The following is a 72089-nucleotide window of genomic DNA, read 5'->3' as shown; positions in this document are numbered from 1 at the left end:
CGCCTCCCCGACCAATTTGTTTGTGTGTGTTTTATTTTAAATCCCAAGTAAATGTTTTAATGCATTGAAGATCCCACCCTGAAATGTGTATAACTTTATTTTATTATTTAAAAAGTCAACTTACACATTAAAAATACACCTGTCAATCACTCCTATAAAAAGTAAAACATTATAATTAGCAATATAATATTTCATAAAATGGAAATATTTCAGAACTGTGTTTATACATGAACAAAACAAATATTAAAAAAGTAAAACAATGTTTGATTGCACACACACACACACACACACACACACACACACACACACACAGCTCCCAGTTATTTAATTCAAAATAAATACTCCAACGACTTAGATATTTTATATCATAATACAATATAGAATATATTCAGACTTTTTTTACCCACTATAACGAATCTGTCAATCCACACAAAAAGTTATAAAAAATGCTGTTTGTCGATTGACTGGGCAATGTCACAGTTTGTTGGTGGTGGTGTTTTTAAATTTAATTTTATTATTATCTTTTTAATTTTTTATTTCAGTAAATACTGACGTTTATTATTATTACGAATGAATAAAATACAACAAACCTTGTTTAAAATGACACGATCTCCGTTGTGTGATTGATAATGTTGATTGTTGTCGGCTTACTGTTCCACGTTTCGCTTCCACTAAGTTCTAGTGGTATTTGATGAAACTAATTCCATAATCCTCCCAACAGTGATGTGTACAGCTAACAACAACATATGATATTACCATGATGAAATACTATTCATCAAAATTAGTCTACACTGATTTAACTGACGAGCAATATTCGCTTGTTCAATACTATTAATGTCAACACCGGCTTTTTGCCTACCACGTGATCAAAACATTTGACGTCACCGTGGCTTCTCCTATAGTAACGACGCAATTTCTATTGGGGAGATAATTTCTGGGCCTTCGCCATTGGTTTATTATTTGACCCGAAGTGACCAAATTAAGAGTTCATGGCTGTCCAACAACTTTCCTGTGCGCTGTGACCTGGACGTTTCTTAAAGCCGCACACCCTAGTTCCATCCAGCGAAAATAAATTATAATTTGGTTAATCTACAAACCTGTAACACATTTAGATCACGTTTTTTTATCAAATTGAGTGAAAAAGCAGGTTTTATATCGATAAATACCATGGGAATCCCCATGTCTCAATTGCTTGAAATAATTTTGAAAGTTAGTATTCTGATGTCACCGGTAGATGTCGCTCGAAGCACAACAATGCCTACGTCACGACAAATTTCACCTCTCCTGGACATGTTCCAACTGTTCTGTCCTGGTTGTATCCCCTCTCCAGATATCGTAAGACTTAGCAAAAGTATTGGTTTTAAGGGTTTGTAACGTTTTGTATAAGACAATTACTTGTCTGAACTTTATTGTTACTGAAAATGTTCACTAACTGTGAAGAAAAATCTCACAAATGAACAACAACAAATCAGATGCTTATTGCGCGAACCGTGCACGAGAAAACAAACCGAACCAAAATGATAACGGTCACGTGGTATACCAACGTCTGTGACATTGAAATGGAAATATCCCGTCTAAAAATAGATTAGACCTTGTCTGCTCAACGTTTTTTTCTCAAACGTGCGTCCGTTTTTAAGAAATATGAAAAATGCATTTTGTGGTATTACAAAAACCAGGATTACCAGGATTACCAAAAAACACTTTAGGTGAATGGAAATGTATATTCTAAATAATAAACGGTAAGTAAAGTGCAATTTTATTTTTATTTAATAGCGAAAAACAACGCCGTAATGGTTAACAACTAGCCGTAACTAGGGTGTGTCCCTTTAAGTATTTTTAATATTAGACAAAACAGAATATTTACTTTTACATTTAGTAGTAATTATTTCCATATTTGCTTGTATTATGTAATGTCTGGAACTATGCCATGTATTGTAGTTATTGTTTAATGAAATTCTTAGTAGTGCCGTTTGTCGTGTCGCGCACTATAGACAAAAACGAAATTGCGTAACTACTGTTATTAGTGATCGTTTGGAAGCACAATGCGAGCTATTTTTAGTTGTATTTCATAATAATATGTTTATAGTGTATCAAAATTTCTTTATAAATAGTTGCCGTAATTTATTTATAGGATATTAGTATATTACGATCGGTAAATGTGTTAATTTAATGTCTGAAGTCCGTGTTTAGCCTTGCGGTTTTCGACTTTATTTAATTCCCAGATTCCTGTGCATATAAAAGCTATTTATTACCCCAGCGGTCACTCATAACAGGGAAAATAAAAATTATAATTTCTCACTGAGAAATTATCATGCATTGGTCTAACGAACAATACTATTGGACAATTTGACGCTTACAAACCAATGACTTTGTCGGTACTAAATATGACGTCATCACGATTTGACAAACACACAAAATGACGTCATGTAGTTTAAACAGTTTACCTTTACGGGTCTCTGTTTTTGGTGTTAAATTATAACAAAATATCATTTTAATGCAATTCATTATAAATTTGGAAGCAGAATAAAGAGAACTTGTGTTTTTAAAAATTATCTATGAACGTGATTAAATTACAACGTTATAGTAATTCTCAGAACAGTGCGTAAAGTGGTTTACATCGTTCCTATACAGGTTGGCCTGAATAACAAACTCGGTACCAGTTATTATCAAATTTATGTCCCTCGTGAAATAATTTTCATTTGTCACTCGCTAAAGTTCGTGACAACTGAAAATTATTTCACTCGGGACCTAAATTTGATAATAAGTGGTAACTCGTTTATTATCCTCTATGACACAACGTTGACATTAATATTATTGATGCAAATATTTTCTTAAGTGCAAAGTGTGTGTACTTTCACACTGAAAACATTCCATGGGCTCCTAAGTAAACCTGGGATAAATTTCCGTTTGATCGACTGTTTTAACATGGCTGCCGGGATTGACCTTGCCTTTCATTAAAGTTTATTTTCCTCCAAAACGTGTACGATCGATCAGCTATTTTCGTAGTTAAATGTATCATAACATTGTTTTTATATTTTAGCAAATCATTTTATTAAGTGAGATAATAACTGTAAACCTGATTACTGTAATATTAGTGCTTTTAGGAACTATATCCGTGTACGCTGAGAAGAACCTGTTTACACATACTGGTTGCTAAGGTCAGATGTATCGGTACACAAAGTAAACAACAGTATTAAAATGCTGTTTCCATAATTACCCCCCAAAGGTTTTTTTCATTAAAACTAGTTTATATTGAAATTAGACCAAAAACGCAATTGTGTAATTATAGTCTTATGTTTGTGTACGTTAGGATTTGTGTGTATTATTAGTTTGAGTTCCCCAATATTTGCAATGCAGCATAGCTTGTTTTTGTGCCAGATAAATAATATCGTTTTAAAGTATCCTCAAAGGCTTTTTCATTAAAGCTATTTTATATTGAAATTAGATCAAAAACGCAATTGTGTAACGATTGTCTTATGTTTATGCACATTAGAATTTGTTTGTATTATTAACTTGAATTCCCAATGTATCTGCAATGCCAATCTAATTAAAATTAGCTCCTCTAGTTAATTACTATGACCTGTGGATCTAAAAGCAGCCCGTTGGAGCTCATGTCCAGTTGACTTTTCATTCGACCAAACAAAATCTTACTTGCAAAATTATGCCAGTGATTTAAAAGAATTTGAAAACATTCGGGATTATGCCGAGGGTATACGAAATGATTCGAGTGAATTACGAAGTATGCCGGGAACTAATTTCAATATAAAATGTTTGTATAAAATTCGTTTCAAGACGAAACCCAAAACCGTGTAGAAATTCTTGCAGAGCTTATTCGTAAAAATAAGAATATTAAAGGCATTTCAATAAACAGAAAAAGAATATCTTATTTCGCAATACGCTGATGATACAGATTTTATACTTAATAGTAGCAGAACATCTTTTGAAGAAACTATATCAACTTTAAACACATTTGAGGTTTTTTATCAGGACTAAAAATAAATTATGGTAAATCTGAAGTTATTTGGATTGGTTCCCAAAAGAATAGTTCAGTAAGATATTTACAACATTTAAATCTAAAATGGAATTCTCCAACTTTTAAAGCACTTGGAATTGTCTTTAGTACTGATATTTCTGAAATAACTAAACTTAATTATAACTCTAAACTTTTTTAAATTAAATATATTATAAATAGATGGATGAGAAGATTTGTAACTCCACTTGGCAGAAAAGCTATAATAAAAGCCTTATTAATATCTAAACTCAACTATTTACTCTTAACTTTACCAAACCTCACTAAGTCATTTCAGTGTGAATTAAACAAAATATTATTCAGGTTTGTGTGGAACCAAAAACCAGATAGGATAAAAAGACTAACTGTATGTAAACCTGTTAAAGAAGGAGGCCTCGGTATGATAGATATATTTAATTTTATCAAGGCTTTAAAGATTACCTGGATTCGAAAATTGGAAATGAAAGATTCAAAATGGTAACCTATTTTATTTGCTTGTTTTTCTCAATTTCGTAATATTTCTGTATTTGGTAACGACTTCCCCTCAAAATGTTTTAAAAATGTAAATAACCTGTTTTGGAAGGACTGTATTCAGGCTTTTTACGACTTCTCGACAGCAATAAAAGTAACATCCTTTGAAGATTTCTTATCTTAACCAATTTTCTATTATTCCCAAATAGAAATTGATAGGAAAACCTTTTTGAAAAAGAAATGGCTTGAGAAAGGCATTTCTCAGATTTGCGATCTCGTTAATGAGCGAGGAGATTTTGTTTTTACTTTAAATGAATATAATGATATATACGAGTTAGATGTTTCTTTTCTAGAATACCATGGCGTCGTTAATTCCGTTAAGTCATATTTTAGGAAAACAAATATTAAAAACGTTGAAACAAATATCTCCTTGGACGATTCTCCGGTTCAACGGACACTTTGCTCTATTAGAAAAGGCTCAACATTATATTATTATACATTAACATTGTCGAAAGTTCCGAATATTGCCATACTAAAATGGCAACTTCATTTCACTTCCAACCTAAACTGGTCTTTTGTCTATTTGAAGCCATTTATAACCACTCAAGAAATAAAATTAAGATGGATCCAGTATAGAATATTACACAGAATACTGACTACCAACACGTTTGCTTATAAACTGAAACTTATTGACAGTGAAATGTATACTTTTTGTCATGAAATGCGAGAATCTATAGAACATCTATATTGGGAATGTAAAGTTGTTCAGCCTTTTTGCAATAATTTTTTGAATTGGTTATTAAAATCTTTTAATCATATATTTAACCTACATTTATCATTTGAACTTGTTATATTTGGATGTAAAAGTAATACTAAAACAGATAATATTTTTTATTTATTATTATTGTTAGCTAAGTATTTTATATATAAATGCAAAGTGCAATATGTACAGTTAAACATTACTCATTTCCAAAACGAAGTTAAAAAAAGATACCTGATTGAGAAACATATTCACTACAGTAAAAACTGCTTTAATAAATTTGTTACCAAGTGGCAATGTACCATTCTCTATTTGATATATAATCTTAAAATTACTTTTGTTCATTCGTTTGTTTTCATCAGCCCCAACAGGTCACGTGAATTGATATAAAGTAAAACACCTTCATATCTGTATGCCTACTGTATATCCTACTTCTTTTTACAGACCACTGAAATGTTGTTACAAATATGTACATAATGAAACCACGTGCGTGTGTGTGTATATGTGTGTGCGTATTTGTTTTTCTTCTATCCTCTTTCTCTCTATCTTTCTCTCTCACTCTCATTTTCATATATCATTATATACTTTCATTTACTCTAGATACTTGTTAAAATCCAGGTCCTTGTGAATATATTATTTTAATTAAGTGTGCCTATAAAGTAGTAACTGCATTATGTGTGTATAAATTATATATAAAATTACTATAACAACCTATGTCTTCTCCCTTTGCATGGGTTGATATTTGTCAACAAGAGAATGGTCAAGAAAACATAAACAGTTAAAAAACAACAACAAAAAACCGTGATGTTATAGCTATCCTAGTATACAATCCAGAGTTTATTACTTCACTTTTCCCCGTTTTTTAATGTTGAAATATACCAACAAGTTCGCCTATTGCATAAATAGTCTCGCCCGATATTTTTAGAATTTGTATGCTCCCGAATAACGCTATAAAACGCGAAGTGTAATTGGTCGATATTTAAATTGTTATTTATAGATGAAATGTCATCTGGACATGGGAGTCCACGCAATGCCGTTAGATCTACTGGTAGACCAGTAGAGCTAATTTTTAATCAGATTGCTGCAATGCACCATAGTTTGTCTTTGTGCCTGATAAATGATGTAGTTTTTATGACTATTCTAAAGGCTTTTTTTCTTTCTCTGAAATTGTTTTACGCTAATTTTAGATTGAAAAAAACAATTAAGAAATGCTAGTTTAATGTTTATGCACTTTAGAAATTTCCAGTATTAATTATTTCAAGTTTGTAGTGCTTTTGCTATAGGCTAAACTGACGTATTTATAAAAGTTGAAGTTTCTCAGGATTTAGAGTGTGCATTTAAAAACTGTAAATTGCAAACGGAAGCTGGACCAAAAAGCAATTACTTTATTTATTGAGCAATTGTGTACATAACGTAATTATTAAATAAAATGATGTTTATTTTTGTAAAGGTAGATCTCTTCCAAGCGTGACGTAATTTCTGATTGGCCGTTATGCGTCACGTGGTACTTATGAAAAGGTATAAAAGGTTACTCTCGACTTACTAATTCCAAACCTATACGTAGCTCCCTGATTTAATTTTTAGAACGACCGTTCAAAAATGCGCCAAATTTCCTTCATCTAAAATGCGCACTCATTTCCTTTGGCATATTTTTTGGCCATCATCCAAATTCCAAATTCAATAGCACCACCATACTCTCCCCCTGCTACTGATCAACCGAGCGGCTGGCGCTCCCTTGCGCCAGTCAGCGCAGGCGGTCCTTCCTCCTACCTCCCCCACCTTTCCTGTCATGGACAGGGAAGCCGGCCGAGGCCGGCACCCGTGCCCATGATAGGCGTGTGCTACAACAGCTTGCTCTGAATGTACACGTTAAACCTTGTCCTTTTCCTGTTCATGGACGTCATTGGTTGTTCTCTCATTCCCGGACAACCAAACTTGTAAGTTTATGTCCTCTTGTCCATCTTTTTAATTTTATTGCATAGCATAAATTTAAATTGACATTGAAATAATTTTAATTTATATTTTCAAAGTAAATTGTATTAACTTACCACCTGTATTTAATTAACTAATTTTATTGAAGTAATATTTATAAGCAACTGCCAGCTTCAGTTAAGTTTACCATTTCTTTCTTTCTTTTTAATCATGTCCTAATGTTGGTTAACTATTTTTGGTGGGGCAGACGTCAGGCCTTGTGGATTTCAAAATTTAACTGGCTATCTTTAAACAAAATATATTTTATGAAGCTCAGTATACGTGTACTCGTTATGGTATTAGTAATTAATACATTAAAAGGGAAGGCGCTATGGCATGTTTAAAGATTTTGACACTAAACAGTCAGGGACTTGGGGATTCAGAAAAGAGAAAAGATGTGTTAAACTATTTAAAATGTAAGAACTATAACATTTATTGTCTCCAGGATACACATTTTACAACAGCCTTAGAACCGTATATACAGACGCAATGGGGGGTATAAATGTTTCTTCAGTTCATATGCTACAAATGCCAGAGTCGTAGCCGTTATGATTAATAATAACTTCGAATATAGTGTACACAAAATTAAAACGGACAACTTGGGGAATTTTATTTTTATAGATATTACAATTGAAGGTGAAAGAATTACACTAGCAAATATATATGGACCAAATGATGACAACATAATTTTCTTTCAAAACATATTTGAGTATATTGTACAATTTGGAAATGATAAATTCATAGTATGTGGAGACTTTAATCTAGTATTAAATCAAGACTTGGACACTAAAAACTATTTACATGTTAACCACCCAAAGGCTCAAAAAGTAGTTGTTGAAAATATGGAAATGTTTGATGTAAAGGATGAATTTAGATAATTATAACCAAATTCTAGACGATATACTTGGAGAAAAAAGACACCGCCAAAACAAGCCAGATTAGATTTTTTCCTTATAACAAACAATTTAATGCCAACTGCAGAGAAAATAATAGTTGAAAATAGCTATCGCTCAGACCACTCAGCAGTAGTTTTATTTATGCAGCTAAACCAATTTAAAACAGGTAGAGGTCTGTGGAAATTCAATAATTCATTGCTATTATGTAATGGTTATGTTAATCTAGTAAAGGATACAATCACAAAAACTAAATACCAATATGCAGTACCAGTATATAATTATGAAAAACTAGAATTGATTTCGGATGATGAAATCCATTTTTCTGTAAACGATCAACTTTTCTTAGAAACACTGCTCATGGAAATAAGAGGTAAAACAATATCTTATGCAGCTTTTAAAAAGAAACAAAATAATGAATTAGAAACTAAGTTGTGCGATGATATTAAACGTTTGGAGGAAGAAGAAAATATTGATTCAAAAGAAATTCGAAAAAAAACTTATGAATTAATGAAACTGCGAAGAGAAAAGCTTAAAGGTCATTATATTCGGTCACGTGCAAAATGGATAGAAGGAGAAAAACCAACAAAATATTTTTGTAACTTAGAATCAAGGAACTATTTTAGCAAACTTGTTTCAAGAATACGTTTAGAAAATGGAAAAAAAATCCGAGATCTAGAAGAAATTCTTAAAGAAACTAGAGCTTTCTATCAAAAACTTTACTCCACACCAGAAGGACAAGATGACAACGATATAATAGAAAACATGGGTGGATTAAACTTTAATAAATTAACTGATGAAGAATCTGAACAATTAGAAGGTGAATTAAAATACTCAGAAGTACTAGCATTTTTCAAAACTATGAAAAACGATAAAAGTCTGATGGATTTACTGCTGAGTTCTTTAAATTCTTCTGGACTGATCTCGGTCACTTTATAGTCAGGTCAATTAACCATAGTTACTCCATTAAGGAAATGTCCAGTGTACAAAAATTAGGTATAATTACATGTATCCCCAAAGCAAATAAACCTAAAGAATTTCTTAAAAACTGGAGGCCGTTAACTTTATTGAACTGTACTTATAAAATGGTATCCGGCTGTATCGCAAACAGAATAAAACAAGTATTAGATAAAATAATAAATAATGATCAAACCGGCTTTATTAAAGGACGATATATTGGAGAAAACATTAAACTCGTATACGACATTATGCAGTATACTGAAACACAGAACATTCCAGATTTATTGCTACTTGTCGATTTCGAGAAGGCCTTTGACTCGGTATCGTGGTCATTCATAAATAAAGTACTTGATATTTTTAATTTTAAATCTTCGATACAAAATTGGATCAAAACATTGTATAACAACTCATCAAGAATATTGCAAAATTGTTTTCTGTCTGAACCGTTCATGCTAGAAAGGGGGTGTAGACAAGGGGACCCGTTGTCGCTATATATTTTTATTATTTGTGCTGAAATTTTAGCTATTATTGTTAGAAATAACGAAGCCATTACAGGTATTGATATAGACGGCCAAGAATACCTTATATCGCAATACGCCGATGACACAAGCTTCATTCTTGACGGATCTCCCGAGTCCTTGTACGGTACATTTAAAGTTTTAGATTATTACGGACGTATTTCTGGTTTAAAAATAAATTAATCTAAGTCAAAAGCCATATGGATTGGAAGTAAAAAGTTCTCTAACGAGGTTTTTCACCAGGCACGATGGAAGTTGGAATGGGGGGGCAACAGAGTTTTGTATACGTGGTATTAATTTCTCATTAACCTTGGAACATATCATGCATCTAAATTATAATATTAAAGTACTGGAAATTCAAAAATTAATAAAATTATGGTCCATTAGAAAATTAACGGTTTTGGGGAGAATAAGTGTTCTTAAAACCTTAATAATACCCAAGCTAATATATTTGCTAATATCACTGCCAGACTATGATAAAGGTTTTTAAAAATATATAACGACGCTATTTCATAAATTTATTTGGCAGAATAAACCAGAAAAGCTCAAACGTGATTTAATAGCACAAGGTTATAAAGCAGGGGGTATTAAAATGTTAAACATATATCATTTTAAAAACTCAAAATGGGTTACTCTTTTCAAATCCGTTACAGGTATCTCAAAGAACGATTTAATAATATATGGTGATCCTTTTATTTCTAAAAAATGCAATGAGATGTCAAACATGTTTTGGAAAGATACATTACTGAGTTGGATAACTACTGAACAAAAACATAAGCCACAATCTGTAGATGATATTTTATCAGTTAATATTTGGCATAATAGTGAAATAGTTATAAATCATAAACCATTTTTATATAAACATTATGCCCCAAAAGGTATAATGATTATGGAGAATTTTTAAAGTATGAACAATTTGCAGAAAAATATCATGTTAATTCAAATTTCATTAGCTATGCTTCATTAATAAATGCTGTGAAATCATTCATATCAACATTTAGTGATTTAAGGGACGATCGTTTCAAAAAAGTGAATAAACTAATTTTTCCTTTTAGGTTAAGACTTGTTTTGAAAAGTAAACAGGGATGTACGGACATGTATTGCATACTCAACCATAAACACATAATCCCAAAAGCGCAGATAAAATATAGAAATCAAGGATTTAATTTTGACTCAAGTGATTGGGAACAATACTATGAATTACCTTTCCAAAGCATTAATGATACAACTTTATTATGGTTTCAGTATCGCATCCTACATCGGATTTTTAGCAACAAACACTTTTCTATATATGATTCATTATGTAGATTCTAATATGTGTATATTCTATAATAACTTCCCAGAAACTCTACAACATCTTATCTATGAATGCACTCAGGTTAATACTTTATGGAAAGCTGTAGAAGACTGGGTTTTGTCCAAAACAGGAATTGTTGTCCACTTTGACAAAAATATTGTTATGTTTGGTATTATTAACAAAAAGAACGTTAATATAATTAACTGGATAATTATTAACATTAAATATTATATATACTGTACGAAAATGCAAGAAAAAAAAAATTAACTATCGCGTCCGTTCAAAACGTGTTGCAATACAAATTTGAAATTGAGAAATATATTTATTTCAAAAACTGTAACTATGAAAAGTTTAATAAAGAATGGGCACAATGGCTTAACCTTTTTATATAGTGAAAAAAAGAGAAAAAAACCCATTACACTTAGATAACGATCTACTCAACGGAAAAACTTTTTGTAATTGCATGTTCATATAACATTCCAACACAGGCCCGACTGCTGTTCCTGTTATTATCATCAGTTTAATTCTGCTTCGTTACTCACTGTCAACTTTAGGTTTTTCTTCCTCTTCTTCTTCTTCTTTTTTTATTCTTCTTGTTCTTCTTGTTTTCCTTCTTTTTCTTCTTCTTCTTCTCTCGTTGTTACCCTTTTTTCTTTTTCTTTTTTAAAAGTCCTGGACCATAAGGCGTGCATAAAAGGAAGTACTATTTTATTTTGATTTGTACCTGCATATATCAGAATAGAATGTAATGTGAATGCGTACGTGCGTGCGTGTATGCGTATGTATGTGTGTATGCTTGTATATGTGTATGTATGTTTACACATGTATGAATATTAATTTTAAAATAAATTGTAAAGTGGTGTATCAGGGCTCCCCAACCCTGGCACTGTCTAATGGTCTGGGGACAATAAAAAAACAAAAAAACAAAAAATTTCACACGTTAATAAAACTCGTCATCTACATTAACTTGTAAATACTAATTTCACACGTTAATAAAACTCGTCATCTACATTAATCTATAAATCGTCATGTACCTTAACATGTAATTATTAATTTAATTAGTGTCACATAATTAATTTATTCCAACTACTAGAAGATTTATGTGGAATGTGGAATTCGAGTTTTATTTATGAAACTTTTTTTTCCAGTAGTCGACATTAATAACGATTGTTAAACGAGTAAAAAGAAACTAAAGATCGACGATTTAGTCAATAAATCGGCTAAGTAAAAAGTTCCATAAACAAAATATGAATTCAATATTTAACACAAATGCTGATATTGTCACATCTTGTGGGGTCAAAACTAAAGGATTGGTAAGCGATCATGCGAGATAGTGGTGGCCAAAAAACCCACAAACAAACCCGAGCTGTATAAACCACGTCCATATATTTAAAATGTCACATTTTATTATTCTAAAAGGTGCCAAATGAAAAACAAATATATTACTTTAAATGACTGGCATATATAGGTTAACAATGGTGGCCATTTTGAACGATGAACGCTTAAATTCACATAGCTTGTATATTGTCTCACCAAATCGTACAAAATAGCAAAATTACTTCAAGGTTTTCAGACATATCTTATTTCCTTTATTATTATTATTATTATTATTATTATTATTATTATTATTATTATTATTATTATTTGTAATGTATTAATATTAAAAACTAAACAATTAAAAAAAAAAAAAAAAAAAAAAAGGTTTGGAGATACAGTCTTCACTGGTTTAATATAACTGGAGCTGAAAGAAAGAAGGAAGGAAATGTTTTATTTAACAGCGCACTCAACACATTTTATTTACGGTTATATGACGTCAGACATATGGATAAGGACCACACAGATATTGTGTGTCAGTATATAACAACAATGTTATATACAGACACAATGAAAACGCAAAACAGATATTTTTCAATATTTTGTTGTGATTAATGAACAATATATTTATTGAACTTAAAATAACAATTTATGAGAGAAAGCCGGTAAAAGGCTGGTGGATGATTACCATTCTGGAGAGTAAACTGTAGTCTCGCAGCACGATGTCGCGGTGCATGATGTTACCGTTGTACGGGCGTCTGCATCTGAGTCCAGCCGTTTTGAGTCGACGGATGACCGTCATCGGATGGATATGCCTTCTATGACGTCCTATCGTGTTGCTTGCTGTCATCGTCGCAGTTCTGAACCGGACACGGAAGTGGTGTCGTCGAATCTGCCGATCTTGGCGTGGGGTCGTAACGGGGCGTTGATCAGGACGAGGTCGATCACGGACACTCCCGGTCTGTTGATGACGTTCAACAAGTCGTCCAATAGTTGATGGATGGACTCTGAAGGTCCTAGCAACTTGGCTTTGCGAAGTCCCCCCTTGAACCATGCCCAACGCTCGCTCCCTTTGTTCTTCTCCGAGTCATGGCATTCTTAATGTGACGAGGAATATGACACCGTTACGCGACTTTTATGTGTCCACATACTGGCATTTCACGTGCATTGCATGCAGCATGATTGAGCATGTAGTGAACGCATTTCACACCATTTTGTGTGTTTCTGCTATTGTATGTGTAACGAGAACAAAACCAGGATTAAAACCCAGACAAAAGTACCAATCGATGGCTTCCTCTCATAAATTGTTATTTTAAGTCCAATAAATATATTTTTCATTAACCAAAACAAAATATTGAAAAATATATGTTTTGCGTTTTCATTGTGTGTCAGTATATATATTATTGTTGTGGCAATCTGATTGGTCCAAAGGTGCTTATTTTTTCGTTCATATATCGATGAACCGAAAACAATTAAGCCACGCCTACTACCCTCCCCCACTGACTCGCACTACTCTGTACAAGCCGGATTATTCAGGCAACCATATTTAGATATTTTGAGGAAAACACACGGTAAAGTTACAGAAAACAATTTTTTAAATGTATACGATAAATTAATGGAACATGCTGTAGCAGAGTAGACATGTACAACTATACGCATTGATTAATTTTTTTTTAATAATAATAATAATAAAAACCACCTCTTCGCCATGGCATGAGAGTCATGGTCGGTGGCCAAAGAAATGATATAGGAAAAACACGCCTGTAACGTACTTGTAAGCGATGTTCTACAGCTGTTGGCGAAAATTAAACTGTTCCATCGACAGCATAAATGTTAGACACGTTCCCTTCATACACTTTTATAAAATATAAATTAAACACGAATAGGACAATTCCTTCCAATATAACAAAATGATCCCTAAAAAAATGCACAGCCGCTAGGTGAAATGGCGTCGCTTATCATAATTACGTCATTTACCAAATGACGTCATTTACAATAATAGATAATAGTGAATGAACGTTTGCATTCTTACGAGTATCAATGCAGCTTACACAAACAATACTACAGGCGTATTTAATGTTAAACAAAATAAATTCAGTTATGTCTTGTTAAAGTATGCATATAAATTTAATTATAAGATTTGACCGCAATTATTTTATGGAATCTGTACGCGGAGTCATAGAGTGTGCACATCGTTTTTTTCGGTTCATACTTGGCCTCGGTCAATATCAATTTCTTCGGTTCAAAAAACATTATATTGCCCTTAATGACGGTCAATAATTGATATATATATATATATATATATATATATATATATATATATATATATATATATATATATATATATATATATATATATGCATACATACATACATACATACATACATACATACATACATATATACATACATACATATTTATATATATATATTGTTTTAATAAATAAAAGAACGCATCAGTTAGTACAAACATTAGTACGATTAGTAGATAAGAAATGCATTGGATTTAGAAAAACATGTTTTAAACAAGAAGTTAAAAATGTATTTAAAGTGTAATTTCAATTGTTAAACAGGCGCGGACATACTTTAGAACGGCAGCAAACTCAGGACAGGCTGCTTAATGCTAAATGAAACCAAAAGATAGAATTCACCAAATAGTTAGCGGCTGTTCGCACAGAACCTATCATCATTTGTCCTGAACGCACCTGGTCTCGTACCATGCCACGATGAGTGCAATGCTGTTGACAGATGCGCAGTTGACGGAATCATCAAAGCAGCTGTCCCATGTATGCGTATTGACCACAGCATCCTTTGGAGATTTGTGTACTGGTGCAGTCTTCTGCTGGGCCTGAGTGAAACTAGTGCTGGGTACCCCCAAAAAAACGTAGCCCAGTGGTAAATCACTCGGTTAATGCGCGGTCGGCCTTGGATCGATACCCGTCGGTGGGCCCATTTTGGGCTATTTCTTGTTCCAGCTAGTGCACAATGACCGGTATATCAAAGGTCGTGGTATGTGCTGTCCTGTCTGTGGGATGGTGCATATAAAAGATACCTTCCTCTCAAGGACTACAAGTCGGAATTATGAAATGTTTGACATCCAATAGTGGATGATTAATAAATGAAGGCGCTCTAGTGGTGCCGTTAAACAAATAAAATGTCCAACGCCATATCATAGTAATTAAATCGTTTATAAATAAAACCTATCTCGTTTCTCTTTCCGTCGCTTTCTCTCTCTCTCTCTCTCTCTCTCTCTCTCTCTCTCTCTCTCTCTCTCTCTCTCTCTCTCTCTCTCTCTCTCTCTCTCTCTCTCTCTCGATATATATATATATATATATATATATATATATATATATATATATATATATATATATATATATATATAATACTAAAAGGCAAAAGTTATTGTCACATGGGTTGTTGTTTGGAGTAATAAATTTGTGAATGGATTTATGGATGTAAACCAGAGAAAATGTGCATGAAACAACTCGAAGAAATGCAATCAAGAAGTTGTTGCAGCGATTGCATGCTTTGTGCAAGAAACATGGAATGTTCGGGAGAAATCCTGTCCAGTGTTCACCATAAAAGGCCAGACATTCAGTCGTAAATCAATGCCACTCTGTGCAGCCTTCAGAAGTCAGAAAAACACCATTAATTAACTGTTTGATGCAATTTCGTTATGCCACGCCTCAGTGAAAATTACAGATGGTGAGTCATAGGGGTACTTGAATCTGGGACCTCGCAGCGTGACGTCGCACGTCAATTCAACGTCTAAAGAAACACCATATGGCTCTTACGGCAACGATATCAACAACACAGCCAGGTCAGTGACCGTTCCCGTAGCAGCCGACCACCCGTGACAACCCCTCGCCAAGACACATGGCTGATCCTTCCTCAGATCTGGAATGGCATTCCCAGGAACTTTCTCCAGCGTTTAGTGGCCTCAATGAGACGACGGTGCCAGGCCTGTATCAGTGCTCAAGGTGGACATACTCGCTACTGACTGTGTGAACTTCGCTCTGGACTCCCTCTAGGGATGTGGCTCCTTTGCATATGGCAGATGCGCCCTTTTCATGGACTATTGTTCTTTTCCATACCTTCGGACATTTCTCTTTTCAAGTTATAACGTTTCATATACGGCAGTAAGAGAGAGAGAGAGAGAGAGAGAGAGAGAGAGAGAGAGAGAGAGAGAGAGAGAGAGAGAGAGAGAGAGAGAGAGAGAGAGAGAGAGAGAGAGAGAGAGAGAGAGAGAGAGAGAGAGAGAGAGAGAGACAGACAGACAGACAGACAGACAGACAGACAGACAGAGAGAGAGAGAGAGAGAGAGAGAGAGACAGACAGACAGACAGAGACAGACAGACAGACAGAGACAGACAGAGAGAGACAGAGAGAGAGATACAGATACAAAGAAACAGAGAGAGAGAAACAGAGACAGACAGACAGACAACAAAGACAGTTACAGAGAGAGAGAGAAACAGAGAGAAACAGAGACAGACAGACAGAAAGAAAGAAAGAAGCAGAGGGATGGGTAGAGAGAGAGAGAGAGAGAGAGAGAGAGAGAGAGAGAGAGAGAGAGAGAGAGAGAGAGAGAGAGAGAGAGAGAGAGAGAGAGAGAATGGGGCAGGGATCTTTCGATCATTATATCAGTTACTCTTGCCAAATTCCCACTTTTCAATAAACGAAACAGTACATACAACGTACCATCCGTGTGGTTGGAATGGGAGAAACATCACGACCATTGGGGGTCTATTGATCCTACGACCCATCCCATCGTTCTGTGCATACTTAAGGACAGAGAAACATAACACGTAATATGTATTTATAAACATTTATTGATAAAATGTAATTATCCAATATGTCTTTGGCTGTATGCAAATTAAGCTAAAGGAGTGACATCTGTCTGTAGAAACCACTTACATAGTGAGGTATTTATGAGAAGGCAAACATTTACAATTTAAGCAATTTATACGTGTTAGTAAAAAAACAACATAGTGTCGTACCAGAACAAAGTAAAGTCTAATGAAACTTTGAAAATAGATTTTCAGTCTAGAATTCACATCATTTCCGAATGGCTTTCGGATCGGGTACCGTCTTAGGACGAGGAAGATTGGTAGTTATAGTAGTAGTAGTTGTAGCAGTAGTAGTATTACTGGTAGCAGGGGTAGTAGTATTTACTGGTAGTAGGGGTAGTAGTAGTTATGGTAGTAGTAGTAGTAGTAGTAGTACTAGTAGGAGTAGTAGGAGTAGTAGTAGGGGTAGGAGTAGTAGGAGTAGTAGTAGTAGTAGTTGAAGCCCCGTGTGCTGTAGAGCCGGTTACCATCATATCAGTCTTAGCTGTAAAATATAATCAGTTCATAATTATACATATACTGATAACCAGGAACACTGAACTAGTTGAATGATTAACACGTTTTAAAAGAGGTGAATGAGTAACGCTTAAATATTTTAATGATTAACCATGAACATATTTATCATGAACTATTAGGTATTAAATGAGTAGTACTTCATTTATGTGGTTAACTCTAAAGTTATCATTATCTCATGCCAGTCGAATGATTACTACTGAATCGTTTATCATGAACTACATAAGGTGTTAAATGAGTATCACTTAGCGTATACGGTTAACTGTAAAGTTACCATTATCATATTGTAGCGTTCTTCGTTTTCAGTCTGTCTATCGTTTCATATTTTCCTTGGTTATTATACTCAGTTAAGATTCTGATTATATCTCTTACTAATTACATTAACAGCTTGATCTACCTCTACTCACTTATGAATATCAGGGACATTATTTTCTCGTTTACGCTACGATGGAATCGTACAATAAATTCCGTGTTTTACGTGCACGAACTGTCCAAAATCGTTTTGGCTGAGTTAGAGAACGGACGACCCGTCTGAATAAATGAAACCTGATTAAATTAGGATCTCGTTGATTTTAATAAGCGGTCTTCGTCATTGCACGATGGTTTGTAATCCCCATTCCGAATAAGTGAGTCCTAATTATATGGATTAACGACTTTTAATAGGGTGTTTTGGTTTTTAGCTTTGAAGGGGGCTGTCCAATATATATGATTTAACGGAGTTCGTGTACACCGGCATGGATGGGTAATCGTGTAAGGTGTAGAGCCTAATTATTTGTTGTGTGCTGTCCTGTAGATGTAAATTTAATTCCGCGAATATTAAAATTGTCGGGATTATCCACGACACATTCATACACGTCCCTAAATATAAATATTTATTTGTATGGATATGTGGGTGTAAATTTATTTATTTAGTGGTAGTCCATTCATATATGGATTCTTAGAGGACTACTATACATATTTGTTATTGTTTAGTGCTAGCCAAGTCGGTCTGGTTTTAGAGAACGGACGACCCGTCTGAATCTACAATGAAACCTGACCCGAAAAGTAAATTTCATTACAAGTGGTGGATCGACCGGTTTTATTATTTGTCTAAAATAAACTACATAATCTTAACATGGCATCTAGAATTCCTATACCAGACATTGATGAGGCTCGCATAGAAATTGAGAGGGAGATCAATAGGACCTTGGAGGAAATTATGAGATGTAAACATAGATTGATTCATGCTATACCCGGGGACCTTAGTTCAGTAGGAATGGAGGCAAACATGGGCGAACCTCTTGTACAAGAAGCCATTAACGTAGCAGCGCACATGCAAAGCTCCCCTCGTGTTCTGTCACCTACTGCTTTCGTGTCCCGTAGACCCGCTCGTTCTGTCAGGATGTCTACTGAACACAATGATGTTCAGGTAAAGAAACCTATCGTCATGCCAGATGTGTATTCCGGTAAGACTAGTTGTAAGGATTGGTTGGCACAACTCCAACTGAATAAAGAAATTAACAGGTGGAATGAAATTCAAGCATGTAAATTTCTAGCTGTGCAACTTCGGGGTGACGCGTTACAAGTGTATACCGACATGCACGATGATTAGAAATGTAATTTTGAATGCCTGAAAAGTGCTTTGTTAACTCGTTTCGAACCAGAAAGGGACACCGGAGTTTATTGGACTCAACTTAGAAATAGGGTAAGACAAAAAGGAGAGTCTCTGTCTGAGTTGGCTGGGGGGATACAGAGGCTCGTTAATAAGGCTCATCCGAGAGCCGATGCTACTACACGTGATGAGATTACAGTACAGCAGTTCATAGTAGCTTTGGATGATTTAGAATTAAAAAAACAAGTAAAGCGTCAACGGCCTTGTCAATTAAATCAGGCCTTAAAGATTGCTCTGGATGAGAAAAGCTATCAGAGGTTGGATGGCAGGGCTAAAGTAAATAATCTAGCCGGACCGACGGTTTCCGAGATGAACTATGTTCATCGGAGGTTCAGTGATTTAGAGCGGAGAATGAACCAATTTGATGACCGAACTTCTGAACCTTCGAGAAATGTATTAGATAGTCGGGATAGGAAAGCAGGAAGGACATACCGCGGGGGGGGGGGGGGGGGGGGGGGGGGGGGGGGGGGAGATCCGTATGCTTTCGATGTAGGGCACCCGGCCATGTAATGTCTGAGTGTCCATTAAACCAGGAGAGACCAAGGTAGAGGGCGTATCTTGGCCTGACATTGCTGAAAAAGCCCCCAATTCTGTGAAGGGAAAAACTTAACAATAAAGAGGTTAGTTTCCTCCTGGACACGGGGTCTGATGTGACTGTTTTGAATACCACCTTGTTTGATAATGCCTTTGAAGGGAACTGTCCTATATTATCTGAGGTTAGACAAAGTTTTAAAATGGCTAACGGTCAAGAGTTAGAAATTAAAGGATCTTATGTGGTGGACATTCGACTAGGTGATTTTCTGTATGAGCAATCTGTAATTGTAGCGGATATTGTTGAAGATGGAATATTGGGAATGAATTTCTTTGAGCAGTATCAGGTTATTATTAACGTACCTCGAAATCATTTACAAATTGGTACTAACATAATTAGATTTTGTTCAGAGCAGAGTTCTTATAAATGTTGTAGAGTAACTGCTGCACAAACATTCATCATCCCACCAAATTCTGAACTGGTAATACCAGGTATGGTTCATAAAAGGGGATTGCCATATAGCGAAGGCATAATAGAGCCATTTTCAAACGTTGATAGATCGAAAAGTTCATTGTTGTTAGCAAAAAGATTAGTAATTTGTGAGGGTAACCGAATGGTACCAGTAAGACTTTTAAATACATCCGATGATGAAGAGGTCATTAAAAAAAGGTACAGAAATAGGTTTAATGAGCCCCATTAGAGCTTGTGTCCAGGAGTTAGATGATTTAGAATTTAAACAAAAACCTGAGAATGACAATGATGAATTGTTAGAAGATTTGATTGAAAGTACTCAGAAAAACGTATCTATAGATAGGGTGAAAGAAGTTAGGAACTTCCTAGAACATAATAAAGATGCGTTCATGAAATCTGATAAAAAGCTTGGTAGGTGTGGTCGTGCTTTACATGACATCAATACTGAATGTGCTAGTCCAATTAAACAAAGACCATATCGTACGCCCCCAGTTAAGAAACGAGAAGTGGATAGGCAAATAGGGGATATGTTGAAGGAGGGCATTATCACCAATTCTGAAAGTCCCTGGGCTTCCCCTATTGTACTTGTCGAGAAGAAAGATGGTTCCATGCGCTTTTGTATTGACTATAGATAGTTAATAAAGTTACTAAAAAAGATGCATATCCACTGCCGAGGATAGATGATAGCATTGATATGTTAGCCGGTTCTAAATACTTGTCTACTCTCGATTTGGCCTCCGGATACTGGCAGATGGGACTTACGGATATTGCTAAAGAGAAAACTGCTTTTACAACCGGGACGGGGTTATATCAGTTTAATGTACTTCCGTTCGGACTTTGTAATGCTCCGAGTTCCTTCGAAAGGTTAATGGAAAGAGTATTTGGCAGGCTTGCATTGGAAAGTATGTTTAATCTATCTGGAAGACATTATTGTTTCCTCATCCACTTTTGAACAACATTTGGAACGGTTGCAAAGTGTGTTTGATTGTTTACAAGAGGCTGGATTAAAGTTAAAACCACAAAAATGCCATCTATTAAAAACGGAAGTTCTTTATTTAGGCTTTGTAGTTGGAAAGGAGGGCATAAAATCAGACCCTTAAAAGATAAGGAAAATTAAAGAATGGCCCATTTCTTGCAGTGTAACTGAGGTTAGAAGCTTCATTGGACTATGCTCATATTATAGGAAGTTTATACACCGGTTCTCAGAAATAGCAATTCCTCTTTTTGACCTAACCAAGAAAAATGTCAGGTTTCATTGGGACGGAACATGTCGGATAGCGTTTGATCGGTTAAAACAAGCGCTACAACAAGCTCCAATATTAGCCTATCCAGATTTTTCACAACCATTTATTTTGGATACTGATTCTAGTGAGAATAGCTCAGGGGCAGTGTTATCACAAATTCAAAATGGGGAGGAGAAAGTAATAGCCTATTATAGCTCCACACATTTACTTAGTGAGAAAAATTATAGCGTAACTCGTAAAGAACTGTTAGCTATGATTAAGGCCATAAAGCACTTTAAACATTATCTGTATGGCAGGGAATTTACATTACGCACCGATCATGCATCATTGAAATGGTTAACGTCGTTTCAAATTCAACATAGAATTGGAACTAAACATACCAATGCAGATGCCATGAGCAGGAGACCCCAGAAATGTACTATAATAGTGTTTGATAACTTAGGTTGGACTAAGGCAGAAATACGGGATGCTCAAATTCGAGATAGGGCCATAGGCTTTATAATTGAGCAATTACAAACCTCACTAGTAAAACCTGATTTTGAGATTGTAAGGGCTCTTAGCTGGAAAGAAAAGTCTTATTGGGCACAGTGGGAACAACTGGAAATTGTAGAAGGGATATTAATTAGCAACTGGTTCTGTGAAAAGATGGGTGAGGATTTGAAGTTAGTTGTTATGCCTGAATGTTTCGTCCCTGAACTATTAAGATTGGCACATGATTCTCCTGTTGGGGGTCACTTAGGAATCTCAAAACCTGCTTTAAAAATCAAACAGAAATATTTTTGGGTAGGAATGAAACAAGATGTCTCTAGATATATTAGAACTTGTCGCCAATGTGAAGCTAAAAAACATCCTATACCTCATAGGAGGGCACCTTTGATTTCAATGCCTGTAGGGAAACCAATGGAGAGAGTTGCTCTAGATATTATAGGCCCATTTCCTCATACTGCACGAGATAATAAATACATAGTGGTACTGGGTGATTATTTCACCAAATGGACGGAATCCTATCCAATCCCTAATCAAGAGGCTAAAACAGTTGCACAAGTATTATTATCCTGTTCAATTATTTAGACCCAAAGTATTTTGCAAATGTTACGTTTATTTCCTATTCGATATTTGTTTTCTTTGCATTTACATGAAAACAAACCCAAACCCCGACAGGTTTTATATACAAATCATCATATAAAATGCACGAAGTTGTCTTAATTCCACTTATTAAAAATCTCTGTGTCTTTTTAATGCACGTTATCTCTAGTATAAATAATTAAGGTCATTTGCATATCAAAACATTGGGATCTGAGGCTACGTGAAGGCCATTATAGCTTGTTTCACAAAATCAAGGTTATTATTGTTTTGCAGTGTGTAACAGCATTGTCTGATCTTTCCGTTAAACATAGATGTAAACAAACAGAACATGTAACCTTTTCTTGTAGGTGCATTATATTTAATAAATTTAGCTAATGTATTATGTATTTTTATTTTATTTTATCAAATATATATTAGCATACCATACCTAACCTAACACAACTGAGGTGTAGCACAGTAATAAACACAAATCACCTTACACACCGCAGGAATGTGCTTTCCAAATTTATAAATAAATTTAATGCAGGGCCGGACCCAGAAGACCAGGGGGTTGGAGATAAAATGTCAAAGGCCACCAACATTAAATAATAATAAAAATATTATTTAATTTGCCTCTAAATTGGGAACTAATACGTATATATATATATATAGTATTTAGGGTGGTGCTAGGGGTTGGGGTTTGGGGGTGGGGTGTTACATTTGTAATGCGAAAAACCAAAGGACTATTGTTCGGACTCGTATGGGTTCAACCACTTTTTCATACCGCAGACACAGCCCTGAATGTTCAAAATACGATAGCATTGCTTTGTCAATAACATCATTAGTTCGATCTATGACTGCACGTGCTATTATAGCAATGTGTAAACCACGTAAAATACAAGTAAGGTAGGGTATATAAATTCATTGAAAATATAGTAGTCGACATTCTTGTTATTGTTATTTGAGGACAAATATGGGTAAATGGAAAAACACTTCAGTTGATGTAAAGTGTATTAAGAAGATTATTTTAAAGATGAATATCAGCGCGGTAGACCTAGGTATGCTTCTTATCGAATTGTCGATCGAGTTGCCGCTGCACTTAAAGTTTCGGTTTCAACAGTAAAAAGAACTGTGAAAAATCTAAGCTCTACGAATCTAAGCACAGAAATCACTGTTAAAAAACGCGACTGAAAACTCGTCGATTTATTTGATAAAGATGTTATTAGACGACGAGTATACAGATTTTATAGAGAGGACGAATTAACTACATTACTGTCAAGGGGATCCGTAACCGAATGAAACACGATTATCCAAATATCTCTCCTAACTGTATATCTATTAGATCTCTCTGTAACGGGCAGTTATACCCGCGTGTGGCTCGTCTAGGTATGATCAGAGATAAGATCTTATATAAAGTATGTATAATATAGCACGTTTAGTTCACCAGAAAACACAACAAAAACACAATACACTTTGGAATCTGTATTAACCTACGCTGACAAATGACTCTAGGTGTCATAATAACAACCCAGAACAGATCACTTAATTAGTTAATCTCTAGGTGTCTAGTTTACACAATATTCTAATTACTTCACCGTGACACAACACCCACACGTGTGATAATTGAGAAACGCTTCCAGGGGAACTTAATAAATAAAGGAATTACAACTCTATTCCTAACTGGTTAATTTTTAATTAACCCTTAACTACTCATTCAGTAACCTTGTAACACAGAATTAATACTGGTACCTATCACAATAAAGACAATAACCTACAGTTTACCTAGGTCCTCTAGGATGACTGTCTAAGCTTTAATAATTATTTAGACAGTGAGCCTACAGTTTACTGCGTCAGATGACCGGCAGCACGGTCTAAATAATATTGGTATATTACAGTATTAAAATATTTAAAGTCACATCAATCACATCAAGGTTATACACAGAGCAGAAAAATATATTTACCACGCCCGGACTGAACTTATATATTTCGTTCAGTGGACGACGTCCGATTCCCCTGCAGCCTTCCTATGTTTCTCCCTGATATCTCTAAAACCCTAGCTATTTATCATAAAAGCCGAATATCGCTTGGGGGTACATCGCGGCACCGAATACCTACAAGTGATATTTCCACAGCGACCAAGACGGCATCTCTTTCTTAGAAGCCTAGACTGGTCGTCGCCTAGTTCGCCAGCAATACCCCGAACGTACCGAACTAGCGGAGGTATTACGTAACTACTGGCCACATAGCCTCCGCACCTGCTCTGGGTGTGTATTAGAACAGCTCGACCACCGTCGCGCCGCGGAGGTATTACGTAACAAAGTGCCCACTTGGGCTTAAGTGCATATTGGGACTGCACACGGCCCTCTAAATCAATTAATATCGCCACAGGTGAAAAGAAATTAAGAGCATGTTCCGTCACACACACCCACCTCAAAAAGGATATTTCCTCTACTCTAGGAATAGGGAAATATACTACATTAAAACAAGGTGTGCGTTAACCGACGCATCCGGGCATTTATAACACATAGTAATAAGGTGACTACCAGTAATCACACTGAGTCTCTGAGTCCCTGGTATACAAATAAAATATATAAAAACAAAACAGAAATCAAGAATGTCAACACATTATCATAACGTTCAACTTCGGGACAGGGCATCAGCGATTACATTAGATGTGCCCTTGATATGTTCAATGGTAATTGGGAATTCCTGCAGAAGAAGACTCCATCTCAAAACTCTCTGGTTGGAGGCTTTCATTAGGATGGTCCAGTCCGTCTTCGTCTTCTTGGAACAGCACAGCTCCAGCTCCCACGTCACTGGCATGCACAGCCAGCTTGAAAGGCATTCGGTAGTCTGGTGCTGCCATCACGGGAGACGAGGAGCGCATCAGCTTGACACGGTTGAATGACTTTTCGCATTCATCTGACCACTGGAACTTCGTTTCCTTCTTTTTCAGTGTCGCACGCTTTCCAGGCCTTCTCCGATAGGCATGCTGTCGAATCGGTGTAGCGTTGGGTTCCAAGCACACATCCTGGCCCAAGGTATTGGCAACCGTTGGAAGGTCCTGACAAATGGAAACATTGTCTTGTATCAATGTAGTCAACTTTGCTCGCTGGGGGCTCAAGTCTGCTAGAATCTGGCTGTTGGTTAATTTGATCTCTGCAGTCTTGACGTCATCACAGGAAATTGAGTGACTCTCAATTAGGACACGTAGCACTGGAACTATCGGCAGTCTGTCAAAATAACCTTTTAGCAAATTGATGTGACAATACCTACTTTTCCTAACCCTATCAGGAGTGTTTATCACATACCCTTTCTCATTAACCCGTTTGCGCACAACATAGGGCCCGAAATACCTGTTCTGCACAGAACCCCGTTTAATGGGAAGGTACAGCAGCACCTTATCCCTTGGTTTAAATTCCCGACTCCTAGCCTTCCTATCAAACACTGATTTTCTTTTGCTCTGAGCATGGCTCAGTTGCTTCCTATCCTTTCTATCTCTAACTCTCTTATTCATTAATACTCCCTTGTCCACAGTTAACTGGTAGTGCGAGCTGCCAACAAATTTGGATCAGCCCCCTGCTCTAGAACTAACTCTTGTCTGTTACAAGGTAAGGCCCCTCTATCAAACACAACTGGTTCATTTACCCTCTGCGGGAAGTCAACAGGTTCCACCACATTTAATTCCTCAGTAGACTTATGTACCATTTTACTGATAACCTCATCCACTCCAATTTCATGACTCACACACGTATCAGACAAATCACAAATATCCTCTGGGTCTCGTGTTACCCTTCTGGACATAGCCCTAGTCATTACACACGCAGGATATCTAATCTCATCAACCTCACACTCTTCTGTTGGTAAAGGGCTGTCTTTAATTAACAATTGGTCACATTTCGGCTGACAACACTGACTAGTCAAATCATTACCCAACAAAACTCCTATGTTTTTAACAGGCAAGTCCTTCACAACACCCATAACGACTGGTCCCGTCACAAACTTCGAACACAAGAAAACGTTATGTAACCGGACAACCATATTTTCTCCAGTAACCGAGGTTATGGCCAAACTATGTCCTGTATCTGAATTTTCAATACCAGCTAAACACTCTTGCGTTATCAGGACTGACTACAGCCTGTATCTCGATAGATTGATATTGCCTTAGGACTCAATTCTTGTTTCACATCACAAACCATACCAGTGGACACATACGGGTTTACTTTCTCTGCCATGGGACTAACCATTAACTCTATCGCTAACGGAGCTGACCTCACTAAACCGACCACTTACGCATTACCGCGTTTCCTTTTAAAACAGTCCCCGACAAGATGGTTATCCTTTTTACAGTAACTGCAATATGGACGAAAAGTTCGTGTATTGGCTGATAATGCAGGTTTATCCTTACATTGCCCACCAGGTACATTCCTTGCCTGACTAGCTGACCAACTAGAAAACTCTCCCCGATAGTTACTTTCCCGGGAAAAACCTGGCTGAAATTTCTTCTTATCACCCTGTTGTAAAGAGCTACCCTGTACTGCCTGAGCTTTATGTATTAACACGTAATCTCTGCCACTATGCTTGCCTCCTCTATCTTTTTGACATCACGATCCTCTAAATGAATACGTAAGCTAACTGGTAATCCATTTTTAATGTCCTGTAAGATCAACAACTCCCGTAATTCGGTATATGACTCTACCTGATGAGAAACAACCCATTTATCAAACACCCCTGCCTTCTTACCCACAAACTCACTATAAGACTGACCCTGCGTTTTTCTCAACTCGCTATACCGTAACCGATAATCCTCAGGTCGTAATTCATACGCCCTCAACACTGCCGCCTTAACTAGGTCGTACTGAATTGCTCGCTCATCACTAATTGAATTATAAGCTACACTACCCTTCCCCTTAAACTTAGACACGGCTAACAATGTCCACTTAGACTGCGGCCAATTTACCTGCTTAGCGGCCCGTTCAAAAAGTTGGAAGAACATATCTACCTCCTGGTCATCAAATACAGGCACTGATCTATAAGCCTCCGACATGTTAAACCCATTTCCGGCTTCTCGTCTGACTTAATTTTTCTAACTGGAATTCTCTATCCCTATCTTCTCTTTCTCTCTCTCTCTCTCTCTCTCTCTCTCTCTCTCTCTCTCTCTCTCTCTATCCCTCTCTCTATCCTCTCTATCTCTCTCTATCTCTCTCTCTATCTTCTCTATCTCTCTATCTTCTCTATCTCTCTCTCTATCTAATGCACGTTCTTCTCTTTCGTACTCAAGCTTTTTAAAAGCTAATTGTTGTTCCACACTTAACTCATTTATTTCTATCTCTGGAACAATCTCACTGTCTTCCATAACAGGCCTATCACCAAAAACTTCCTGGATAATAATTGTCTTTATATCACCTAAGGTTTTAACTGATGTTAAATCAATTTCTCGCTCACCCGCGATTTCAACTAATTCGGCCTTACGTGCTTGCATAATCTCCACTACACTGAGCGTAGGCCTATCCAGCAAATTCTTATCCATGCTTAGATATGACGCACTTATTATTAATTAATTTTCTAGTGAACAACGTTGCTACTTCTAGTAAATTTGTAAAAATAATTTATAAAGCCCCCATTTACAAACAATACTTTTTTAAATATGCATGTCCCGTTTCAGATCCGGGACGAGCGCCCCAATTTTCACTCCTGTCACGGGGATCCTACAATACCCGTAATCGAATGAAACACGATTATCCAAATATCTCTCCTAACTGTATGTCTATTACATCTCTCTGTAACGGACAGTTATACCCGCGTGTGGCTCGTCTAGGTATGATCAGAGATAAGATCGTATATAAAGTATGTATAATATAGCACGTTTAGTTCACTAGAAAACACAACAAAAACACAATACACTTTGGAATCTGTATTAACCTACGCTGACAAATGTACTGCCGCAGTAGTTAATTAACAACAACAAATAATAACAACCCAGAACTGATCACTTAATTAGTTAATCTCTAGGTGTCTAGTTTACACAATATTCTAATCTCTTCACCGCGACACAACACCCACACGTGTGATAATTGAGAAACGCTTCCAGGGGAACTTAATTAATAAAGGAATTACAACTCTATTCCTAACTGGTTAATTTTTAATTAACCCTTACTACTCATTCAGTACGTGTGATAATTGAGAAACGCTTCCAGGGGAACTTAATTAATAAAGGAATTACAACTCTATTCCTAACTGGTTAATTTTTAATTAACCCTTACTACTCATTCAGTACGTGTGATAATTGAGAAACGCTGCCAGGGGAACTTAATAAATAAAGGAATTACAACTCTATTCCTGAATGATGTAACCTTGTAACACAGAATTAATACTGGTATCTATCACAATAAAGACAATAACCTACAGTTTACCTAGGTCGTCTAGGATGACTGGCTAAGCTTTATATTACCAAATACTCATATAATGTTAGAACAAAAAGTCTACGATTTACTTCGTCAGATGACCGAAGACACTGTCTAAAGAATATTGGTATAATACAGTATCAAAATATTTAAAGTCACATCAATCACATCAAGGTTATACACAGAGCAGAAATGATATTTACCAAAGTCTCTCTCTCTCTCTCTCTCTCTCTCTCTCTCTCTCTCTCTCTCTCTCTCTCTCTCTCTCTCTCTCTCTCTCTCTCTCTCTCTCTCTCTCTCTCTCTCTCTCTCTCTCTCTCTCTCTCTCTCTCTCTCTCTCTCTTTCCCTCTCTGTCTCTCTAATGCACGTTCTTCTCTTTCGTACTCAAGTTTTTTAAAAGCTATTTGTTGTTCCACACTTATGTCATTTATCTCTATCTCTGGAACAATCTCACTGTCTTCCATAACAGGCCTATCACCAAAAACTTCCTGGATAATAATTGTCTTTATATCACCTAAGGTTCTAGCTGATGTTAAATCAATTTCTCGCTCACCCGCGATTTCAACTAATTCGGCCTTACGTGCTTGCATAATCTCCACTACACTGAGCGTAGGCCTATCCAGCAAATTCTTATCCATGTTTCGATATGACGCACTTATTATTAATTAATTTTCTAGTGAACAACGTTGCTACTTCTAGTAAATTTGTAAAAATAATTTATAAAGACCCCATTTACAAACAATACTTTTTTAAATATGCATGTCCCGTTTCATATCCGGGACGAGCGCCCCAATTTTCACTCCTGTCACGGGGATCCTACAATACCCGTAACCGAATGAAACACGATTATCGAAATATCTCTCCTAACTGTATATCTATTAGATCTCTCTGTAACGGACAGTTATACCCGCGTGTGGCTCGTCTAGGTATGATCAGAGATAAGATCGTATATAAAGTATATATAATATAGCACGTTTAGTTCACTAGAAAACACAACAAAAACACAATACACTTTGGAATCTGTATTAACCTACGCTGACAAATGTACTGCCGCAGTAGTTAATTAACAACAACAAATAATAACAACCCAGAACTGATCACTTAATTAGTTAATCTCTAGGTGTCTAGTTTACACAATATTCTAATCAATTCACCGCGACACAACACCCACACGTGTGATAATTGAGAAACGCTTCCAGGGGAACTTAATTAATAAAGGAATTACAACTCTATTCCTAACTGGTTAATTTTTAATTAACCCTTACTACTCATTCAGTACGTGTGATAATTGAGAAACGCTGCCAGGGGAACTTAATAAATAAAGGAATTACAACTCTATTCCTGAATGATGTAACCTTGTAACACAGAATTAATACTGGTATCTATCACAATAAAGACAATAACCTACAGTTTACCTAGGTCCTCTAGGATGACTGGCTAAGCTTTAATAATTATTTAGACAGTGAGCCTACAGTTTACTGCGTCAGATGACCGGCAGCACCGTCTAAATAATATTGGTATATTACAGTATTAAAATATTTAAAGTCACATCAATTACATCAAGGTTATACACAGAGCAGAAAAATATATTTACCACGCCCGGACTGAACTTATATATTTCGTTCAGTGGACGACGTCCGTTTCCCCTGCAGCCTTCCTATGTTTCTCCCTGATATCTCTAAAACCCTAGCTATTTATCATGAAAGCCGAATATCGCCTGGGGGTACATCGCGGCACCGAATACCTACAAGTGATATTTCCACAGCGACCAAGACGGCATCTCTTTCTTAGAAGCCTAGACTGGTCGTCGCCTAGTTCGCCAGCAATACCCCGAATGTATGAACTAGCGGCGGTATTACATAACTACTGGCCACATGGCCTCCGCACCTGCTCTGGGTGTGTATTAGAACAGCTCGACCACCGTCGCGCTGCGGAGGTATTACGTAACAAAGTGCCCACCTGTTTTTAAGTGCATATTGGGACTGCACACGGCCCTCTAAACAATTAATATCGCCACAGGCGAAAATAAATTAAGAGCATGTTCCGTCACAATTACATAAGATTAACGTGGCTTTAAGGGAGGAATGTGGAATCAACATATCCATATCAACTTTACGAAGAACACTCCATGACCTCGATTTTAAATACCAACATATGTCTACAACCGGAAAAGTGATTTTTGAGGATGCCAGTATATCAGACAGGAGACTGTCCTATCTCCATGAAATATCCAGTTTACGAGAACAGGGGTATTCAATAGTGTATTAAGATGAGACCTGGCTGAATGTCAACTACACAACATCCCACCACTGGACAGATATCCACCCGGGCACAAGTACCGCCAATCACCTGCCGAAATCAGACGCTGCTGATCGAGTTCCTAAACTCTGTTCGGTGACTGGGAAGGGAAAAAGACTTATTATTTGTCATGCTGGCTGTGATAAATATGTATTGATAGATGGCTGTGAATTGATCTTTGAGGCTAAAAAAACAGACGGAGACTATCATGGTGAGATGAATCATGACAATTTCATCAAATAGTTTGAAGAACAACTTATGTCTTCTCTACCAGAACCTTCTGTTATCGTCATGGATAACGCAAGCTACCACAACAAATTAACTGAGATTACACGATGTCCTGCACTAAACGCTAAAAAGGAAGAAATTCAGTCGTGGCTACGAAACAAAAATATACCTTTTGAGAGTAACATGACAAAGCCAGTTCTTTATGAACTTGTGAAAAGTAACAAATGTGCACATCAATTTGTTACTGATGATATTGCTGAACGCCATGGGCACTTGTGTCTAAGACTGCCACCAAGACATTCTGAACTCAATCCGATAGAACTGATCTGGAGTCAAGTCAAAGGGAACATAGCTCGTCATAATGATGGTAAAATTACCACGGTGCGGAGAGAACTTGCACATGCATTGAACTCTGTTACACCTACACACTTTTCTGACGCAGTTAAACATGTAATAAAGATCGAAGAAGATTTTAGAAAACAAAATAGTTTTATAAGAAATAAAATACCCCCTGTGATAGTCCCCCTTAACGAAGATAGTGATGAAGAAATGAGTTCGTCGACTGATTAAGTTATTTCTCCATACCCATCAGGAGTATTACTTTAATGTATGCATGAACTCTTTAACACCAAAAACTATTTATTTCCATATTATTCACTATCAAACAACCTAACAACCTATAAACTAATCGACTAGAAATGCATATAGACTATACATACATACGAGAGAAATGTTTATTTAACGACACACTCAACGCATTTGATATACGTTTATGTGGCGTCAGACAAAACGGTTAAGGAGCATTATGACAGTGAGAAAGAAACTCGCTACCGCCACATGGGCCACTGTTTCCGATAAGCAATAAGGGACGTTTTATATGCACCATCCCATAGACAGGATAGCACATACCACAGCCTTTATACATCAGTTGTGGTGCACAGGCTGGAACTAGACACAATCCAATGGGTCCACCATGTGAGATCGATCAGTCAACCTACCATGAGCGAACGCTTTACCTCTGAGCTATGTCCCGCTCCATATACAAAAGAAGCCTTAAGTGGGGTTGGGGTTGTGCAGAGGGTCACACCTCCACCAATCGCATGCATACCATATCCCTCTCTCTCTCTCTCTCTCTCTCTCTCTCTCTCTCTCTCTCTCTCTCTCTCTCTCTCTCTCTCTCTCTCTCTCTCTCTCTCTCTCTCTCTCTCTCTCTCTCTCTCTCTCTCTCTCTCTCTCTCTAATGCACGTTCTTCTCTTTCGTACTCAAGTTTTTTAAAAGCTATTTGTTGTTCCACACTTAAGTCATTTATCTCTATCTCTGGAACAATCTCACTGTCTTCCATAACAGGCCTATCACCAAAAACTTCCTCGATAATAATTGTCTTTATATCACCTAAGGTTTTAGCTGATGTTAAATCAATTTCTCGCTCACCCGCGATTTCAACTAATTCGGCCTTACGTGCTTGCATAATCTCCACTACACTGAGCGTAGGCCTATCCAGCAAATTCTTATCCATGTTTCGATATGACGCACTTATTATTAATTAATTTTCTAGTGAACAACGTTGCTACTTCTAGTAAATTTGTAAAAATAATTTATAAAGCCCCCATTTACAAACAATACTTTTTTAAATATGCATGTCCCGTTTCATATCCGGGACGAGCGCCCCAATTTTCACTCCTGTCACGGGGATCCTACAATACCCGTAACCGAATGAAACACGATTATCGAAATATCTCTCCTAACTGTATATCTATTAGATCTCTCTGTAACGGACAGTTATACCCGCGTGTGGCTCGTCTAGGTATGATCAGAGATAAGATCGTATATAAAGTATATATAATATAGCACGTTTAGTTCACTAGAAAACACAACAAAAACACAATACACTTTGGAATCTGTATTAACCTACGCTGACAAATGTACTGCCGCAGTAGTTAATTAACAACAACAAATAATAACAACCCAGAACTGATCACTTAATTAGTTAATCTCTAGGTGTCTAGTTTACACAATATTCTAATCACTTCACCGTGACACAACACCCACACGTGTGATAATTGAGAAACGCTTCCAGGGGAACTTAATTAATAAAGGAATTACAACTCTATTCCTAACTGGTTAATTTTTAATTAACCCTTACTACTCATTCAGTACGTGTGATAATTGAGAAACGCTTCCAGGGGAACTTAATTAATAAAGGAATTACAACTCTATTCCTAACTGGTTAATTTTTAATTAACCCTTACTACTCATTCAGTACGTGTGATAATTGAGAAACGCTGCCAGGGGAACTTAATAAATAAAGGAATTACAACTCTATTCCTAACTGGTTAATTTTTAATTAACCCTTAACTACTCATGCAGTAACCTTGTAACACAGAATTAATACTGGTACCTATCACAATAAAGACAATAACCTACAGTTTACCTAGGTCCTCTAGGATGACTGGCTAAGCTTTAATAATTATTTAGACAGTGAGCCTACAGTTTACTGCGTCAGATGACCGGCAGCACCGTCTAAATAATATTGGTATATTACAGTATTAAAATATTTAAAGTCACATCAATTACATCAAGGTTATACACAGAGCAGAAAAATATATTTACCACGCCCGGACTGAACTTATATATTTCGTTCAGTGGACGACGTCCGTTTCCCCTGCAGCCTTCCTATGTTTCTCCCTGATATCTCTAAAACCCTAGCTATTTATCATGAAAGCCGAATATCGCCTGGGGGTACATCGCTTCACCGAATATCTACAAGTGATATTTTCACAGCGACCAAGACGGCATCTCTTTCTTAGAAGCCTAGACTGGTCGTCGCCTAGTTCGCCAGCAATACCCCGAACGTACGAACTAGCGGAGGTATTACATAACTACTGGCCACATGGCCTCCGCACCTGCTCTGGGTGTGTATTAGAACAGCTCGACCACCGTCGCTCTGCGGAGGTATTACGTAACAAAGTGCCCACCTGGACTTAAGTGCATATTGGGACTGCACACGGCCCTCTAAACAATTAATATCGCCACAGGCGAAAAGAAAGTAAGAGCATGTTCCGTTACAATTACATAAGATTAACGTGGCTTTAAGGGAGGAATGTGGAATCAACATATCCATATCAACTTTACGAAGAACACTCCATGACCTCGATTTTAAATACCAACATATGTCTACAACCGGAAAAGTGATTTTTGATGACGCCAATATATCAGACAGGAGACTGTCCTATCTCCATGAAATATCCAGTTTACGAGAACAGGGTATTTAATAGTGTATTAAGATGAGACCTGGCTGAATGTCAACCACACAACATCCCACCACTGGACAGATATCCACCCGGGCACAATTACCGCCAATCACCTGCCGAAATCAGACGCTGCTGATCGAGTTCCTAAACTCTGTTCGGTGACTGGGAAGGGAAAAAGACTTATTATTTGTCATGCTGGCTGTGATAAATATGGATTGATAGATGGCTGTGAATTGATCTTTGAGGCTAAAAAAACAGACGGAGACTATCATGGTGAGATGAATCATGACAATTTCATCAAATGGTTTGAAGAACAACTTATGCCTTCTCTACCAGAACCTTCTGTTATCGTCATGGATAACGCAAGCTACCACAACAAATTAACTGAGATTACACGATGTCCTGCACTAAACGCTAAAAAGGAAGAAATTCAGTCGTGGCTACGAAACAAAAATATACCTTTTGAGAGTGACATGACAAAGCCAGTTCTTTATGAACTTGTGAAAAGTAACAAATGTGCACATCAATTTGTTACTGATGATATTGCTGAACGCCATGGGCACTTGTGTCTAAGACATTCTGAACTCAATCCGATAGAACTGATCTGGAGTCAAGTCCAAGGGCACATAGCTCGTCATGATGATGGTAAAATGACCACGGTGCGGAGAGAACTTGCACATGCATTGAACTCTGTTACACCTACACACTTTTCTGACGCAGTTAAACATGTAATAAAGATCGAAGAAGATTTTAGAAAACAAAATAGTTTTATAAGAAATAAAACACCCCCTGTGATAGACCCCCTTAACGAAGATAGTGATGAAGAAATGAGTTCGTCGACTGATTACGTTATTTCTCCATACCCATCAGGAGTATTACTTTAATGTATGCATGAACTCTTTAACACCAAAAACTATTTATTTCCATAGTATTCACTATCAAACAACCTAACAACCTATAAACTAATCGACTAGAAATGCATATAGACTACACATACATACGAGAGAAATGTTTATTTAACGACACACTCAACGCATTTGATATACGTTTATGTGGCGTCAGACAAAACGGTTAAGGAGCATTATGACAGTGAGAAAGAAACTCGCTACCGCCACATGGGCCACTGTTTCCGATAAGCAATAAGGGACGTTTTATATGCACCATCCCATAGACAGGATAGCACATACCACAGCCTTTATACATCAGTTGTGGTGCACAGGCTGGAACTAGACACAATCCAATGGGTCCACCATGTGAGATCGATCAGTCAACCTACCATGAGCGAACGCTTTACCTCTGAGCTATGTCCCGCTCCATATACAAAAGAAGCCTTAAGTGGGGTTGGGGTTGTGCAGCGGGTCACACCACCAATCGCATGCATACCATATTCTTCTTCTCTCTCTCTCTCTCCCTATAACCATATAACCATAGATTAAAATATGTTGAGTGCGTCGTTACATAAATGACGTCTCTCTCTCTCTCTCTCTCTCTCTCTCTCTCTCTCTCTCTCTCTCTCTCTCTCTCTCTCTCTCTCTCTCTCTCTCTCTCTCTCTCTCTCTCTCTCTCTTCAGCGCGCGCGCTTGTGTATTCCACAATATAATTATAATATTTGATACATATTTTTTTTTCAAACTGAGGTTTTGTCACTTGAACTCCCCACCTGAATCCGCGCCATCTTCATGTTTACAGATATTTTCTTAAATATAGGTCATACTACGATTTGTGCGGATAGGACGATAGAACCGAACATTAGTTTGAAACGCACTATAGAATGATGCTTTTGATATGCAAATGACCTGAGTTATTTATAGGAGAAATAACGTGCATTCAAAAGACACAGAGATTTTTAAAAAGTGGAATTAAGTCAACTTCGTGCATTTTATATGATGATTTGTATATAACACCTGTCGGGGTTTGGGTTTGTTTTCATGTAAATGCAAAGAAAACAAATATCGAATAGATAAATAAACGTAACATTTGCAAAAAAACTTTGGGTCTAAATAATTGAACAGGATAATAGTATTTAAATGCTTTTCACGTTTCGGCATGCCTCAAGAATTACATTCTGACCCAGGGAGCTAATTTTGAAAGTAAATTGTTTCAGGAAATGTGTAAACTGCTTGAAATTAGAAAAACGCGTACAACAGCTTATCATCCACAGTCAGACGGTATGATTGAACGTTTTAATAGAACCCTAATAAAAATGCTAAGTGCTTATGTACAATCAGACCAGCTGGATTGGGACTTACACCTACCTTTGGTAACAATGGCATACAGGACTAGTACACATGAAACGACAGGTTTCACCCCTAATAAAATGATGTTGGGCACTGAAATTAATGTATCTCTGACCCTTCTGACGGAGAACTTGCTTAAAGAAACTCATATCTCCTTTAATTATGTTGATCAATTAGAGAATAAGCTCAATGATGTCTTTGAATTAGCTCGGAAACATACTGGGTTCAATCAGAAAAGGCAGAAAGTCCTATATGACCGAAAAGTTAAGGGTCAAACTTTAGAAGTAAAGGATATGGTATGGTTATATACTCCAAAAAAAAGAAAGGACTATCGCCAAAACTACAAACATTTTGGACTGGGCCCTATCAGATTTTATGCAAGTTGTCAGAGGTCAATTATGTCATCTCCAAAGTAGGAAGTAGAGTGAAACAAGTCGTTCATTTTAATAGATTAAAACCTTACCATGTACATGAAGATACAAGGCCTTTAGAATCTGATAATGATGTACAGCATATCTTAGAGGACACACTGATATTTAATGCTGATGAGGAAATGTTTGATTCAGAACCTCCATTTATGTCTGATGATATAGTAGATCAGATTTTCTATGGAGCTGTAGATCCAAATGATACTGATAGGAATAGTCCCCTAAGTAGTGTTGAAACCAGGCGGAAACGTAGTTGTCCTGATTGGATGAGATCTGGGGAGTACGATTTAACATAGCATTTTGTTTTCCACAGTATTTCTTGTTAAGTAAGCTAATATATGGTTAAGCATTTTTTTTTTTTTTTGTGTATTGTAAGTGTTTTCTATAACCATGTAAAATTCTCCACATGCATTTTTTTTTAAAGTTGGTTTATGGTGGTTCTAGATCTGAGACGTGATTTTAAAGACTCTGTTTCCATCCAGCTCATGCATACTCAGCAGTATAAAACGGCATGGTAATTCCTAGTGATTGTGAAGAAATATATAGCGATATTTTCTGAGGTTGGAGAAATCATGAATTGCTATACGTCATGAACAGTTTCCGGAACTGGGATTCCGTACTTGAATAAACATGAATATAATAGTTCCTGGATTGGGACTTCATTATGAACTATTTCCAGATTGGGATTTCTTTATAGAATAATCATAATGAAGAATTCACAACTGGATATCATAATAGACTGTTTCCGGATCAATTTATTCCTCAGTTGAACAGATTATAAAACCATTCGTGGATCACTAAATAATCATGAACTATTTCCGGAATCTCGTTGGTTTCCTGTGGGGGTGACTGTGGTGCTGTGCAGTATTTGAACTTAACCTCTGGAAATGTATCGCTGTTGGATGTTGAAGAAGTATATGGAATATTGGACTGAATGAACTATTCTATTATATGTGAATCATCACGTCTAATATGGTGATTGAATGAACTATTATATGCGAATCGTCCTGTCTAATACGGTGATTGAATGAACTATTATATGCGAATCACCAAGTAATATAGTGATTGTGTTAATATGGACTGTTGTGTTGATCACCTAGTATAAAATGGTGATTGAATTAACTATTCTATTGTTTGTGAATCGCCACGTTTAATATGGTGATTGAAGGATGTGTTACCTGCTAATTACTTAACTGTCACCTGCTGATTTATCAACTTGAACTGTATCCTGAATATTATCTACATGTATGAACTGGGTGGTTATTGGCCACATGTGTGATTCTTCTACAAGGACTGAACCATAAAAACCGAAAATATGTACTGTATGTTGGAGAGTTTGTTTTTGCATAACAGTAGTTTTATAACTGCATTGTATTTTCTTAACCTTTTGGGGGATTATTCAGTAATAAAGTAGTGTATGGACAACCCTAATAATTTCTTTTTATTTATTTCTTCTTGCAGAATATTAAGAAAGATGGCTCAGGTCACTGGAAAGGTTGCTATGCTTGGCCATTCCTTCGTCAATCAATTACATAGCCACTCTCGGTTGGCTCGAGGTGGGACAAATCTTGGGATAAGGGGGGTAGAAGTTAGATACTATGGAAGGGGAGGGGGTCAAGTGGGGACTCTGAACAAGCTAGTGGATAGGATGATGGGGGGGGGGTTTCGGCCAAAGGTGGTAGTATTCCAGGTGGGTGGTAATGATTTGGATAGTTTGGGGTGGGACCAGGGGCCGTTTTTCAGTCAGTTAGAGGGGGTCATCAGTAGGTTGTGGGGGTGGGGGGGGGGGTAGAAAGGATTGTCATTATGAAAGTCTTTCCGCGGCTCCGGTTCAGACATGTGACATTGGTAGAATATTCTGCTAGGCGTTCATGCCTGATCTTGGAGTTGGTTAAGAGGTTTTCTGAGGGGAGGGTTACTTTCGTAAATCGAAAGAAATTACAAGCTAAAAGGTATTTGTCTGTGGGGTGCATCTGGGGCCAATGGGGATGAGCAAATACTGTCATGAGATCAAGTGGGTTGTTATCAGACAGTTAAGGCTAGTTTAGGGGGGACCAGGGAGAGGTATGTTGATATTTTAGTTTTTGTCTCTCCTATTCGGTAGTTATTCCAGAGTAAACTGGATCTCTGTGTATATAAATGATTTTTTTTTTTTTTTTTTTGGGGGGGGGGGGGGGGGGGGGGGGCTATTGTAATGTGCATTTGTGATGGTAATGACTCACTGAGTGTATGTAAGGGGTGGGATTACCACTCTATGGTTAAGTGCCGTAGGTGATATACTGTATTTTAACCATGGAGGAGCATTTATTGTTCAAAATTTGCATAATTTATTACCCATCTTAAGTTATACATGTACAGAGTTTTGGGGTATTCTGGAATGCTAAAGGAACTTAATGAATATCATATTTATATCAGGTATGTCCTAGACTCCTACAGTTTTAGTAGATAAGCATGTGCATGTTACATGGTTTCTTAACGTATTTGGGTGTTTTACTCGAAGCGCAAGTCATTGTATTGTTACTTTGGGTTTTTTTTATATGTTATGTTTAATCATTGTTATGTTTTCTTTTGTCAGGTTACCATTTAATCTGATTGAGGTCGAGGTAACCGTATTGGAACTACAAATCCAAAAGATGTGTGTGTGTGTGTGTGTGTGTGTGTGTGTGTGTGTGTGTGTGTGTGTGTGTGTGTGTGTGTGTGTGTGTGTGTGTGTGTGTATGGGATATGCTGTTTGGAAGCAAACCCTAAATTAATGGTAACCTCTTAAAATATGATGATCTCTCCGGTGCTTACAATTCTAGATGTAGTAAATTCCGCGCTATGATGGCATAGCTAGGCGATGTAGTGGAAGGGTATGTAGCGTTCCTGGTTTTCAGTCTGTCTATCTTTTCATATTTTCCTTGGTTATTATATTCAGTTAAGATTCTGATTATATCTCTTACTAATTACATTAACAGCATGATCTAACTCTACTCACTTATGAATATCAGGAACATAATTTTCTCATTGCTACGAGGGATAATACAATAAGTGTCGTGCAACCGTTTTAAATGTTGTCGGCGGAATAAATTAAACCTGATTAAATTAGGATCTCGTTGATTTTATTAAGCGGTCTTCGTCATTGTCGATGGTTTGTAACCCCATTCCGAATAAGTGAGTCCTAATTATATGGATTAATGACTACTTTAATAGGGCGTTTTGGTTAAAAATAGTTTTGAAGTGGGCTGTCCAACGTATATGATTTAACGGAGTTCGTGTACACCGGCATGGATGGTGTAATATCTTCAAGTTAAATACAATTAGCTACTCCCTCGGTTGTACAACAAAGTTTCCCAAGATCACGTGTTAATTCATTCTTGTAGTAATTGTTTTACGTCTGTGTCGTGTCATGTTGTGCTGTTTCCAGAATATATATATTTGTCAAGTGTAAGGGTTATTTTTTGTATGTCTATCTGTGGAAGATGTTACAAATTGGCGACGAAGATGGGATTTTGTGCACTGAAATTAATTTTTGACTTTCTTCGACTAACTTGAAGTGCGACATTTTTTTTCTTTTGAGCGTGGTTGGTGCTGAAACTTATGAATTGATGCATAACTTGTGTGTTCCGGAACTTCCAGGTGATCAATGAAGATACGTTTCGGTTGTTGAAAATTAATTCTCCATTGAGAAAATCCAAAGCTATATTACGTACTTTCACAGGTGAGAAAATTATTCCACTGGGAGTGATTGATGTTTCTGTTCAATATCAGAATCAGAAAAAAACATTGCCATTATTGGTAGTTGCTCACGGTCCAAACTTGATGGGTAGGAACTGGTTGCACGAGATTCGTTTGAATTGGGAAAAAATTTAAAACAAATTTGGCATAAATAAAGTTTCATCAACAGATCATACTGCACTGAATGAACTTCTTCAGAAATATGATAATTTGTTTAAAGATGAACTTGGTGCACTGACAGGGAAAAAGGCTACAATTTACCTAAAGGAAGGTGTCACACCAGTGTTTATGAAAAGTCGTCCAGTTCCGTATGTACTACGTGAGGGAATTGAAGTTGAATTGGAGCGATTAGAAGCTCAAGGGACTATCAAACCGGTTGAATTTTCAGATTGGGCTACACCAATTGTTCCAATTGTGAAATCTGATTCTACGGTAAGAATTTGTGGTGACTGTAAGATGACAATTAACAAGGCTTGTAAAGTGGATTTTTATCCAATACCAAAGGTGGATGATCTTTATGCTAAGTTAGGCGGAGGACAGAAATACACTGAACTTGATTTGAGTCATGTTTCTGAACAACTAGTACTGGATGATGTTTCAAGTGAATATGTAACAATAAATACGCATAGGGGACTCTATCGTTATCAGCGTCTTCCATATGGAGTTTCATCATCTCCAGGAATTTTTCAACGTACCATGGAATGTTTATTTCAATACATACCAAATGTTGTGGCATACTTGGACAATTTGATAATAACAGGTTCAAATGATGATGAACATTTGGAAAAATTATCTAAAGTTTTGGAGAAATTTTCACAGTCTGGTTTACGTTTAAAAAGAAGCAAATGTCAGTTCATGACAGAGAAAATGATGGTACTTGGACATGTAATCAGTGAACAAGGTATTCAACCATGTGACGCCAAAGTTAAAGCTGTTTATCATGCTCCTGTGCCTACAAACATTACAGAGTTAAAAGCCTACCTTGGTTTAGTCAACTACTATCACAGGTATCTTCCAAACTTGTCATCTATGTTAGCTCCGCTATATTATTTGCTGAAGTAAAATACGGTGTGGAGGTGGTCGTCAAAACAACAACAAGCGTTTGATTCATCTAAACGTTTGCTATGTTCAGATACTTTATTGGTACATTATGATCTAGAGAAAAAATTGATTTTATCATGCGGCGCTTCTCCTTACGGAGTTGGTGCAGTTTTGTCTCATGTGATGGAAAACGGTGATGAGAGACCAATTGGATACGCTTCAAGAACACTTGCTCCTACTGAAAAGAACTATTCACAGCTAAACAAAGAAGGATTAGCAATGATATTTGGAGTTAAGAAATTTTATCAATATCTGTATGGCAGAAGTTTTAAGATCACAACTGATCATAAGCCTTTGCTTGGTCTTCTTGGTGAGAACAAGGGTATACCATCTATGGCATCTGCACGTCTACAGCGTTAGGCTTTGACATTAGCAGCATAGGACTATCATTTAGAATACAAAAGTGGCAAAGAAAATGAAAATAGTGATGCACTTAGCAGATTACCGTTACCTTCTTTTCCAGAGACAGTTTCTTTGCCAGGGGAGGTAATTCTCATGTTGGAACGTTTGGAATCAACACCACTTGATGCTAAACAAATAAAAATGTGGACACGTTCTGATCCAGTTTTGTCCAAAGTGTTGCTATATACCCAGAAAGGGTGGCCAAACATGTGTACACACGATGAATTGCAATCGTATTTCAGACGTAAAGATGAAATTAGTACACAAGATGGATGTTTGCTTTGGGGATCAAGAATAATTGTTCCACCTCAAGGACGAGAGAGAGTACTGAAAGAACTTCATACAACTGATCCTAGAATGACTAAAATGAAAGGATTGGCTAGAAGCTTGATTTGGTGGCCAAAAATGGATCAAGAAATTGAAGAGACAGTAAGAGTGTCATACTTGTCAGTTAAATCAAAAATCTCCTCCTAAATCTCCACTTCATCCATGGGAGTGGCCAGAACGACCATGGTCAAGAATTCATGTGGATCATGCAGGACCATTTCACAATCAAATGTGGCTCATAATTGTGGATGCTCATTCTAAATGGTTGGACATATATCCTGTAGCATCTACAAGTTCTCAAACTACAATGGACATTTCATTTAGTAATCATGGATTGCCAGAAGTCATTGTGAGTGATAATGGTACGTCATTCACAAGTATGGAATTCAAAGGATTTTGTGAAGGAAATGGAATTCAACATATCACATCCGCTCCTTGCCATCCAGCATCTAACGGTTTGGCTGAGAGGGCAGTACAGACTTTTAAAACAAGTTTTAATAAAATGAAGGAAGGAAGTTTTAAAACGAAATTGGCTCGTTTTTTGCTAAGCTATCGGAATGCTCCACAAGGTACAACTGGACAACCACCTGCTCAACGTTTGATGGGTCGACAGCTTCGCAGTCACTTAGATTTGTTACATCCAAATTTATCACAGAAAGTACAACGGAGACAACAGTATCAAAAGAAAACACATGATCAACACATGATCAACATTCTCGTGTTCGAAATTTCGGAATCGGTGAACATGTATATATTCCAAATTTCAGGGGGAAACCCGAATGGGTATCAGGTGTTATTGTGGAAAAATCTGGACCAGTATCATCTCGTGTCAGGTTAGATCATGATAATCGTATCATCCGTCGTCATCAAGATCATGTGAGGTGTCGAACAGATCACGATGATAATCAGATTCCGAGTTGTGTTTCTGAACGGGTTCAAGAAATGATACCTGAAGTACCAATACAGTCATCTATTCCTTTGATTGAGACTGAAGGGGACAAAGTTTCCAATGATGTTATTGAAACTGCATCTTCATCAGAAGCTATACCAATTTCTGTTCCAGTATCTCAGAATCCGGTAGCTGGCACTCCTGATGTGCAATAGAGACGTTATCCTGTTCGTGAAAGGCGTCTACCAACACATCTCAAAGATTTTGTTAAACAGTGTAAATGAAATGACCTGTGTGAAAAAGGGCATAATAATCCCTTGGTCAGTTGCAAGGAGCACGTAGTTCCTCATTATAGTGGTGGTTAATGTTTTCTGTAAATGCGTTATTAATGTTTAGAACATGTTCATAGTTAACAGGAAACAAGAACATTTGTTTTGAACATTGAACATTCTGATTTACAAGATAAATATAATTAACAGTTCACTTTAAATTTTATGAACATTGAAGTATAACATGGACAATAATTTGTAATGTGTATTTTGTCTAATTCACAGTAACAGTGAACTGGAAGGGAGGAATGTAATATCTTCAAGTTAAATACAATTAGCTACTCCCTCGGTTGTACAACAAAGTCTCCCGAGATTCATTCTTGTAGTGATTGTTTTACGTCTGTGTCGTGTCATGTTGTGCTGTTGCCAGAATATATATATTTGTCAAGTGTAAGGGTTATTTTTGTATGTCTATCTGTGGAAGATGTTACAAATGGGTAATCGTGTAAGGTGTAGAGCCTAATTATTTGATGTGTGCAGTCCTGCAGATGTAAATTTAATTCCGCGAATATTCTCTTTGTCGGGATTATCCACGACACATTCATACACATCCATAAATATAAATATTTATTTGTATGGATATGTGGGTGTAAATTTATTTATTTAGTGGTAGTCCATTCATATATGGATTCTTAGAGGACTATCATACATATTTGTTGTGTGTTTGTACTCCCTCGAATAAATGTGTAATCTGTTTATTTGTTAGTTTGGGTTTTCTGTGCTAGCCAAGTCGGTCTCTGATTTATAGTAAGTTCAGCCTTCTAGAGAATTATTAATAGAATCTTAGTACCAGCAAAAGTCTACAACCGAAAGGGGTAGCCGAACCCGTCGTCCCCAGATTGGGACCCGAAAAGTCAATTTCATTACAATATGACTGTCGAATGATTAATACTGAACCGTTTATCATGAACTACATAAGGTGTTAAATGAGTATCACTTCGAGTATACGGTTAACTGTAAAGTTATCATTATCTTATGACTGTCGAAAGATTAATACTGATGTGTTCAATGGTTAACAAAAACAGCTGAATAATAAACAAAACAATTGATTAAATATGAGCGCTTAAGAGTTGGATCATTAAAATGAAACACTTGAATGATTAACACTAAATGTTCTGAGAGAAAGAAATAATGTAACACTTAGTATTGTAGATCACATGTCAGTCACTATTACCGTAGTAATGTCTGTATAAATATAAATATGTAATAGTGGACTAAATGTCAGTAATGTCTGTATAAAGTATTACTATGTAATTGTGGACTGAATGTCAGTAATGTCTGTATAAAGTATAAATATGTAATGGTGGTCTGAATGTCAGTAATGTCTGTGTAAAGCATAAATATGTAATAGTGGACTAAATGTCAGTAATGTCTGTATAAAGTACAAAGATATAATTGTGGACTGAATGTCAGTAATGTCTGTATAAAGTATAAATATGTAATAGTCAACTCAGTGTCAGTAATGTCTGTATACAGTATAAATATGTAATAGTGGACTGAATGTCAGTAATGTCTGTATAAAGTATAAATATGTAATAGTGGACTGAATGTCAGTAATGTCTGTATAAAATATTAATATGTAATAGTGGACTGAATATCAGTAATGTCTGTATAAAGTATTAATATGTAATAGTGGACTGAATATCAGTAATGTCTATATAAAGTATAAATATGTAATAGTGGACTGAATATCAGTAATGTCTATATAAAATATTAATATGTATTAGTGGACTGAATGTCAGTAATGTCGGTATAAAGTATTAAGATGTAATAGTGGACTGAATGTCAGTAACATTAAATGTGAGATTGAATGTTATCAACACGGTTAATTTCCTGACGTTATGGGTGATGCCTTTGGAGTTAGTCTTTCCCGTTAGTCTTGGTGTGACGCCTTATCCATCCATGAGTAAAGATTAATCATGAACTTTAAAAGTGAATGGCGAACGATTAGGTTAGTGATAAACGGATACTCACGGTATTCACAGATATACTCGTGTTTCGCACGACAAGGTGCGACCCACCACTGCATGCTTGTTGTATTTAGAAACACACAATCTGCGGAAACAGTCTCCATCAGATGTTGTTCTTCTGATGCCCAGTGTAAGTACGTTGCTTTTTCTCCTTTAAAAAAGAATAAAAGTACATATATACAGACACACACACACACACACACACACACACACACACACACACATACATATATATATATATATATATATATATATATATATATTAGCAGAATGTGTACAACCTGTGTTATATACACTCACACACACACACACACACACACACACACACACACACACATGAATAAATAAACATAAAACGCAATCAGTGTACACCTATAGTCCGTTCCACGGGAAACGTCTTTTTTCATACTATGGAATATAGTACAAAGCGTCTGAGCCTGTGTTCATGCTATGTAATTTACTACAGAGTTTGTGAGCCGTTTGTCATGCTATAGAAGTTACTACTTTCTGAGCCGATCGTTTTCTAAATTGCAGACAAAAATTGTTTTGTTTCCAAAACACCTTTACTTTTCTTTTTACGTCAAACCAAACTGAAATTATTTACAAAACACATTTTTGTCGGAGGATGGGATGGACTACAAACCTTCATCTACGAGTAATTGTACACAATTCCTGATTGTTCGGTTGAGTTTATATCTGAAGTTTGATTACTCAGTTCGTTTCTTTTCAAATACATTGTTATGAACATCTAGAAACGACACGCCTCCAAACCTGACCTTGTTGATTTTTTCCTGATGAATCTGTGATATCTTTGTTCATAGAGAATGTGTCTAATAATTATTATACATGATCGAAAATTTGTCAGGCGTATCACGTCTCTACGTCTGGTGAATTCGTCCAATACAGAAACAGCAATATAATGAATAAGCGAGCGTAGTCAGAGGGTGTGTGGAGTGAGGAGGTCCTAGTCACGTACCCTCCCAGTCACGCACCCTTTTATCCACCACCTTGTTAATGTTTGTTGCCCCCTCCCCCATATCCCACACACACACACACACACACACACACACACACACACACACACACACACACACACATACACACACTGGCACAGACACACATACACACACACACACATACATGATGCATGCATACATACATACATACATCCATACATCCATACATGAGGGCGGTTCGGTGCCATAGGTTCGATTCCCAGCAACGGCACGGGACAATTTGTGAGGCCAGAAAGGATTTAATTATCCTCTGCGCCAGTGCGTTAATATCTATGTATGTAACAGTCAACCTCGACATATATACAATATATAGATATGCATACATCAATACATACTAGCCAGTGCCAGGTCTGCCCACTGTTTCATGCACGTAAGCGGGATCGACCATATAACTTGTAGACTCCATGCATATAGTTGAGTTAAAGAGCATCCGTTTTATGGATGCATCAATAACTCCAAAGATATCGTGGCAAGTCTGCAATGTTGCGGGCGGTTCGGTGTCATAGGTTCGAGTCCCAGCAGGTGCACGGGACAATTTGTGAGGCCAGAAAGGATTTAATTATCCCCTGCGCCAGTGCGTTAATATCTATGTATGTAACAGTCAACCTCGACATGCTTACAATATATAGATATTCATACATCAATACATACATTCATTCATATATACATACATACATACATACATACATACATATGTCTCTACCTGTGCTCCAGTAGTACTTCCCTTCAGTTTCAATATCGTTGAGTCCAATCCAGACCAGTCCGTCAAAGTGTAAATAATACATGATGGTTCCAATGAAATCCTCCACACTTGTGTTTTTCACTGTGACGAGAGTCCCTCCATTCAGGGCGCACTTCTGCTCCGCTTGTATCTGGGTTACATTCTGGTCGAGTACAAACTTGTAACATAGGTCACCTCGTGTTCTCAGATACTGGTCTCTCATCAGCTTAGCAGGACACCTGGAAACATCCGGGTCCTCTTTCTGACCGCTGATAACTGTAAATGTAGAAGTATACGGTTATCTCCCCTGTGCATCTTGAAATTGGTTCGAGGGTTCACTTTTATTATTATTATTTATTTTGTGTGTTTTTGGGTTTTTTTTTTTTTCCATACATCTGTGTTTAAGGACTTAATTATTAGGCATATAAAATAAATTGTTAATCTAAATGATAGCCCAGTAGTTGGGGGTCTTTTAATTACATTTGGCACGTAATTTAGTGTAATGTTCGAACAAGATGATTTTGCATAAATCTGAATAGCTAAACGTTTATAGAGTTGAGGATTTTTTAAATCTCCAATAATAGAAATTTCCATAAATATACGCAATCTGCTGTTAGGGTGTATTTTATGGGTGTGAAATTGTTAACACATGCACATACACAAACTCATGCATTTTGGGAATAATTCGCACTTCTGGAGAAATATGTATTTGGTATTACCTTCCAAAGCCACGCAATATATCTTTATTGTAAGCGTTGCATGAGTATACTGGTTAAGGGCACAGATTCCCATTTAAAACAAGAGGGAGAAAACAACATATGAACCTTTCATTTCTGTTTGTTTTTGGTTGTTTGCTTTTATAAGGTTCAATTCACAACAATAAACACCTTTTCGTTTTCCTTGTTGTTTGCCAAAACATATTTTGTTGTATTTCTTCCATATTTAAAGCCCTTTAATTCTGCTTCTGTTCAATAGATGATATTCATTTATTACAGGGTTGAAAATTAGCAGTCGCCCGGTCGCCCGTTGCGATCTTTATTGGCTAAGGGCGACTAAGAATTTTACAAAGGTAATCCGTTGGGCGACCATCAAATTAAGTGTCTGGTGAGTATGGTAACAGTTAAAAAAGAAATTTTTGTACTGAAACTTAATCGAGTGTGACAAAACTAATCATGTGTGCCCTGGTGCAAACTACAGATTTGACAACAGAAGACATGAAACATTCTCTATATTTTGACAGAGCCAGACTCAGCTTCTGTGGTTTTGGACCGGGTATTTCTAAACAAAATTAATCTCAAAACGTATTGCAGACACTGCATGTATTTTTTAAATCTGGAAGTTGTGTCGGCTTACTAGAATGGACTGGATACGCCATAATTATCTAGTGGACCTACTTTTTGACTATTGTTATTAAATGTTAAGGTAAAAATTAATCATATTTAATCAGCTTATGTTATTCTGGGAATAAATCAAGATCTATCTTGTAGTTTTATCTCGTACTGACGTGAGCGCATGCGCGCATATACAAATAACAATGGAATTTTCCATTACTACAGGCATTATTCCAAAGGTCAGTTAATTGATTGCCTTTGTTTGTATCATTTCAATGCAATAAGAAGAGATCTTACATGATGACATAACCGTCGAAATACATGTATTACTCTAATAAACAATAAGTACGTTTTTTATGCTTTATAATATAACAAAGTGCATCATTTTTTTTTAAATTGGTACAATGTTTAGGGTTTTTTTCTGTTGTTGTTGTTGTTATTTTTTAAAAAGTTTATTTGTGTGTGTGTTGGGGGGAGGGGTTCACAAATTTATTTTTATTTTGATATTTATTTTATTAGTAGCCTACTACTGTAGCATTTATAATATCTCAATCCAATGCCTCGTATATAGAGGACAGCCATTTCTGAGGAAATCCTTTACTGGCGATTTCATCCCTCTTGTATCACCACAGAGAGGACTGTCACTCCAGACTAGTATATTATATATATATATATATATATATATATCTTTGCACTATGTTATTTCTGAGACAATGCAAGTCTTCACCCCTTTATTATAACTTAATAAATTGTTTTTTATATGAAATTTTAACTTTATTCATTATGAAGTTGCATGCAAATTCGTCAGTTTCCTTTTGACGCAAACGGATTACTGATACATGGTTATTATTCAACAAAGAACATTCGAATTTTGATTTTGGCTGTGCAGTTAAATTTCAATGTGATGATTGGAGGGCTAGTTGAATTTGAGACGGGCCAGTGAGATTTTGCTTCAACTGGCCCTGCTGGCGACCATGGTTTTCATGTTAATTTTCAACCCTGTTATTACCCACCTGGTGAAGATATAGCTGTGTCCTACAAATTTCGTACGCACCACCAGGTGCGTATTACAAACTGTATTTTGATTTGTCAACGGGGATTTCGATTGGTTGGACCTTATAACGGGACTATTTTTTTCATTCATAATTAATGTCACGGTCAGTAACATCCCACAACTTTTACTACAAATGTCATTCACCGATTCAGCAATGTCATTCCTTATAGCTAAAAGTTGATATAAACCGGACCGCGCGAGAAATAATTTTAAAAAAAAAAAAAAAAATAATGAACAGAACAATAAAATAATGAACATTTTTGGTCAACAAATTTTTATTGTCATTTGTGAAACATATTATTTTCATTTATTATGTGGATTTTTGATCAATTTTTTTTTGATTGTCAGGTATTATCATTATTGTCCACGACGGTCACTTTTTTGACCCTTGTTTTGGCTCCGTAATACAATTTTGAATTTGAATAGAATTCCAATGACATCACTTTGCACCTATTAAAATTTCCGTTTTAAGAATGCTGGGTTTTAAGAATGCTGGGAAAAATACAATGCACCATTCCTATTGATTTTTATTTTAAAAAATTTTTGAACATTACTAATGCACCTGAATGTGTTTGAAGAAAATCCTGTGATTAAAAAATTGGAACTTTTACGAAATATGGATTTCAAGTGAAATTACGGTAAGATATGCTATATTTATTGTGTACAAAACCAAAACAAGGGCGCGAAAAGTGACTGTCGTCGACCTTAAAGTTGTAACTTTAGTTTTCCCGTGAACTCTGCTGCTTTTGTCAGTTGTGGTTTGTGAATTCATCATTGTTAGCATAACCAGTGGCGTAACGGGAACATTTGTTTCTTGGGGGCGTTTTGTTAAAATATGGAATTATGCATTAGTTTTACCCATTTTTCATCCAATATGAAAATAAACATGCACCTTACAGCTTTCTTTAAATTAAAAAAAAGAAACCTGATGGAAAATTAAGGGGAAGTACGTCTAGACCACTCCCCTGAAAACGTCATTAAGAAGTAGCGGCTCCAAAGTACAACGAATCTGGTCTATTTATCAAATTTGCGGCGGCACGTAGTCGTGCCACCGGCTAGTTATGCTTACGAATCGACATCCGGTCTTGACCGAATGCCTAAATTTATTTTATATTGGTAAATATTCATAATTTTGCGCGATTTAAAGGAGGGTAATTTCTACCAAAGAAACCACACTCGTTTTCCCTAGAGATCCATGTTTACTTTCGTTCCCGTGGATATGTTTGGGAAACACGTCGTGGATGGTATACACCTGTATAGTTATCCATATGTGGAAGATTATGTGCCTTTGGTTGACGATCGACAAATAACCAACTCATGCCATACATGTGGAGTTGCGTTGTCGTGCTGCAATACAACGTTGGCGTTATTCATCATTGGAAAGACGTGTGGCTGCAAAATGTCATTTCGATAATCTCTGTAATGTTAAGTTGCCTTAGATATGAACCAGGTTGGTCCGTCAATGTGTGAAATTGCTGCCCACGTCATCACACTACCACCACCGAATCTATACACTCCCTGTATGCAATTTGCGGCATAACGTTCACGACGACGTTTGTACACTCGACATCTTCCATCAGCGCGACGAAGAGAAACAGAAGACATGTCTCGGAACGATAACTTCACCATTGCAGTAGAGGCCACACTATGTGGACTTGACACCACTGACGTCGTAGTCGACAATGCTGTTCAGTCAAAATGACACATCTTACAGGCCGTCTGGCTCGAGTACCTGCCTCATTTAGTCGGTTCCTAACGGTCTCAGCCGATATTCTTCATACACCTGGTGTTGCGGAAGCAGTAGATGTTGCCGCGGTGGTCCTTTGCCGTGGATGGATTACCCGTATGTAGCGGTCCTGGGCCACAGTGGTCACACGTGGTCTGCCTGATATGAGAAGGTCACGTGTTGTCTGATGTTGCTAGAACCGATACCACAATCGCGATATCGTGCTCGGAGATACATGGAACGTCCCTGCAATGGCCGGCCTCAATTCGCCTGCTTCCAAACGACCAATGACGTTGTTTCGTTGTACTTCACTCGCTCGCGACATGTGTTTGACGTTAAAATATGGCCTATTGTTATCTTTTTATATGTAGCAGGCTAAAAGAAATATCGCCTGCTAAAAATAAAAAAGTATATGAGCCGCTGGAAATGATATAGCACGCGGTGATTTGTAGGTTTGGGACAGTGTGTAGAAAATTAAGACCATTGAGATGTATTTTAGAGCATTCTAAAATTAAAATATAACAGAATTACGAGCTTAGCCTCAGTTAAATACAAAATGAGATAATCGGACATTTTCATACCTGCTAGGTAAAACAAAATGGACTGATTTTCGCTTTTCGCAGGACAACATGTCGAGCCCTCTTTTCGGGCTATCGAATAATGTTACATAATTGCTTTGACACCGTTACCGCTGCTCTAATTAATCCCGGAATTTTTCTTCTTTTTGTTTTAAAAATATTATTTCAATGAAACTTTCTTTAGAACTATTACACTTTATTAGCAGATGTTAAAATCATGGGCGTAGACATCCCATATTTATTAGCTTTTAAACGAGCTTCCACTTCATACCAACTTTATGTGTCACGACAGAGACCAGTGTAGAGTGTCGTTTTGCAATAAAATACAAAACACCACTCTACAGACCAGTGTTTTTTTATTTATTCCAAACCGCGAGGTGTTTGGAGATCAAATGATTAATTTTTGAAATATATCCTATAATTACTGCGAAATTAATTATTATCTCAAAATGAACACTAGATTGGGCTACTTGTCTACCTTATATACTCACATGTTAGACACACCGAGCACAAGACAAATATCACGAACATGTTGACAGCTTGATCTGTGTTTTATTCCACTGATGGTTCACTGCGTAGCTCACTATATATATAGTTGAACTTTTGCCGGCTAGTAGCGCAGGGTCTGACGTATTTTGCAATGACTCATTACTGCAGTGCACTCCCCCCACCCCCTCCTCACCATAGCAAATTTCAAATGGCGCCTATTTCGTGTCTTAAAATATACTGAGAAAAATAAATAAGAGAACACTTGGTACAAAATTGTAATGTGGGATTGAAAGTCATTAATGTACGTAACATAGGCCGAGTCCAGCCAGATAGAGCTGGGAAATATCTGCTAGACTGTTTTATGCGCTTCAAGGTAAACCAAATGTCCACGTGTGAAACCAATCAAATAGTGGAATTTGGGGACGGTTTACGTCCGGACATCATGGATGCTGTTAGTCATTTACACGATCTGTAACCTCGCTATTTGAGGGGAGAATTCACTCTCGCTCATCGTCACTCGACTGGGACTAATTCAATGAGAGTAACTTTTAGCTCGCCTTGGCATGTTCACTGTCAGTCTTTTACTATTTGCTGTTAGTCTTTTACTGTCTACTGTCAGTCGTTCGCTCTCTGCTGTCAGTGTTTCACTGTCTGCTGTCAGTCTTTCAATGTCTGCTGTCAGTCTTTCACTGTCTGCTGTCAGTCAATCATTGTCTGCTGTCAGTCGTTCACTGGCTGTTGTCAGCCGTTCACTGTGTGATGTCAGCTTTCACTGCCTGCTGTCTGATGTCAGTCTTTCACTGTCTACTGTCAGTCGTTCACTGTCTGCTGTCAGACTTTCACTGTACTGTCAATCATTCACTACCTGCTGTCAGTCTTTCACTGTCTACTGTCAGTCTTTCACTGTCTGCTGTCAGTCTTCCACTGTCTACTGCCAGTCGTTCACTGTCTGCGGTCAGTCTTTCACTGCCTGCTGTCTGCTGTCTAATTTTGAATTTGAATGACGTCAGAATTCCAATGACATCACTTTGCACCTCCTTAAAATAACCATAAATCGGGTACATGACTATTCCGTTTTAAGAATGCTGGAAAAAATACAATACAAAATTCCTATTGATTTTTATTTTAAATTTTTTGAACATTACTAATGCACCTGAATGTGTTTGAAGAAAATCCTGTGATTAAAAAATTGTAACTTTTACGAAATATGGATTTCAAGTGAAATTACGGTAAGCTATGCTATATTTATTGTGTACAAAGCCAAAACAAGGGCGCGAAAAGTGACTATCGTCGACATTAAAGTTATAACTGTAGTTTTCCCGTGAACTCTGCTGCTTTTGTCAGTTGTGATTTGTGAATTCATCATTTTTAGCATAACCAGTGGCGTAACGGGAACATTTGTTTCTTGGGGGCATTTTGTTAAAATATGGAATTATGCATTAGTTTTACCCATTTTTCACCCAATATGAAAATAAACATATATTTATGCATGTACCTTACAGCTTTCTTTAAATTAAAAAAAAGAAACCTGATGGAAATTTAAGGGGAAGTACGTCTACACCTCTCCCCTGAAAACAACGAACTATTTCTCAATGTGGCGGCACGTAGTCGTGCTCCAGCAAGTTATGCAAATCGACATCTGGTCTTGAAATGCAAAATGTATTTATTTATTTTTCATAATTTGCGTGGTTTAAAGGAGGGTAATAAATAAAATACCACACTCGTTTTCGCTAGATATCATTCTTACGAAACGAGTGAACTTCCCAAACATATCTGACCGAACTCCTATAGTATTCTATATTTACCTATTGGTAAATATTATCAGTATTCTTGGCATAAAACACTGCAAACGGATATTTCGTATTTTCTACCAAACTTCAGAAATAATCAATAGTGTGTGTGCCCGCCATGAGAATCCAAAAGTGCCTGGCATCTCCTTCCCGTGTAAGCAATAAAATTACGAATTACACGTTGTGGAATGGTGGCCAGCTACACCTGTAGAGTCAGTGCCATATGTGGAAGATTATGTGCCTTTGGTTGACGATCGACTAACCAACTCATGCCATACATGTGCTACTGAGTTCAAATCCGGAGATCTAGCAGGCCAGGACAGGACCTGAATGTCATTGTGCAGGTATACTGGTGTTAGTCTAGCTGTGTGTGGTCTTGCGTTGTCGTGCTGCAATACAACGTTGGCGTTATTCATAATTGGAAAGACGTGTGGCTGCAAAATTTCATTTCGATTATCTCTGTGACGTTAAGTTGCCTTAGATATGAACCAGATTGGTCCGTCAGTGTGTGAAATTGCTGCCCACGTCATCACACTGCCACCACCGAATCTATACACTCCCTGTATGCAATTTGCGGCATAACGTTCACGACGACGTTTGTACACTCGACATCTTCCATCAGCGCGACGACGAGAAACAGAAGTCTCGGAACGATACACTTCACCACTGCAGTAGAGGTCATACTATGTGCACTTGACACCACTGACGTCGTAGTCGACAATGTTGTTCAGTCAAAATGACACATCTTACAGGCCGTCTGACTACAGTACCTGCCTCATTTAGTCGGTTCCACACCGTCTGAGTCAATATTCTGGTATTGCGGAAGCAGTAGAAGTTGCCGTGGTGGTCCTTTGCCGTGGATGGATTACCCGTATGTAGCGGTCCTGGCCCACAGTGGTCACACGTGGTCTGCCTTATCTGAGAAGGTCGCGTGTTGTCTAATATTGCTGGAACCAATACCACAATCGCGATATCGTGCTCGGGGATACATGGAACATCCCTGCAATGGCCGGCCTCAATTCGCCTGCTTATAAACGACCAATGACGTTGTTTCGCTGTGCTTCACTCGCTCGCGACATGTGTTTGACGTTAAAATATGGCCTGTTGTTAGCTTTTTATATATAGCAGACCAAAAGATATATCGCCTGCTAAAAAAAAATATATGAGCCGCTGGAAATGATATAGCACGCGGTGAGTTGTAGGTTTGGGACAGTGTGTAGAAACGTAGGACCATTGAGATATATTTTAGAGCATTCTAAAATTAAAATATAACAGAATTACGAGCTTAGCCTCAGTTAAATACAAAATCAGATAATCGGACATTTTGATACTTTTAGCATGCGATTCTTTTTGCACCTGCTAGGTAAAACAAAATGGACTGATTTTCGTTTTTCGCAGAACAATATTTCGAGCCCTGTTTTCGGGCTATCGAATAATGTTACCTAATTGCTTTGACACCGTTACCGCTGCTCTAATTTGTACCGCAATTTTTCTTCTTTTTGTATTAAAAATATTATTTCAGTCAAACTTTCTTTAGAACTATTACACTTTATTAGCAGATGTTAAAATCATGGGTGTAGACATCCCATATTTATTAGATTGTAAACGAGCTTTCACTGTATACCAACTTTATGTGTCACGACAGAGACCAGTGTAGAGTGTGGTTTTGCAATAAAGTGTTTTTTATTTATTCCAAACCGCGAGAAGTTTGGAGATCAAATGATTAATTTTTGAAATATATCCTATAATTACTGCGAAATTAATTATCATTTCAAAATGAACACTAGATCGGGCTACTTGTCTACCTTATATACTCACATGTTAGACACACCGAGCACAAGACAAATATCACGAACATGTTGACAGCTTGATCTGTGTTTTATTCCACTGATGGTTCACTGCGTAGTTCACTATATATATAGTTGTACTTTTGCCGGCTAGTAGCGCAGGGTCTGACGTATTTTGCAATGACTCATTACTGTAGTGCACGCCCCCACCCCCTCCTCACCATAGCAAATTTCAAATGGCGCCTATTTCGTGTCTAAAATATACTGAGAAAAATAAATAAGAGAACACTTGGTATTGTGTGTTTGTTTGTTGTTGGTGTTGTTGTTGTTGTTGTTGGTTTTCGGGGGGGGGGGGAGGTGTGTTGTTGTTTTTTTGTTTTTAATGGCAACACTATTAATCATCGGTTATTGGGTGTCAAACATTTGGTAATTTTAACATTTAGTCTTAGAGAGGAAACCCGCTACATTTTGCCATTAATAGCAAGGGATCTTTTATATGCACCATTCCACAGACAGGATAGGACATACCACCGGTCTTTGATATACCAGTCATGGTGCACTGGCTGGAATGAGAAATAGCCCAATGGGCCCAACGACCGATGACTTGGTAGTGTAGACCGAAATTAATTAACATAGCACTAGCGTAGTAATATCTCTGTATAATACAAAATTGTAATGTGGGATTGAAAGTCATTAATGTACGTAACATAGGCCGAGTCCAGCCAGATAGAGCTGGGAAATATCTGCTAGACTGTTTTATGCGCTTCAAGGTAATCCAAATGTCCACGTGTGAAACCAATCAAATAGTGGAATTTGGGGACGGTTTACGTCCGGACATCATGGATGCTGTTAGTCATTTACACGATCTGTAACCTCGCTATTTGAGGGGAGAATTCACTCTCGCTCATCGTCACTCGACTGGGACTAATTCAATGAGAGTAACTTTTAGCTCGCCTTGGCATGTTCACTGTCAGTCTTTTACTATTTGCTGTTAGTCTTTTACTGTCTACTGTCAGTCGTTCGCTCTCTGCTGTCAGTGTTTCACTGTCTGCTGTCAGTCTTTCAATGTCTGCTGTCAGTCTTTCACTGTCTGCTGTCAGTCAATCATTGTCTGCTGTCAGTCGTTCACTGGCTGTTGTCAGCCGTTCACTGTGTGATGTCAGTCTTTCACTGCCTGCTGTCTGATGTCAGTCTTTCACTGTCTACTGTCAGTCGTTCACTGTCTGCTGTCAGACTTTCACTGTACTGTCAATCATTCACTACCTGCTGTCAGTCTTTCACTGTCTACTGTCAGTCTTTCACTGTCTGCTGTCAGTCTTCCACTGTCTACTGCCAGTCGTTCACTGTCTGCGGTCAGTCTTTCACTGCCTGCTGTCTGCTGTCAGTCTTTCACTGTCTGCTGTCAGTCATTCACTGTCTGCTGTCAGTCTTTCACTGTCTGCTGTCAGTCTTTCACTGTCTACTGTCAGTCGTTCACTGTCTGCTGTCAGTATTTAACTGCCTGCTGTCTCCTGTCAGTCTTTCATTGTCTGCTATCAGTCTTTCACTGTCTGCTGTCAGTCTTTCACTGTCTACTGTCAGTCGTTCACTGTTTGCTGTCTGTTGTCACTCTTTCACTGTCTGTTGTCATTATTTCACTCTATGTTGTTAGTCGTACACAATCTGCTGTCAGTCTTTCACTGTCTGTTGTCAGTCTTTCACTCTCTGATGTCATTCTTTCACTCTATGCTGTCAGTCGTACACTATCTGTTGTCAGTCTTTCACTGTCTGCTGTCAGTCATTCACTGTTTGCTGTCTGTTGTTACTCTTTAACTGTCTGCTGTCACTCTTTCACTGTCTGTTGTCAGTCTTTCACTGTCTGCTGTCAGTCTTTCACTGTCTGCTGTCAATCTTTCACTGTCTGCTGCCTGTCGTACACTATCTGTTGTCAGTATTTCACTGTCTGCTGTCAGTCTTTCACTGTCTACTGTCTGCTGTCACTCTTTCACTGTCTGTTGTCATTATTTCACTGTCTGCTGTGTGCTGTCACTCTTTCACTGTCTGTTGTCAGTCTTTCACTCTCTGCTGTCAGTCTTTCACTCTATGCTGTTAGTCGTACCCTATCTGCTGTCAGTCTTTCACTGTCTGTTGTCAGTCTTTCACTGTCTGCTGTCAATCTTTCACTGCCTGGTGTTAGTATTTCACTGTCTACTGTCAGTTTTTCACTGCTTGCTGTCTGCTGTCACTCTTTCACTGTCTGTTGTCAGTATTTCACTGTCTGCTGTGTGCTGTCACTCTTTCACTGTCTGTTGTCAGTCTTTCACTCTCTGCTGTCAGTCTTTCACTCTATGCTGTTAGTCGTACCCTATCTGCTGTCAGTCTTTCACTGTCTGCTGTCAGTCTTTCACTGTTTGCTGTCTGTTGTTACTCTTTAACTGTCTGCTGTCACTCTTTCACTGTCTGTTGTCATTATTTCACTGTCTGCTGTGTGCTGTCACTCTTTCACTGTCTGTTGTCAGTCTTTCACTCTCTGCTGTCAGTCTTTCACTCTATGCTGTTAGTCGTACCCTATCTGCTGTCAGTCTTTCACTGTCTGTTGTCAGTCTTTCACTGTCTGCTGTCAATCTTTCACTGCCTGGTGTTAGTATTTTACTGTCTACTGTCAGTTTTTCACTGCTTGCTGTCTGCTGTCACTCTTTCACTGTCTGTTGTCAGTATTTCACTGTCTGCTGTGTGCTGTCACTCTTTCACTGTCTGTTGTCAGTCTTTCACTCTCTGCTGTCAGTCTTTCACTCTATGCTGTTAGTCGTACCCTATCTGCTGTCAGTCTTTCACTGTCTGTTGTCAGTCTTTCACTGTCTGCTGTCAATCTTTCACTGCCTGGTGTTAGTATTTCACTGTCTACTGTCAGTTTTTCACTGCTTGCTGCTGCTCACTCTTTCACTGTCTGTTGTCAGTATTTCACTGTCTGCTGTGTGCTGTCACTCTTTCACTGTCTGTTGTCAGTCTTTCACTCTCTGCTGTCAGTCTTTCACTCTATGCTGTTAGTCGTACCCTATCTGCTGTCAGTCTTTCACTGTCTGCTGTCAGTCTTTCACTGTTTGCTGTCTGTTGTTACTCTTTAACTGTCTGCTGTCACTCTTTCACTGTCTGTTGTCATTATTTCACTGTCTGCTGTGTGCTGTCACTCTTTCACTGTCTGTTGTCAGTCTTTCACTCTCTGCTGTCAGTCTTTCACTCTATGCTGTTAGTCGTACCCTATCTGCTGTCAGTCTTTCACTGTCTGTTGTCAGTCTTTCACTGTCTGCTGTCAATCTTTCACTGCCTGGTGTTAGTATTTTACTGTCTACTGTCAGTTTTTCACTGCTTGCTGTCTGCTGTCACTCTTTCACTGTCTGTTGTCAGTATTTCACTGTCTGCTGTGTGCTGTCACTCTTTCACTGTCTGTTCTCAGTCTTTCACTCTCTGCTGTCAGTCTTTCACTCTATGCTGTTAGTCGTACCCTATCTGCTGTCAGTCTTTCACTGTCTGCTGTCAGTCTTTCACTGTTTGCTGTCTGTTGTTACTCTTTAACTGTCTGCTGTCACTCTTTCACTGTCTGTTGTCAGTCTTTCACTGTCTGCTGTCAGTCATTCACTGCCTGCTGTCAGTCTTTCACTGTCTGCTGTCAGTCTTTCACTGTCTACTGTCAGTCGTTCACTGTCTGCTGTCAGTATTTCACTGCCTGCTGTCTGCTGTCAGTCTTTCATTGTTTGCTGTCAGTCTTTCACTGTCTGCTGTCAGTCTTTCACTGTCTACTGTCAGTCGTTCACTGTTTGCTGTCAGTCTTTTACTGCCTGCTGTTTGCTGTCACTCTTTCACTGTCTGTTGTCAGTCTTTCACTCTCTGCTGTCATTCTTTCACTCTATGCTGTTAGTCGTACACTATCTGCTGTCAGTCTTTCACTGTCTGTTGTCAGTCTTTCACTCTCTGATGTCATTCTTTCACTCTATGCTGTTAGTCGTACACTATCTGTTGTCAGTCTTTCACTGTATGCTGTCAGTCTTTCACTGTCTGCTGTCTGCTGTCACTCTTTCACTGTCTGTTGTCAGTCTTTCGCAGTCTGCTATCTGTTGTCACTCTTTCACTGTCTGCTGTCAGTCTTTCACTGTCTGCTGTCAATCTTTCACTGTCTGCTGCCTGTCGTACACTATCTGTTGTCAGTATTTCACTGTCTGCTGTCAGTCTTTCACTGTCTGCTGTCTGCTGTCACTCTTTCACTGCCTGATGTCTGCTGCCACTCTTTCACTGTCTGTTGTCAGTCTTTCACTGTCTGCTGTCAATCTTTCACTGCCTGGTGTTAGTATTTCACTGTCTACTGTCAGTTTTTCACTGCTTGCTGTCTGCTGTCACTCTTTCACTGTCTGTTGTCAGTATTTCACTGTCTGCTGTGTGTTGTCACTCTTTCACTGTCTGTTGTCAGTCTTTCACTCTCTGCTGTCAGTCTTTCACTCTATGCTGTTAGTCGTACCCTATCTGCTGTCAGTCTTTCACTGTCTGCTGTCTGCTGTCACTCTTTCACTGTCTGTTGTCAGCCTTTCACTGTCTGCTGTCTGTGGTTCACTGTCTGATGTCAGTCATTCACTGTCTGCTGTCAGTCTTTCACTGTCTACTGTCAGTCTTTCACTGTCTGCTGTCAGTCTTTCTCCCACTACTGTCAGTCTTTCACTGTCTGTTGTCAGTCTTTCCCTGTTTGTTGTCAGTCTTTCACTGTCTGTTGTCAGTCTTTCACTGTCTGTTGTCTGTTGTTACTCTTTAACTGTATGCTGTCAGTCTTTCACTGTCTACTGTCAGTCTTTCACTGTCTGCTGTCTGTTTTTACTCTTTAAATATCTGTTGTCAGTCTTTCACTGTCTGTTGTCTGTTGTTACTCTTTAACTGTCTGTTGTCAGTCTTTCACTGTCTGCTGTCAGTCTTTCACTGTCTGCTGTCTCTTGTTACTCTTTATCTGTCTGCTGTCACTCTTTCACTGTCTGTTGTCAGTATTTCACTGCCTGCTGTCTGCTGTCACTCTTTCACTGTCTGTTGTCAGTCTTTCACTGTCTGCTGTCTGTTGTCACTTTTTCACTGTCTGCTGTCAGTCTTTCACTCTATACTGTTAGTCGTACACTATCTTCTGTCAGTCTTTCACTGTCTGCTGTCACTCTTTCACTGTCTGCTGTCTGTCGTTCATTGTGTGCTGTCAGTCATTCACTGTCTTCTGTCACTCTTTCACTGTCTGTTGTCCGTCTTTCACTGTCTGCTGTCTGTCTTTCATTGTGTGCTGTCAGTCATTCACTGTCTATTGTAAGTCTTTCACTGCCTGCTGTCTGCTGTCACTCTTTCACTGTTCGTTGTCAGTATTTCACTGTCTGCTGTCCGTTGTCACTCTTTCACTGTCTGCTGTCAGTCTTTCACTGGCTGCTGTCTGCTGTCACTCTTTTACTGTCTGTTGTCAGTCTTTCACTGTCTGTTGTCAGTCATTCACTGTCTGCTGTCTGTTGTCACTTTTTCACTGTCTTTTGTCAGTCTTTCACTCTCTGCTGTCAGTATTTCACTCTATGCTGTTAGTCGTGCTGTCAGTCTTTCACTGTCTGCTGTCTTTCACTGTCAGTTTCACTGTCTGTTAGTCTTTCACTGTCTGCTGTCTGCTGTCACTCTTTCACTGTCTGTTGTCCGTCTTTCACTGTCTGCTGTCTGTCGTTCATTGTCTGCTGTAAGTCATTCACTGTCTGCTGTCAGTCTTTCCCTGTTGTCAGTCTTTCACTGTCTACTGTCAGTCTTTCACAGTCTGTTGTCATTCTTTCACTCTATGCTGTTAGTCGTACACTATCTGTTGTGAGTCTTTCACTGTCTGCTGTCAGTCTTTCACTCTCTGCTGTCACTCTTTCACTTTCTGTTGTCAGTCTTTCACTGTCTGCTATCTGTTGTCACTCTTTCACTGTCTGCTGTCAGTCTTTCACTGTCTGCTGTCAATCTTTCACTGTCTGCTGTCTGTCGTTCACTGTCTGCTGTCAGTCGTTCACTGTCTGCTGTCAGTCATTCACTGTCTGCTGTCAGTCTTTCACTGTCTACTGTCAGTCTTTCACTGCCTGATGTCTGCTGTCACTCTTTCACTGCCTGGTGTCTGCTGCCACACTTTCACTGTCTGTTGTCAGTCTTTCATGTCTGCTGTCAATCTTTCACTGCCTGGTGTTAGTATTTCACTGTCTACTGTCAGTTTTTCACTGCTTGCTGTCTGCTGTCACTCTTTCACTGTCTGTTGTCAGTATTTCACTGTCTGCTGTGTGCTATCACTCTTTCAGTGTCTGTTGTCAGTCTTTCACTCTGCTGTCAGTCTTTCACTCTATGCTGTTAGTCGTACCCTATCTGCTGTCAGTCTTTCACTGTGGGCTGTCAGTCTTTCACTGTCTACTGTCAGTCTTTCACTGTCTGCTGTCACTCTTTCACTGTCTGTTGTCAGCCTTTCACTGTCTGCTGTCTGTGGTTCACTGTCTGATGTCAGTCATTCACTGTCTGCTGTCAGTCTTTCACTGTCTACTGTCAGTCTTTCACTGTCTGCTGTCAGTCTTTCACCCACTACTGTCAGTCTTTCACTGTCTGTTGTCAGTCTTTCACAGTCTGTTGTCAGTCTTTCACTGTCTGTTGTCAGTCTTTCACTGTCTGTTGTCTGTTGTTACTCTTTAACTGTATGCTGTCAGTCTTTCACTGTCTACTGTCAGTATTTCACTGTCTGCTGTCTGTTGTTACTCTTTAACTGTCTGTTGTCAGTCTTTCACTGTCTGTTGTCTGTTGTTACTCTTTAACTCTCTGTTGTCAGTCTTTCACTGTCTGCTGTCAGTCTTTCACTGTCTGCTGTCTCTTGTTACTCTTTAACTGTCTGCTGTCACTCTTTCACTGTCTGTTGTCAGTCTTTCACTGCCTGCTGTCTGCTGTCACTCTTTCACTGTCTGTTGTCAGTCTTTCACTGTCTGCTGTCTGTTGTCACTTTTTCACTGTCTGCTGTCAGTCTTTCACTCTATACTGTTAGTCGTACACTATCTTCTGTCAGTCTTTCACTGTCTGCTGTCACTCTTTCACTGTCTGCTGTCTGTTGTCACTTTTTCACTGTCTTTTGTCAGTCTTTCACTCTCTGCTGTCAGTATTTCACTCTATGCTGTTAGTCGTACACTATCTGCTGTCAGTCTTTCACTGTATGCTGTCAGTCTTTCACTGTATGTTGTCAGTCTTTCACTGTCTACTGTCAGTCTTTCACTGTCTGCTGTCTGCTGTCACTCTTTCACTGTCTGTTGTCCGTCTTTCACTGTCTGCTGTCTGTCGTTCATTGTCTGCTGTCAGTCATTCACTGTCTGCTGTCAGTCTTTCCCTGTTGTCAGTCTTTCACTGTCTACTGTCAGTCTTTCACAGTCTGTTGTCATTCTTTCACTCTATGCTGTTAGTCGTACACTATCTGTTGTCAGTCTTTCACTGTCTGCTGTCAGTCTTTCACTCTCTGCTGTCACTCTTTCACTGTCTGTTGTCAGTCTTTCACTGTCTGCTATCTGTTGTCACTCTTTCACTGTCTGCTGTCAATCTTTCACTGTCTGCTGTCTGTCGTTCACTGTCTGCTGTCAGTCATTCACTGTCTGCTGTCAGTCTTTCACTGTCTACTGTCAGTCTTTCACTGCCTGATGTCTGCTGCCACTCTTTCACTGTCTGTTGTCAGTCTTTCACTCTCTGATGTCATTATTTCACTCTATGCTGTTAGTCGTACACTATCTGTTATCAGTCTTTCCCTGTCTGCTGTCAGTCTTTCACTGTCTGCTGTCTGCTGTCACTCTTTCACTGTCTGTTGTCAGTCTTTCGCAGTCTGCTATCTGTTGTCACTCTTTCACTGTCTGCTGTCAGTCTTTCACTGTCTGCTGTCAATCTTTCACTGTCTGCTGTATGTCGTACACTATCTGTTGTCAGTCTTTCACTGTCTGCTGTCAGTCTTTCACTGTCTGCTGTCTGCTGTCACTCTTTCACTGCCTGGTGTCTGCTGCCACACTTTCACTGTCTGTTGTCAGTCTTTCACTGTCTGCTGTCAATCTTTCACTGCCTGGTGTTAGTATTTCACTGTCTGCTGTCTGTCTTTCATTGTGTGCTGTCAGTCATTCACTATCTATTGTAAGTCTTTCACTGCCTGCTGTCTGCTGTCACTCTTTCACTGTTCGTTGTCAGTATTTCACTGTCTGCTGTCCGTTGTCACTCTTTCACTGTCTGCTGTCAGTCTTTCACTGGCTGCTGTCTGCTGTCACTCTTTTACTGTCTGTTGTCAGTCTTTCACTGTCTGTTGTCAGTCATTCACTGTCTGCTGTCTGTTGTCACTTTTTCACTGTCTTTTGTCAGTCTTTCACTCTCTGCTGTCAGTATTTCACTCTATGCTGTTAGTCGTACACTATCTGCTGTCAGTCTTTCACTGTATGCTGGCAGTCTTTCACTGTATGTTGTCAGTCATTCACTGTCTACTGTTAGTCTTTCACTGTCTGCTGTCTGCTGTCACTCTTTCACTGTCTGTTGTCCGTCTTTCACTGTCTGCTGTCTGTCGTTCATTGTCTGCTGTCAGTCATTCACTGTCTGCTGTCAGTCTTTCCCTGTTGTCAGTCTTTCACTGTCTACTGTCAGTCTTTCACAGTCTGTTGTCATTCTTTCACTCTATGCTGTTAGTCGTACACTATCTGTTGTCAGTCTTTCACTGTCTGCTGTCAGTCTTTCACTCTCTGCTGTCACTCTTTCACTGTCTGTTGTCAGTCTTTCACTGTCTGCTATCTGTTGTCACTCTTTCACTGTCTGCTGTCAGTCTTTCACTGTCTGCTGTCAATCTTTCACTGTCTGCTGTCTGTCGTTCACTGTCTGCTGTCAGTCTTTCACTGTCTACTGTCAGTCTTTCACTGCCTGATGTCTGCTGTCACTCTTTCACTGCCTGGTGTCTGCTGCCACACTTTCACTGTCTGTTGTCAGTCTTTCACTGTCTGCTGTCAATCTTTCACTGCCTGGTGTTAGTATTTCACTGTCTACTGTCAGTTTTTCACTGCTTGCTGTCTGCTGTCACTCTTTCACTGTCTGTTGTCAGTATTTCACTGTCTGCTGTGTGCTATCACTCTTTCAGTGTCTGTTGTCAGTCTTTCACTCTGCTGTCAGTCTTTCACTCTATGCTGTTAGTCGTACCCTATCTGCTGTCAGTCTTTCACTGTGGGCTGTCAGTCTTTCACTGTCTACTGTCAGTCTTTCACTGTCTGCTGTCACTCTTTCACTGTCTGTTGTCAGCCTTTCACTGTCTGCTGTCTGTGGTTCACTGTCTGATATCAGTCATTCACTGTCTGCTGTCAGTCTTTCACTGTCTACTGTCAGTCTTTCACTGTCTGCTGTCAGTCTTTCACCCACTACTGTCAGTCTTTCACTGTCTGTTGTCAGTCTTTCACAGTCTGTTGTCAGTCTTTCACTGTCTGTTGTCAGTCTTTCACTGTCTGTTGTCTGTTGTTACTCTTTAACTGTATGCTGTCAGTCTTTCACTGTCTACTGTCAGTATTTCACTGTCTGTTGTCTGTTGTTACTCTTTAACTGTCTGTTGTCAGTCTTTCACTGTATGTTGTCTGTTCTTACTCTTTAACTCTCTGTTGTCAGTCTTTCACTGTCTGCTGTCAGTCTTTCACTGTCTGCTGTCTCTTGTTACTCTTTAACTGTCTGCTGTCACTCTTTCACTGTCTGTTGTCAGTCTTTCACTGCCTGCTGTCTGCTGTCACTCTTTCACTGTCTGCTGTCAGTCTTTCACTCTATACTGTTAGTCGTACACTATCTTCTGTCAGTCTTTCACTGTCTGCTATCACTCTTTCACTGTCTGCTGTCTGTTGTCACTTTTTCACTGTCTTTTGTCAGTCTTTCACTCTCTGCTGTCAGTATTTCACTCTATGCTGTTAGTCGTACACTATCTGCTGTCAGTCTTTCACTGTATGCTGTCAGTCTTTCACTGTATGTTGTCAGTCTTTCACTGTCTAATGTCAGTCTTTCACTGTCTGCTGTCTGCTGTCACTCTTTCACTGTCTGTTGTCCGTCTTTCACTGTCTGCTGTCTGTCGTTCATTGTCTGCTGTCAGTCATTCACTGTCTGCTGTCAGTCTTTCCCTGTTGTCAGTCTTTCACTGTCTAATGTCAGTCTTTCACAGTCTGTTGTCATTCTTTCACTCTATGCTGTTAGTCGTACACTATCTGTTGTCAGTCTTTCACTGTCTGCTGTCAGTCTTTCACTGTCTGCTGTCACTCTTTCACTGTCTGTTGTCAGTCTTTCACTGTCTGCTATCTGTTGTCACTCTTTCACTGTCTTCTGTCAGTCTTTCACTGTCTGCTGTCAATCTTTCACTGTCTGCTGTCTGTCGTTCACTGTCTGCTGTCAGTCATTCACTGTCTGCTGTCAGTCTTTCACTGTCTACTGTCAGTCTTTCACTGCCTGATGTCTGCTGCCACTCTTTCACTGTCTGTTGTCAGTCTTTCACTCTCTGATGTCATTATTTCACTCTATGCTGTTAGTCGTACACTATCTGTTGTCAGTCTTTCACTGTCTGCTGTCAGTCTTTCACTGTCTGCTGTCACTCTTTCACTGTCTGTTGTCACTCTTTCGCAGTCTGCTATCTGTTTTCACTCTTTCACTGTCTGCTGTCAGTCTTTCACTGTCTGCTGTCAATCTTTCACTGTCTGCTGTATGTCGTACACTATCTGTTGTCAGTCTTTCACTGTCTGCTGTCAGTCTTTCACTGTCTGCTGTCTGCTGTCACTCTTTCACTGCCTGGTGTCTGCTGCCACACTTTCACTGTCTGTTGTCAGTCTTTCACTGTCTGCTGTCAATCTTTCACTGCCTGGTGTTAGTATTTCACTGTCTGCTGTCTGTCTTTCATTGTGTGCTGTCAGTCATTCACTATCTATTGTCAGTCTTTCACTGTCTGCTGTCTGTTGTCATTTGTCCACTGTCTGTTGTCAGTCTTTCACTCTATGCTGTTAGTCGTACACTATCTGTTGTTAGTCTTTCATTGTCTGCTGTCAGTATTTCACTCTCTGCTGTCAGTATTTCACTACCTGCTGTTAGTCGCACACTATCTGCTGTTAGTCGTACACTGCTGCCAGTCTTTCGCTGTCTTTTACATAATCTATATTCTCGCAGTTTCACTCTCGCTCCTCGTCGCTCGGCTCGGATTAATTCAAGGAGAGTAATTTTTAGAATTGATATGGTAATAATATGGTAGTTTTTTACCATAAAGATTTAAAATATCTTGGTACATATCAAAGTGATACGTCCCACTTGGTGTTACTTTACTCTTCGAAGTCATCGATTGGTGCACTACTACCTTACAGGAACGTCAACCAAACGAGTTGAGTGATATAAATTAAGATCGATTATGGTTAATAAATAGTTTATTAAACTCGCAAACATGTTGTATCACATTTATTTCGCTCGTGACAACTGAAAATTATTTCACTCGGGAAATAAACATGATACGAAATGGAAGCTCGTTTAACATGCTGTAAATCGTAAATGGCTCTCCACAATCTAAGTTAGGGAAGCAATTAATCACTCACGTCGGTATTTCTCACGGCGGGGTTGGTGGTCTCTTACTTCTTTCCATTAATCTAAATGTTTATTTCAACATTTAGTCGAGACAGACGGACATGAAACCAACCCTCTACCCCTACCGATAAAGCAACAGGTTTTATATGTACGTTCACATAGCCATCGCAGTACACACAACGACATTTTATATAGCAGATTGTGGAACTAATTTTGAAGGGATGAAACCATAGTCCATCGACGGTGATCGATCATATGACCCTTCACACCTTAGCGAAGCAATAAATTAATGTGACAGAGTGATGGATAGATGGATAGATAGAAAGAAAAGAAGAGAGAGGGGGGGACAGAGAGAGAGAGACAGACAGACATACAGAGACAGAGACAAAGAGAGAGACAGAGAGAGAGGCATAGAGAAAGAGACTTTGTAATTTGTAATGGAAATGATTATATAAAAACACATCGATTGACTGAATGAATTTTGAGAGAAAGAGACAGACAAACAGACATAACGAGATAGAGAAACACACCACACACACACACACACACACAGAGAGAGAGAGAGAGAGAGAGAGAGAGAGAGAGAGAGAGAGAGAGAGAGAGAGAGAGAGAGAGAGAGAGAGAGAGAGAGAGAGAGAGAGAGAGATCGTTAGCGAGAGAACACCTATCACCGTGTATGCTGAACGCAGCCTGCCCTCGTGCATTGTTGTTGAGTGATGAACCTTTGCCGTAACATTAAAGCACAATTCTCGGGAAAGTGTTTTAGAACTGATGTCCATAGACCAAGTCATCCTGTGAGGGGAAAAACCATAATCAATCGCTGTGATCGATCCTGTGATCCAGCAACCTGAGCCGAGTCCTGTACAATACCCCAACACTTCATGGTAAATTAATAAATGAGTGTGACATAGAAACAAAGAACGAAAGAGAGAGAGAGAGAGAGAGAGAGAGAGAGAGAGAGAGAGAGAGAGAGAGAGAGAGAGAGAGAGAGAGAGAGAGAGAGAGAGAGAGAGAGAGACGGAGAGAGGGGGAGAGGGAGGGAGGGAGGTAGACAGAGATAGACAGAGAGAGAGAGAGAGAGAGAGAGAGAGAGAGAGAGAGAGAGAGAGAGAGAGAGAGAGAGAGAGAGAAAGACAGAGAGAGGGAGGGAGGGAGGGGAGAGAGAGAGAGAGAGAGAGAGAGAATCGTTAGCGGGTTACCACAATAACATCTATCACCAGGTATACTGGATGCAGCCTGGTCTCGTGCAATTGTGTTGAGCGATGTTGTTACATTTTTGTAACACTATTTGTGGAACGTATGAGTGCTATAAGCAGATGGGGTTTTCAGGTTGCATAGTACCAAAGAAGAGAGTACCGTGTCAAAGTTCGACGTGCACCGTCAAATATTTACGGAGTAAAAGCAGCTGTGGGTGTGATTGGTAGTAATATGTGACATTGACTATTTGTGCAAATACTATTATCCATTGACAATAAATAAATACACTTGTATTTGTTATACAGTTGTTATGCAGTATATACCAGAGGTTGAAACTAATGCGGGGTACCCCCAAAAATGGAACTGCAATTTTCAGCAAAAATGACGGTTGCTATTAAAAACATAAATTAAATCTCTTAAATGATACGTGACCCCCCATTTTCTTGCAGCTAGATTAGATGTGAGGTGCCACACTTTTTATTGCTGTACTTCCTCGGTGTGTTGAAACGCTGCTTATATCAGTTTTATTAGTAAACGTTAACATTATCGGCAATACGAATTGATTTGGTCTAATGGATCCTTCAGGTACTAGCAGGATGGTAAAACTGAACTCAGTGTCAACTTTGGGAAACGTAAGTCTAGGAAAGTTATTTTTTATAACCTGTATATTTCTATGGTGTAACAGTAAAGACTAACGTATCTCTAAGCACTAACACCTTAGAAACACTAGAGAAACACTACACAAACACTGCACAAATACTACACAAACACTACACAAACACAAGAGAAACACTACACAAACATAAAGAAACACTAGAGACGCACTACAGAAAAACTAGAGAAACACTACACAAACACTAGAGAAACACTACACAAACACTAGAGAAACACTACACAAACACTCGAGAAACACTATACAAACACTAGAGCAATACTAAACAAACACTAAACACGAGAGAACCACTACACAAACACTAGAGAAACACTACACAAACACTAGAGCAATACTACACAAACCCTAGAGAAACACTACACAAACCCTAGAGAAACACTACACAAACACTACACAAACCCTAGAGAAACTCTACACGAACACTACACAAATACTACACAATCACTACACAAACACTAGGGAAACACTACACAGACACTACACAAACACTAGAGAAACACTACACAAACACCAGAAATACAGCACAAACACTAGAGCAATACTACACAAACACTAGAGCAATACTACACAAACCCTAGAGAAACACTACACAAATACCAGAGAAACACTACACAAACACTAGAGAAACACTACACACAATCACTACAGAAACACTACAGAAACACTACATAAACACTAGAAAAACACTACACAAACTCTACACAATCACTACACAAACACTACCCAAACACTACCTAACAGTCTCAAAGAAAACACAGCACATGTATGCCATAGCATCAATGTTGGGTGGTAGTCGTGGAGTGATGGCTGTTACATTATTGTTTTGTATGATTGTGAAGGCGTCCCAACTTCTCTGAAAACCTATATTTACCCCCATTTCTGGCTGGTAAAGTCTGTAGACAATCCCTTGTAGGCGGGTCATCACAGTGACAGGGTTCTTTGTTTAAACATAGCGTATCGTCCACTATTAGAGCCGTCTTTGATCATTTAAATCAGACATTATCTTTTGTTGTATATATATTATGCCCCCCCCCCCCACACACACACACACACACTCCGACACTTGCTTCATTATATTGTATTTTTATCCAAAAGAGTTTTTTTTCCCCAGTCCCATCATGAGTACCACATTGGTACATCAAGGATCGCGGTATGTACTGTCCTGGTTATGGGAAAAAAAAGAGAAAATAAAAGATACCTTTCTGCTTTATCAGAATGAATATCTTAAATGACAGCAGCCGGTAACCTCTGTATCTCTGTCTCTGTCTGTCTCTGTCTGTCTCTCTCTCTCACTCTCTCTCTCTCTCTCTATCTCTCTCTCTCTCTCTCTCTCTCTCTCTCTCTCTCTCTCTCTCTCTCTCTCTCTCTCTCTCTCTCTCTCTCTCTCTCTCTGTGTGTGTGTGTGTGTGTGTGTGTGTGTGTTGTGTTTCTCTCTCCTGTTCTCACACTTGACGGCGTGTTGAAATACGCATATTGTATGCTAGTGTCAGAATATCAAGTACCACGACGGATGCGTTCACAGTTGTATACGACAAGAATAGAGTTGCATGAGCGTTCACACTAAGAGAGAAATCTAAACCGCCCTACGGAACATAATGTCAACGATTAAAAAACATATCTTCCTTGATAACGTCCAAGCATATGTTGGTGTCTCAGTACTTTCAAGATACTAGAACATACATTGGAAAAAACAAAACAAAAAAACAACCCACCTCTTTCACGAGGCCTCAGTAATATTAGACTTTTGCAATGTTGACGCCAGTTATAAGATTGCATTATGTTCTTCGCAGTTTTCTGGTTATTATATCTATTTTCTTTTACTGAGAAGAATGGAAAAAAAATTTCTGTATCTTGTTTTGTAGGTGTCAGAATAACTATATTGACTTTGGGATTATGTACACTTTTATTGATAGGGGGACAACTCCCATAATTGTGTAGCCCGAGCCATTCTAGAGCTAATCGGGCATTTGGACGGTTATGCAACTTATAGTCGCTCTCTCAGCCAAAGATAAAAATGTAAGTCTATAGTGAAAACATGAAATGGCTGCCTGCCAG

The 72089-nt window shown here is 38.2% G+C and overlaps 2 protein-coding genes across 2 annotated transcripts; one reads left to right on the top strand and one right to left on the bottom strand.

Annotated features, from left to right (window-relative positions):
• Positions 1 to 38837: 38837 nt before the first annotated feature.
• On the top strand, positions 38838 to 44014 carry LOC121369695. Its single transcript, XM_041494749.1, has 5 exons — positions 38838 to 38908; positions 39939 to 39966; positions 40982 to 41063; positions 41841 to 42087; positions 43678 to 44014. Exons 1-5 carry the CDS (start codon positions 38838 to 38840, stop codon positions 44012 to 44014), a joined length of 765 nt encoding a protein of 254 aa, XP_041350683.1.
• Positions 44015 to 46968: 2954 nt separating this feature from the next.
• Positions 46969 to 53148, bottom strand: LOC121369668 (snaclec 27-like). Its single transcript, XM_041494721.1, has 3 exons — positions 53016 to 53148; positions 47806 to 48111; positions 46969 to 46982 (listed from the first exon to the last, which is right to left on the bottom strand). The coding sequence occupies exons 1-3, from the start codon at positions 53053 to 53055 to the stop codon at positions 46969 to 46971; spliced, it is 360 nt and encodes a 119-aa protein (XP_041350655.1). The 5' UTR covers positions 53056 to 53148.
• Between the last annotated feature and the right edge of the window lie 18941 nt (positions 53149 to 72089).

This window comes from Gigantopelta aegis, chromosome 1 (assembly GCF_016097555.1).
Source record: "Gigantopelta aegis isolate Gae_Host chromosome 1, Gae_host_genome, whole genome shotgun sequence".
NCBI classification, from domain to species: Eukaryota; Metazoa; Mollusca; class Gastropoda; order Neomphalida; family Peltospiridae; genus Gigantopelta; species Gigantopelta aegis.
This window is presented reverse-complemented; position numbering and strand designations above follow the sequence as displayed.

Coding starts and splice junctions, on each gene's coding strand:
- LOC121369695 (XM_041494749.1), top strand. CDS start 38,838: ATGGCTCAGGTCACTGGAAAGGTTGCTATGCTTGGCCATTCCTTCGTC. Junction 38,909..39,938: donor CAATTACATAGCCACTCTCG/GTTGGCTCGAGG, acceptor TTCTTTTGTCAG/GTTACCATTTAATCTGATTG. Junction 39,967..40,981: donor TTAATCTGATTGAGGTCGAG/GTAACCGTATTG, acceptor CGGAACTTCCAG/GTGATCAATGAAGATACGTT.
- LOC121369668 (XM_041494721.1), bottom strand. CDS start 53,055: ATGTTCGTGATATTTGTCTTGTGCTCGGTGTGTCTAACAT. Junction 48,112..53,015: donor GTGCTCGGTGTGTCTAACAT/GTGAGTATATAA, acceptor CTACATTTACAG/TTATCAGCGGTCAGAAAGAG.